At 41.9% G+C, this 60326-nt stretch overlaps 1 protein-coding gene across 2 annotated transcripts; it reads right to left on the minus strand.

The window, feature by feature from the left end:
• Positions 1 to 2816: 2816 nt before the first annotated feature.
• Positions 2817 to 30504, minus strand: CACTIN (cactin, spliceosome C complex subunit). 2 transcript variants are annotated; one of them, XM_075864097.1, is made up of 10 exons: positions 29226 to 30504; positions 19810 to 20224; positions 19620 to 19715; positions 8627 to 8772; positions 8365 to 8527; positions 8164 to 8278; positions 6110 to 6302; positions 5166 to 5288; positions 4332 to 4603; positions 2817 to 3451 (listed from the first exon to the last, which is right to left on the minus strand). In XM_075864097.1, the coding sequence occupies exons 1-10, from the start codon at positions 30452 to 30454 to the stop codon at positions 2961 to 2963; spliced, it is 3243 nt and encodes a 1080-aa protein (XP_075720212.1). In that variant the 5' UTR covers positions 30455 to 30504; the 3' UTR covers positions 2817 to 2960. The 2 variants fall into 2 exon arrangements, with proteins under 2 accessions (XP_075720212.1, XP_075720221.1); XM_075864106.1 differs by lacking the exon at positions 29226 to 30504 and adding an exon at positions 21708 to 21910.
• Positions 30505 to 60326: the final 29822 nt, after the last annotated feature.

Here is a 60326-nt window from a genome sequence, read left to right on the forward strand (position 1 = left end):
CAAATACATTTAGCAAAAAAAACGGTGGGGTCAAAATGTTAACTATACCCCAAAAGAAATTCATTGAGGGGTGGAGTTTCCAAGACTGTCCCTTTTTTTTTTTTTTTTTTTTAAATAGATTAAAAAAAAAAAATAAAAATAAAAAAAAAAAAAAGGCCCCAAAATCCTCTAGGTGCTCCTTTACTTCTGAGGCCGGATATTTCTAAAAACTGCAGAATCTGGGCAATAAATATTGAGTTGCATTTCTCATTTAAAACCTGTTACAGAAGAAAAAAAAAAAATAATTTTTTTGGCCAAAATTAATTTAAAGTCTCACCTCTACTTTGCTTTAATTCCTGTGAAACGCCTAAAGGGTTAAAACACTTTCGGAACACTGTTTTGGATACTTTGAGGGGTGCAGTTTTCAACATGAGGTGATTCATGGTGACTTCCTAATATATAAGGCCCTCAAAGCCACTTCAGAACTGAACTGGTCCCTGAAAAAATAGCCTTTTGAAATTTTCTTGAAAATATGAGAAATTGCTGCTAAAGTTCTAAGCCTCGCAACGGCCTGAAAAATAAAAGAATGTTCAAAAAATGATGCAAACAAAGTAGACATATGGGGGATGTAAACAAGTAACTATTTTGTGTGGTTTTACTATCTGTTTTACAAGCAGATACATTCAAATTTAGAAAAATGCAAATTTTTGCAAATTCTCAAATATTTCACACAAATATGGATTTTAAAAATCGAGCAAGTTTTTTTTTTTTTTACTAAGAAAGTACAATATGTCACGAGAAAACAGTCTCAGAATCACTTGGATAGGTAAAAGCATTCCCAAGTTATTACTACATAAGATAACATGTCATGTTTGAAAATATTGGCTTCGTCCTCAAGGCCAAAACAGGCTCAGTCCTGAAGGGATTAACCCGTTAGTGACCGGCCCATAGTCTTTTTACGTCGGTCACTAACGGGCCTTATTCCAATGCCATTGACTTTTTACGTCGCGGCATCGGAATAAGTAAACAGAGCAGGGAGCTGTCAAATCTCCCTGCTCTCAGCTGCCAGAGGTAGTATCGATCTCACCCGTTTAACCCCTCAGATGCGGTGCTCAATAGCGAGCACCGCATCTGAGTGGTTTTGGAGAGAGGGAGGGAGCTCCCTCTCTCTCCCACTGACACCCGGCGATACGATCGCCGAGTGTCTGTGTCTCCAATGGCAGCCGGGGGCCTAATAAAAGGCCCCCAGGTCTGCCAGTAATGAATACCTGCTAGATCATGCCACAGGCATGACCTAGCAGATGCCTGTCCGTTTTAAATGGACAGGCATAATACACTGCAATACAAAAGTATTGCAGTGTATTATAATAGCGATCGGAGAATCGCATATTAAAGTCCCCTAGTGGGACTAGTAAAAAAAAAAAAAAAACAAAAAAAAACCGTTTTACTATTAAAAAACCAAAATACAGTTAAAAAGTTACACATTTGGTATCGCCGCGTCCGTATCGACTCCGACTATAAATCTATTACATTATTTAACCCGCACGGTGAACGTCGTAAAAAATGTAATAAAAAACAATGGAAAAATTGCTGTGAATCCTGACTTTAAAAAAATGTGATTAAAAAGTGATCAAAAAGTGATCAAAAAGTCGCATCTACTCCAAAATGGTACCAATAAAAACTACAAGTCGTCCCGCAAAAAAAAAGCCCTCATACAACCGCATCGGCGAAAAAATAAAACCGTTACGGCTCTTCAAATATGGAGACACAAAAACAAATAATTTTGAAAAAAAAGTGGTTTTACTGTGTAAAAGTAGTAAAACATACAAAAACTATACAAATTTGGTATCATTGCAATCGCAACAACCCGCTGAATAAAGTTAGTGTTATTTATATCACACGGTAAATGGCGTAGATTTAGGACGCAAAAAAGAGTGGCGAAATTTGAGATTTTTTTCTATTCCCCCCCCAAAAAAAGTTAATCAATAAATAATGTCCCCCAAAATGGTGCTATTAAAAAATACAACTTGTCCCGCAAAAAACAAGACCTTATACAGCTATGTCGACGCAAAAATAAAAACGTTATAGTTCTTGGAATGAGACGATTGAAAAACTTAAAAAATAGCTTGGTCATTAAGGTCTAAAATAGGCTGGTCATTAAGGGGTTAAAGGGGACCTGTCTGCTCTCTTGACAGGTCTATTTTAGTAAATATTTTCATTGCCACAATATAACAATACTAGAACATTTTTCTTACAGCAGTAGGGCCTTATTCACACGAGCGTATTTCACGTCAGTGTTACACACGTTAAAACAACGGCTGTCACACGGACCTACGCAATTCAATGGGGCCATTCAGACATGCAGTGTTTTTCCACACAGCGTGTGTCGGCTGCGTGAAACTCACCATGTCCTATTCTTGTGCGTTTTTTGCGCATCACGCACCCATTGAAGTCAAAGGGTGCGTAAAAATTGATGACGTCCGTGTGCTGTTGTAGTGTGCGGTCCGTGATTCACGCAACAGTTGCTAAAGAAATGAGAAAAAGACCTTCTGTTCTTTTTGCGGATGTAAAAAGTGTGACATACGCACGTAAAAAAACCGATGTCACGCGGAACGGCAACGGAAGAAAAACACTTTTACGCACGCAAAACTGACATTCGTGTGAATAAGGCCTAAAAGGTAGAATATGCCTTGATGGCAGTAATGCTAGTTAAAAATTAACTGTGGCATATATCACTTCTGTATGTCATGTGAACAAGCACAGAGGAACTTGTAGTATGTGTACACAAACTAGAGTTTCATTATGTACATCTAGTGGCAGGGAAGATTCACTCCAACTTATTTATGGTTTTTTATTTGTAAAACAAAATATTAATACAAGGTCACAAGCAAATGTTAAAATTTTTTATCTTCCTCAAACAAGAAGTCCATTATGAAATCAACATTTACAAATAGGAAAATGTATTTTGTTGTTTCTCTAGGTTATCTCCGGTAGCGATACCTCTTAAAATGGAACCACAACTGAAAGATACCATTGGAGAACTGGCAGCGAAAACCATGCCGGTGAGAATATTCCCACTCCCGATTCACAATTTTAAAGGCAATATCTTCATACGGAGGTCCTGCATGAAACCTCAGAATTGCAAAGTCCTTATTGTCTTGGCAAGCCTCGAGAAAGTACTCCGGAGTCGATCGTTTGTCAATCAGATCTGGATAGAAAATGTTGAACTTGTAGCCCTGCACAATTTTTGGAGGAGGATTGTCAAAATCGTAGTGAGTCTGGTTATACTTATTCCACTCAAAGCCAGTATGGACACGGTTAAAGAAACGAGGTTTGCGAGGCCGGTATTTGTCAGCCCATAGATATGCTTTGCTTGTGACTGGAATTTCCACACTAAACTGAGCTTCATCCCCATCCATGCCTTCTTTTGCCTTCCGAATAAAGATGTCTTCAGGGCTCTCACTGGCATCTCCTGAAAAACAGCAAATTGGGAAAAGTTATCCTAAATTAATCCAGTAACAAGTACTCAATAGTTATTGGCATATACTCTAACCAGTAGGATTTACTAATACCGTCTAATAGATAAACAGCGGAAACTTAGACCAGGCAGTCACAAAATGAGCCAACTTTATCACAGTGGTGCATGATCATTTTGGCGCATCTTACATGACCTGTTAGGCCCCATGCACACGACTGTAAAAAAACCTCAGTTGCAAAAACGGACCCATTCACTTTCATTGAACGCGGACACCTTTCCGTAGCACTACGGAAGGGTGTCCGTGCCGTGGAAATGTTCCGGGAATTATGGAACATGTCAGTCCTTTTGTATTTTGCGGGCCGTGCTCCCATACTTTATATGAGAGCACGGCCGGAAAATGCGGCTGTCAGTCGGCGGCTGGCCGTGCCCGCAATCGCGGACCGTGATTGCGGGCACGGTTGTGTTCATGGGGCCTTAGACACACTTTTCTTGTACCACCTTTGAATTTTGGCAGATTGTATGTTGGCCCATAAGTATAAAGACCTTGAGGCCTAGGACAGCATTTGTTGATATGGACCGCTCTATAATCAAGTTTCCTTCTTCCAGAGACCTCAGTAGTGGTCAGCGATATGAGTAGTAACAATATTTACCTCTACTTTGAGTTTGCTAGCGGTAATCTATTGTGTCTATGACTGTGCCTGCTGGTTATATTAGTGACTTCTCCTTTATATAATTTACTGTATGTATCTACAGGGATTTTCTCTTTACGATTCTAGCATCTGTCTTCAGTTATACTCGTGCAAGATAAAAAGTACAGCCCAACTGTAAGACTAAATACAGCTATTATGGATGGCTTCTAGCAATCCTGCCTTACCCGTCACCTGCATCTGCTGTCTGCACAACACCAGCCTCTGTTGGTCTTCCTCAAAGTCAACTACATGTGCATCAAACGGCAGCTCCTGGTTGGTCAGCAGCTTGGGACTATATCTGCCAGCATCGTAATCATTCAGGCTCTGCTGTATGAGGTCTTCTTCCATGAGTACAGACTCTCCCCCTTCTTCAGCTGGCGCCTCTTTAGATTCCTCAGGTGCTGCAGCTGCAGCGGATGAGCCAGGTTGCTCCGACAAAGGTTCTTCTGTAATTTGCCTAAGCAGTTAATTGAACAAACAAACGATTTAAAACCTCCCAAACATTGTAATATGGGATTTATTTAAAGCGAAATAAAAAAACGTGTGCGCATTATGAATGTCATTTCTATGTAGCTACGTCCCATAAAACAGTACTTTCTACGAGTAGCAATTGGCATATAGTAACAATATTTTTCATGAGGCTTTAGGTATTGTCTGAGGTCTTACTTTGAAAATTTCTGCAGTTTTGCAAACAATACGCAAAATAAATGAGCCCTCATGTTCTACATTTTCAGAAATATTAACTAGTGGTTTGACTAGTTTAACAATGTCGCAGAGTGCTTACGGCTTCATCGCAGAGCTCTGTGGACAAGTCCTAAACTTTTATATAGATAGCATAATGGTCTGGGGTGTTGTTTTGGATCAGCCAGTTGAAGTAAAGGCAAATGTTAATACTCCAGCATAAAATAAAGTACTAGAGAATTGTGTACTTACAACATTGTGGTGCAAATCTGTAGCTGTTGGCAACAGATCATTTATAGCGTAATTCATTTAGTGGTAACAGATCATTGTAGCTTTACCTCTCATCAGGGGAATCTGGTTCCTGTTTTATAATCGGGAACAGGGGTTCACTCTCTACTCCTTGCTCCTGCTTGAGCTTGAATAACTTTTGCCGCAAAACATCCTGGTGGCGCTCTCTAAGCCTGTAAGGAGAAGAAAAATGTATGGCATTGTGAGTGTTACAAAAAGACAGTGTGGTAGACACATTAAAATAGTGGTGATGAGATACATTAGCTAGGAGCCCTGCCGATATGTGCGAACAGTCTATGAGGAATAGGAAGTCGATACAAGAGGTCAGGGTAAGAAGTAAAAGCTGCTTTAGACATGTCAGTTGGAGGCGGTGTTGGGGGACTCTTTAGGCCAGGTTATACACTTGTCAGGTGGAATGAGTGAAGTAGAGAGGAGGAGGCACGAGAGAAGTTCTGTATGCGATAGTGTGAGGAGGTAATGACAGTGGTAGAGGTCACTTTGTTACAGCGGGAGTTGCATGTAGGATATCAGAGCTAGAAAAGAAGACGGGGGCAGAACAGCTTTGTGACCATTTGGATTATCCGTGTGATGGGCAGTCAGTGGAGGTACAGACAGAGGAAAAATATAAAAAAATAAATCGAGCGGCCAAAGCTCAGGATAGGTGTAGAGGTGTTAAGTCAATGTGACTGAACGCGATAAAAGAAGATGTTGTAGTAGTCTAGCTGGTTAGTTGGCAAGTTTATGTACTAGCATTTTGGTAGTCTCCTGTGAAGAACGGACAGATAAGGGAATTGTTTTGGTGTTGGAAATGGCAGGAGGTAGTGTGTGTGTGTGGGTGTGTGGGCAGAATCAAATGTTACACCTCAGAAATGCCCTTGTAGAATCGGAAAGTGATTACATTAAGCAGTTTATTGATGGAGGAAAGATAAGCTCAGTTCTGTCCCTTAACATTTTAATAACCTATGACGATTGCCAGATGCAAACGCTCACTTACCTAGCTCTTGCCATGTAAGCACGAAGCTGCTGGAGCAGACTTTCCCAGTATCCAATATCCAAGTTTGGCCCTCCGGCTTTTATCTTGCTCTCAATCCCTTGAGAAATGACCTGTAGCTGGCTGTAGGTCTTTCCTTTGAATACAGCTTGCACATCTGTGCTGACAGAGGCATTCACCCCTTCCCGTCTCTCTCCTGCAAAGAAAAAAAGAAAGCAGACGTTAGTTTTGTTTTTCTTCACAAACCAGCTACAGACTGTATAATGCTGGGCTGAAAGTTTGTTATCGTTTACTTCACATTTATATTCATCAACATTATAAGCATTGTATTATAATGATCCGGTCTAAAACCTCTGCTCTTTCTACCGGTACATCGCTCTAACTATTTGGATTTTAACTTCCCAAGTTCGTCTTGCTGCCATTTCCACATCTTAATAAACGCCGACACGCCTAACCTGGTCATATCCACACTCACTGCAGCCAATTCCATCCTTGACTTTTTTCTGCCTGGTTTGGTCCACCCTTTTCTGCTGGCATCAATATAATTATACTTGACAATCATAAAGTAACACTATGGCAAATACTTATACACTTAAGATATATTCACACACGGCAGATTTGATGCAGAAATATCTGCGACTGTCCCATTCATGAATAAAGTACACATGCTGCAGAAACAACCTCATTCAGATGTATGGAATCGATTTTTTCATTTCAGAAATTGCTGCGAAGAATCTGGTACGTGTGAACATACCACTAGGCGTAGTGGAGGGCCTGAGGGAGTAGTACATGACACGGGGATTCAAACAACACCATAGAAATTTCCTGTGTCTCCTCAGGCCCTGCACTAGGCATAACCGTATACATTTTCCCCCGGAATGTTTCCTTAGCTTCATGCACCGGATGTTATTGTTGGAACCCTGCTGTTATAGAACCAATAAACATACCAAGAAGCCTAGAATAATATCCTTATTTTTCTTGCTCCTGTTTTGTTCGATGTCACAATTTCAAAAATTAAAAAAGGGAAAATCTGTGTAATCTTTTCTTGGGAGACAGCCATGTTTTCTCTGCACCTCTAAAACTAGCTCAGGAGAGCCAGGAAGTTTAGGAGAAGAGGGCGGAGATATGGCTGTACACTTTGTCTACACAGAGAGCCATTTCGTTGGTAGGAATCTCCTAGTTCCCAGTAGTAGTAACAGAACTAGTAGACACACAGTGGCACCAGCCGGCTAAAACTCACTGACTTCAGCAGCATAGCAGAATATACAGTAGTATGTACCAAGAGTGGCCTTCATTACATCTCTAGAGACGGTTACCCAGCTTTCCTAGAATGCCAGATCTGCCTGCTGGTGCTCAGAGCAGATACCATCCAGTCCGCAGCCAAAGATAGAGGAAGCTGGGAAGAAAGGTTTCCCAGCGGCATAGATGTACAGTGTTAACCCCTCAATGGAAAGGCCAACTAAAACCTTAGCTTTCATTTCCCTCACCATTGATCTCAATGGTGACGGAAACAATGTTAATGGTTTCTGTTTGTCACCGTTGTGATAGAGTTCCATTGTTTTGACGGAACCAACAGCATAGTCAACTCCGTCAAACGGAACCCTGTCACAACGGTGACCAACAGAAACCATTAACAACGTTTCCGTCACCATTGAAATCAATGGTGAGGGAAACGGAAGCTAAGGTTTCCGTTTAGGGGGGGGGGGGGTTAACACGACAGAAACCTCAGACGGAACCCCTCAATGGAAGGGCAACGCTGATGTGAACAGGCCCTTAGTCAGGCTGTTTAGCTAATGAAGAATTGCCTGGATTAGATTCGTTGCAGGAGTATTACGGTAGGTCGGTGCTGGTTTTCAGCCTGTTGCCCATTCACGGATAGCAAATAACACCTGCATAAATGGTGAGGAATTAAGTTGAAAAATAGTGCATTAGGATTAGGTTTTATCCCTTTCATACCACCTTTTCTCACCTAGTCACTGACCAAGTCCCAAAAAAATAAAGACATGACAATACTAAATTATTAACTAAAAACAGAAACAATAAGTAACAAATTTCACCTGGACCCTTCCCAGTTGTTTCTAGTTTGCGCAATTTAGAAATTTCATCTTCTGTGATAGTGGTCATGTCTCTCCAGAAATCCACATTCTTTCCCTGCTCCAACTCCATGTAGATCTGATAAGAAAAAGCAATGACTTCTGGTGATTGGATGAACAAATACAAGCTAAACCTTGATTTACTGGAGTAAAAAAACAACTCACCTGGATGTCTTCCAGTAAATCATCAAGATCAGACACCGTGAGTCCAGTCAAGAAAGTGTAAGGCTCGTGCATTTCAACAGCCAAATCATCATCTTCAGCACTGATGTACTTCGCCAGCAGATCAATAGGCTTTGCACGGCCATCCCGAATGCGTATTTTAGATCTGTTTTTGACAGAGGAGAAGAAAAAGAAAACTAAATATCTGGTAAATCCCTAAAGCAATAACATTCAGAAATTCGAGCTGTCTTAGGCAAGTACCCACCGCAGTTTTGCCTGGTGAAGATGAAAGTTGTCTTCTTGTTCCTCCCAAGTCTTAAAGTGTTCTGCCTCCTTTTCTCGTTGCAGCATCTCCAGTTCCTGCTCTCGCATGGCTTTTTCTCTTTCCCTTTCCAAACGTAGCTGCTTAACCTACACAAAATAAATTATTGCTAAAAAGTCCAGGAAGCAGACAGATCGACAGTTCCTACTTCCAAACTGGTGACTGACCCTCACTTAAATCTATTCCTCCAAGTCTAACTCCGGATAAAAACTAAGCTTTCCTGACACGTCTGTTTAAGTAAATACAATCCACGATCTACCCTGAAAAGTGAGCACTTTGCGCAAGACTGACCCCCAATAAGTGTATAGACGACTAGCTTGATCAAAATATGGCATCTCAAAGATCATTCCGAGGAAGCTGCATTGGTGCAGAGCGATACAGGTGGGGCAGCAGACCGCATTATGACTAGGGACTTTGAATCCACTTACATGCACTATTAGGGCATGTTCACACAGGAAAAAAAACAAACTTGTAAACATGTCAAATACACTAGCGTTTTTGTCAAGGACACGGTCAGTCTTCATTTTTTTATTTTAGTTTTTTCCTCCCTGCCTTCCAAAAGCCATAACTTCATTTTTCATTGACATAGCTGTATGAGGGTATGTTTTTTGCGGGACAAGTTGTAGTTTTTCTTGGCACCATTTATTGTACTGCATAATGTACTGGGATACTGAAGAAAAATATCTGTGGTGTGAAACTGGCAAAAAAAAACACAATTTTTTTTTTGGGGGGGGGGTGTTGATTTAACAGTGTCCATCAGGCGGTACAAACGACACGTTCACCACAGACCTCCCCAAAGTTCTCACACAGGCTTACGCGCTGCTATTGTCCTGTGGACATAGGCCCTTTGATAGGGCCTGGGCGGGTGGAAAAAAAAGATATTCCTGACCTAGAGGAGGAGGAGTGGAGCTGATAACAGAGAATGGGAGCTTCTACCTCAGATAGCCGCTTTAGATGTCGGCACTTTCTACATTGTGTGCGGTCATGTCCTAGAATATTGCCCTTTTGGTCGGAGGTATGTCCACTTTGAACTCCCTCGACACCTCATCCCCCAAACACACCTCTTGGGTATTATAAACGAGGTTGTAGAGTGATATTATGGGAACATTTTTTGCCACTTTCTCCTATTCTGCTCTAGAACGGTTATGATCATGGTTTGGAAAGCCACGGTGTGTCCAAGTCTAATACAGTGGTTGCAACTAGTTAACAAGTAGGCACCAGAAACTCAACAGAAAACATCCTGATAAATTTAGAAAAATCTGGACTAGGTGGATGGAAACTATAGAAACTGCAGTCTAATGTTTATATTGCTTGGGGGAGGGAATAGTTTTTGGGTTATAGGAGCACTTGGATGAATGATAAGTGAATGTGTATTTTCTTAGGTTGGGTAATGATGGACGCATGTAATTGTCCCGTTTTCCTAATTAAATAAGAGAAAGAGGGATATGGAGAAGGAGAGAGTGCAAGAAGATTTGGATACTAGATCTCTAAGCCCTTATTCACACGACAGGGTTTCCCGGCCAGGTGACGGCAGTTCATAAATCGTCCGTCACACGTCTGCATTAGGAACAATAGACCCCTAATGGGGCTATTCACGCGACCGATTTTTTAACGGCCCGGGAAACCTGGCCGTCAAAAAATGGGACATGCCCTATTTTTGGCCGTTTAGAAGTCTATGTGTCCCGAGTGATGGCCGTATATTCCGTCGCTCGCGCTCTCTCCTCCTCCTCCTCCTCCTAGTGCAGAGTGCATGTGAGGAGGAGGGAGGGTCTTTTTTTGTTCCCTGTAGGAGTCGGAATCCCCGGCCGGGGATTCCGCTACAGGAGAAGTGAGTGACTACACTGTCCATATATGGACACAGCGACGTCACTCGCTTCTGAAGCGGGATCCCCGACCCCGTGGCCGGGGATTCCGCTACAGGAGAAGTGAGCGACCACACTGTCCATATATGGACACAGCGACGTCACTCATTTCTGAAGCGGGATCCCCGACCCCGTGGCCGGGGATTCCGCTACAGGAGAAGTGAGCGACCACACTGTCCATATATGGACACAGCGACGTCACTCACTTCTGAAGCGGAACCTGTGGCCCAGAATTCTTCTCCTGGAGAAGTCAGTCACTACACTGTCCATATATGGACATTGAAGTCAGTGACTTCTCCTGTAAGGGGGGTGGGGGATGGGTGGCATTACCCGCAGGGGGCTGGGTGGCATTACCTACCAGGGGGGCTGTGGCATTATCTGCAGAAAGCTGTGTGTGGCAACAAATTTAAATGAAATGCATCAGATTTTAAAAGGGATAGGGAAAAAAACGGATGCAAAACCGGCCGTTAAAAACCGCAACACGGCCCGGAACGGATGCAAAACGGCCGGGAAAAACAGCCCAAAACAGCCGTTTTTAATCGGCCGACACTCGGACCCTGTCGTGTGAATGAGGCCATAGCCCTTATTCACACGACAGGGTTTCCCGGCCGGGCGACGGCCGTTCATAAAACTTCAGTCACCCGGCTGCTGTAGGAACAATAGACCCCTAATGGGGCTATTCACACGACCGATGTTTTGCCGGCCCGGGAAACCTGGCCGTCAAAAAATGGGACATGTCCTATTTTCGGCCGTTTACCCGGCCCCCACCAGAATGTGTCCCGAGTGATGGCCATGTATTCCGTCGCTCGCTCCCTCCTCACAGCGCAGAGTGCATGTGAGGAGGAGGAGGAGTTGATGCCATTCGGACGAATGGCTGTACGCTGGAGATACACTGTGGGGCAGGGCCGGCGTGTACAGCAGGTGGAAGGGAGCACTGCGTTGGCTCCCTTCCCCTGCTTGTTTTAAGAGCGCCCTGGCCCGGCGACACCTTCGATGGCGCCGCTAGCAGCTGCTACTGCTGTAGCGACACCACTATAGCAGAGCAGGGAGGTATCTCCCTGCTCTGCTATGTGCTAGCCCCACTTTTGCTCCCTGAAGGAGCGGAATCCCAGTGTGTTCGGGGATTCGGCTCCTGGACAGAGCGCTTGATGTCTCTGTCCATATCTGGGCAGTGACATCAGGGGAAACTCCTGAAGCGGAATCCCCGAACACATGGGGATTCCCCTTCCGGAGTTGCCCCTGATGTCACTGTCCAGATCTGCCAGGCCCGGATGCAAAACTAATGCAAACCGGCTGGGAAAAACAGCCGATTCTATCGGCCAACACTCGGGCGGGACCCGGTCGTGTGAATAAGGCATAAGGCTCTATTTACACGACAGGGTCCGAGTGTCGGCCAATAAAAAAAAAACAGTTTGACCCTTTTCCCGGCCGTTTTGCATCCGTTCCGTGTTGCCGTTTTGAACGGCCGATTTGCATCAGTTTTTTTCCCTGTCCGCTTTAAAATCGGATGAATTTCATTTATACATTTTTTGCCACACACTGCCCTCTGTAGGTAGTTCTACACAGCACACCTCCCCCCCGATGGATGGCACCCCCTCCCTACCTGTCTGTAGCTAGCGCCACCGTTCCAGGAGAATTCCCTGATTTCAATGTACATATATGGGACAGTGAAGTCAGGGACTTCTCCTGGAGCGGAGACACCGGCCACAGGGTCGGGGATTCCACTTCAGAAGCGCCTGACGTCACTGTGGCCAGTCATGTCAGGCACTTCTGAAGCGGAATCCCCGACCCTGTGGCCCGTGTTTCCGCTCTAGAAGTCCCTGACTTCACGGACGTCAGGCACTTCTGAAGAGGAATCCCCAATCTCCGGCCACAGCGTTGCCGAGATTGTGGCTGGGGATTCCGCTCCTACAGGGAGCAAAAAAAAAAATACCCTCCTCCTCACATGCACTTCGCACTGTGAGGAGAAGGAGAGCGTGCGAGCGACGGAAGACTCGGCCGTCACTCGGGACATATTATATGAGAGCCGGGCGGCAGGGAGAACGGCCGAAAATAAGGCATGTCCCATTTTTTTGACGGACGGATTTTCCGGGCCGTCAAAAAAAAACGGTCGTGTGAATAGCCCCATTAGAGGGTCTATTGTTCATACTACGGCCGTGTGACAGCCATTTTATGAACGGCCGGGAAACCCTGTCGTGTGAATAAGGTCTAATAGAAGACCGGCTATAGTAATTATGAATTACCGTATAGGGATAGGGTGAACGGTCCCTCGTGGAACACCCTATTGAGTATCAAATCCCACTTAGCATTGGGTGTTCTATAGGGGACTGATTGAATAGCTCTGTGATTAAAATATAAAATCTATTTGCTAGCTCTTTCCCATATGCGCTCTGTTAAAGTATATTGCTGCATGGTATGCTATCTGCTTCATAATCACTATAGCCGGTCTTCTATTAGAGATCTAGTATACAAAACTTCTTGCCCTCTCTTCTCTATATCCCTTTTCCCTGATTTCATTTCTACTACTGTGGTGCACATCAGGGCAATGAAATAAAAAGTTCAAGTTCCCAAAGAAGTGTTTTACTTTTCCCGTTTTTCTAAAACTTATATAAACGTGATATTATTCTGTATAACACATCCTCATGATGTTGGTCACTGTAATATACGTGATGTCTTGTTCATTGCCTGTAAGTTGTTGATAGTTTTTGTGCATTATATTGTTGTAATGTCAAAATCAAAAACTAACTGTTTTTTTTTAAAAAACAAACAAAAAACCACAGGTTTACCTTATACGATTATGGCGATACCCAATTAATGAGGTCTTGTTATGTTTTACCACTTAAAAGTAAAAACCGATATTCTTAGAGCCATAACTTTCTTTTTCAGTCGATTAAGCAATGTGAGGGCTTATATTTTGCATGGCGAGCGGTCGTGGTTACCATTTTGGGGTACATCTGACCACTGATCACTTTTTATTTCATTATATTTTGGAGCGCTAAAGTAACAAAAAACAGCAATTTGGTTGTTTTACGGATGCGGCAATACTAGTTATGTTAACTGTAGTTTTTTAACATTGCTTTGGGGGGGGGGGGGGGGGAGAATAAAAATGGGAGAAGTTTGGTTTTTCAGCATTTAATACTTTTAGGGGAACAATTTTTTTTATTTGTCCTCCCTGTATTGCAGTATATCGCTATACTGACTGTCTCCTCAAAGGAGCACAAAGATGGCAGACCTAGGAGCCTTCAATCGGCCGCCAGGCTGCCATGACTACCATCGGCACCTTGCGATCCGGTTTGTGGGGGCACCATGGCAGGTCGGAGAGGGCCACCCTGTTTCGAAAGCTTTAAAATGCAACAGTCGCGATTGACTGCCACATTTAAGGGGTTAAAACGGGTGGAATCAAAGTGACCTTTGTTTCCGCCCGTTGTAGTGGTGAGGTGTCGGCTGTAATACTCCAAACTTAGCAGGTGACAGCTGTGTGAGCTCAGCCCGTAAGGCTGCTCCATACTTCCGGCTGTCACGTACATGTAGAGGAGAAGTTGTTAAGGGGTTAAAAATCAGGCGTTTTGACGCGTTTTCCAAGTGTTTTTTACAGCATAATTAGAACTCCCATTAACTATGGAAACATCTCGCAGTCTCTGGCGCATAAAACGCGCAAAATAATTTACTTGACATTTTTTAAATACGTTATATGTACTAACGTGAGAAGGTTGAACCTTTGAAAGATTTATTTAATTTATTTTTTTAAATAAACATGTGCATCATTGCAATTGGTGCAACTTTGTAATTAAAAAAAGTTTTAGAACACCTACATTTTGCCAGTTATTTTTACATTAACAGTTCTAGTACAGCAAATATCGTGAAATGGCTCAAATGTTGAAAAGTAAGTTAAAAACATAAAAATATTCATTTTTAACCTCAAAACGCAACAATAGCCTGAATTTCTGATTTGAACCGAATGGCTTTCTTCAGGGAAGAAATTAAGGACCGCTTCTCTGCAGCACAGAAAGCAAATTATGGCTTGAAATTGGATGCAAACTATTCCTATAGGAGTCCCAACTTTTGGAGATTACTTTCAAACCCTCTGATTTTCTATAACCAGTGTTGGAATAGACTGCATTACAACACCCTGTAAGGCAGGATTTGGACAGTTTTGCTCTTCAGGACAGAGCACGTTGATATATTGGCAAGAAAAAGGCAATTAATAAAAGCACACAACTATAATCCTTAGAAGTGTAGGTCCGTCCTACAGAGAAATTGCCAAGAAAGCCAAAGTGGCAGTCACTACAGTTTCCTATAGCATCAAAAGGCACTTGGAAACTGACCGGAAGAGGTCTGGCCGACCAAAGGCCCCTACAAAATCAGATGACAAGTTTTTGAGAGTCAACAGTTTGCACGATCGGCGCCTCACAGCACAAAATCTTCAAGCCCAGGTTAACGCAGCAAAAAATAAACAAGTTTCCATTTCAACTGTGAAGAGAAGACTTCTATCTGCAGGTTTGACAATTTGACTATCAGTAAGAAAGCCACTGCAAAGATTGCAAAATAAAATAAAAAAAAACAACTTGCCTGGGCCAATGCAGACTGAGGATTCAAAAGTGGACATCTTTGATGCATCACACAAGGTTTTTGTACTTCGTCGAGTATATGAAAGGACGCTTCCTCAGTGTGTGACACCAACTGTCAAACAGAGGAGGAAGCGTGATGGTCTGGGGCTCTTTTGCTGGATCCAGAGTTGGTAACGTGCACAGGGTAAGGCTGGATTCACACGAGCACATTAACGTCCGTAATGGACGGACGTATTTCGGCCCGAACTCAGTGCAGGGAGCCGGGCTCCTAGCATCATAGTTATGTACGATGCTAGGAGTCCCTGCCTCGCTGCAGGACAACTGTCCCGTACTGTAATCATGTTTTCAGTACGGGACAGTAGTTCCACGGAGAGGCAGGGACTCCTAGCGTCGTACATCACTATGATGCTAGGAGCCCGGCTCCCTGCACTGAGTTCGGTCCGGGACTTCCGGCCGAAATACGTCCGTCCATTACGGACGTTAATGTGCTTGTGTGAATCCAGCCTTACTGGCACACTGCACAAAAAGTGGCTACCACAGCATTTTGATGGGCCATGCAATACCCTCTGGTGTACGCCTACTTGGTTAGGGGTTCATATTACAGCAAGACCAATGATCCAAAACATACTGCTACGTTATGCCAGAACTACCTGAGAAGACCAGAAGAAGCCGACAGACTTCAAAGAATGGAATGACCTGCACAGTCTCCAGACTTAAAGAGGCTCTGTCACCAGATTTTGCAACCCCTATCTGCTATTGCAGCAGATAGGCGCTGCAATGTAGATTACAGTAACGTTTTTATTTTTAAAAAACCAGCATTTTTGGCCAAGTTATGACCATTTTTGTATTTATGCAAATGAGGCTTGCAAAAGTACAACTGGGCGTGTTGAAAAGTAAAAGTACAACTGGGCGTGTATTATGTGCGTACATCGGGGCGTGTTTACTACTTTTACTAGCTGGGCGTTGTGTATAGAAGTATCATCCACTTCTCTTCACAACGCCCAGCTTCTGGCAGTGCAGACACAGCATGTCCTCGAGAGATCACGCTGTGACGTCACTCACAGGTCCTGCATCGTGTCAGACGAGCGAGGACACATCGGCACCAGAGGCTACAGATGATTCTGCAGCAGCATCGGCGTTTGCAGGTAAGTAGCTACATCGACTTACCTGCAAACGCCGATGCTGCTGCAGAATCATCTGTAGCCTCTGGTGCCGATGTGTCCTCGCTCGTCTGACACGATGCAGGACCTGTGAGTGACGTCACAGCGTGATCTCTGGAGAACACGGCTGTGTCTGCACTGCCAGAAGCTGGGCGTTGTGTATAGAAGTATCATCCACTTCTCTTCAACGCCCAGCTAGTAAAAGTAGTAAACACTCCCCGATGTACGCACATAATACACGCCCAGTTGTACTTTTACTTTTCAACACGCCCAGTTGTACTTTTGCAAGCCTCATTTGCATAAATACAAAAATGGTCATAACTTGCTCGTTTTTTTCAAAATAAAAACGTTACTGTAATCTACATTGCAGCGCCGATCTGCTGCAATAGCAGATAGGGGTTGCAAAATCTGGTGACAGAGCCTCTTTAAAGAGGCTCTGTCACCACATTATAAGTGGCCTATCTTGTACATGATGTGATCGGCGCTGTAATGTAGATTACAGCCGTGTTTTTTATTTAGAAAAACAATCATTTTTGACGGAGTTATGACCTATATTAGCTTTATGCTAATGAGTTTCTTAATGGACAACTGGGCGTGTTTTACTATATGACCAAGTGGGCGTTGGAGAGGAGTGTATGATGCTGACCAATCAGTGACCAATCAGCGTCATACACTTCTCTCCGTTCATTTACACTGCAGATAGCGATATAGCTATATCGCTATGTGCAGCCACATACACTAACATTACTGCAGTGTCCTGATAATGAATACACATCACTACCAGCCTGGACGTGATGTGTATTCAGAATCCTGACCACTTCTGTAGGGTCTCTGATTTACAGCATAGCAGGCGTAGTCTCGCAAGATTACGCTGTAAGCTGTAATTCATAGCGAGACATCGCTGTGCTGTGGTCATACACACACAATCAAGTGTAATCAAGCGTTTTTTTAATGCGGTTTTTGGCACGTAAAATGCGCAAAAAAAACCAAACGTGTCAAATACACGCCGTCTGAACCGGTCAACTGAAAAGTCATTCACTTCACTTTCATCATTCTAAGGCCGGATTCACACGAGCGTGTGCGTTTTGCACGCGCAAAAGGCACTTAACAGCTCTGTGTGTCATGATCATATGGTGCGCAGCTGCGTGCTTTTCGCACAGCCGCCATCATTATGACACTATGTTTGTAAACAGAAAAGCACGTGGTGCTTTTGTTTTCATTCATCATTTTCACAGCTGTTGCGCGAATCACGCGCGTCCCACGGAAGTGCTTCCGTGTGGCATGCGTGATTTTCACGCACCCATTGACTTAAATGGGTACGTAATGCGCGAAATACGCCCAAAGAACGGACATGTCGTGACTTTTTCGCAGCGGACTCACGCTGCGGAAAAATCACGCAACTGTCTGCACGGCCCCATAGACTAATATATGAAAAACACGCACGTTGCACGGACGTATATCCCGTTCATCTAAATAAGCCCTGAGGGTATGTTCACACGCAGTGTTTCAGCCGTTTTTCGGGCCGTAAACGTCCCAAAAAACCGGAAACAGAACGCCTACGAACGTCTGCCCATTGGTTTCAATGGGAAATACGGCGTTCTGTTCCGACGGGACGTGTTTTTACGCGGCCATTTTCCAAAAACTGCACGTAAAAAGACGCCCGCCAAAGTGCATATGGGACGTTTTTGGAGCTGTTTTTCATTGACTCTATAGAAAAACAGCTCCAAAAACGGCCGTAAAAAACACAGCCAAAAACGCGAGTTTGATTAAAAAATGGCTGGAAATCAGGAGCGGTTTTCCCTTTGTTTAGTAAGCGTGTGAACATACCCTTAGCCTTTTGGTGCTCTATAACTTCTGCCCGCTGCAGAATCACACCCAAAATGGCTGCCGGACACAGCTTAGCAATTTGAAGACACCTTTTCCTGGCTTGTGGGAGGGGGGGGGGTGAGATTCCCTCCCACATTTACGGCAGCTGTGAGTCAGGTTGCTTTGCCTTATTCGCCTTGCTGTAATTCTGGGAAGTGCTCCCTCTGGTGGCCAACATAGGAAAACAAGTCAAATTATTATTTCATTTTTAATACTTTCCACCATGTGTAAGAAAAAAAAAAAAAAATTAAAATAAAAAAAAAAAATTTGTAAAAATATAATAGAAATATGTAACTTACAAAAAAAAATATAAAAAAGTTTCATTCGAGACATTCCCTTTAAACCCCATTGAGCTTGTTTGGGATGAACTGAACAGAAGGGTGAAAGCAAAGCAACCTACAAGTGCAGCACATTTGTGGGAACTTCTGCAACAACGTAGGGAAGACTTTTCTGAACAATTAAAAAGCAAAAATTATTTTTAATAAAAAACTATTTATAAGGTTGCACCAATCATACCGATTGACCTTTTTAAATTTAAAAAAATAAATAAAATTAGATTATATTTTTTTTATTGAGAAGTCTCTGAACTTAAAAGTTCTGAACACACCTATCTCCAGAACGGGGCCCCTAAACCCCATTCTACCTCTGTGTGTCGCTGATTTCTGACCATGGCGGTGAAAACTGCGTAGCCCGATGAGCTACACTGTTTCCGTAACTTCCATAGTTGTGAATAGCAGTTACGGAAGCAGCGTTTCCGTAACAACCATTCAGTTCTATGGGGCTTACGAAAATAGCGTAGCTCAGCGAGCTACGCTGTTTTCACCTTCATGGTCGAAAATTAGCGACACACAGAGGTAGAATGGGGTTTAGGGGCCCTGTTCTGGAGATAGGTGTGGGACCCAGAGGTGGGAGCTGCATCTGACATTTATGAAATATATCATGTGGATATGTCATAAATGTCCCTCGTGGGAAAACCCCTTTCAGTTCAGAACTTTAAGATCAGAGACTTCTCAATAAAAAATTTAACCTGAAACGGTGGATAACCATTTTGCGCACAACCACGTAATAGCACGTCGTGGTGCGGGGGGTGATGAAAAGGAGGCTGCCCCCTCTGACCGCTCATCAGTGAAAGCCGTAAAAACGAAACCGAAAAGACAATGGAGGAATTTCCCCCCCCAATTTTATCACGCAAATAATTATTTAGTTATGACTATTGGTCCGAGTAGATATTGTGAAGAAAAGATTTATTATTTATTTTACTTTTTTTTTTTTTTTTAATATGGCATGGATTCAAATAATGGCAACATACAAGGGCACTTATTACATATGAAAGCTTAATATTAAAGTTCCATTAGCCAAGCATAGCCAATTCTTGTGTTTTGTGCATTTTAATAGAGATTAGTCGTGCTCAGACTGGCCTATACACTCCACATGTTGATGCTTTTTGGGTACCAAGTACTATGGGGGAACGAGACCTCACCTTTTGAAGCTCTAAGCGATTGTCTTCTTGGATATGTTTGTTCCTGTCTTTCAGATCTTTTTCATTAAGATGTCCTATTCCTTTTTTTTCCAGTGCCTATAGAGAATACAAGAATTTATACGAGAGACCTATATACTTTATGTAAGACTTGGACCATCACCTGGAAATCCCTACATTGCAATTCACTCACCTTGCTCCAGATGAAAGTGCCCAGTAGGTTATTATCTCCAAACGGGTTGTCTGTATTAGTGTATCCCATATACTCCTCTCCCCATCCCATCTTCTCGCGCTTTTTTCGCTCTTTGGCCTCTTTCTTGGCTAAGCGCCTGCCTCTCTTTTCTTCTGGAGCTTCCATGGCTTTCATCATCTCACTTTTAGTCTTTTTCTCCTCCTTTAGTTTCAAGCGTTCTTGCAGAGTTAGGCCAGCATTAGATAAGTCACTTGGGCTCTGTGATCTAGATGGAGATGAAGAGGAGACAGACGATACGGAGGACCTTGACCTGGATTTTCGCACTTTGCTGCTTTCATCCTTTGATGAAGACTTTTGTCGCTTATCTTTTTCTCTGCTTCTTCTTCGTGCTTTCCTCCTTTCGCCAGAAATAGACCTTACATAAAGTCAGACATGAATAATATGAACTAATGTTTTATCCTTTGCTTTATACTTACAGAAACACTAGAAAACATCTGTTGGTCTCTTTGCGTAGTCGACTACGCTATTGTTTCCACCAAAAAAACCTGAAATCTTACGGGACGGAGACAAATGGAAACCATTTGCAACGGAAGCGTTAAACTATGGTTTCCGTTTGCCTAACCATTCATGGGTTCCTCCCACGGAAAGGTGTGACAGAACCCATGAACGGAAAGGTGTCGCGGATGTGAACAGGCCCTTACCTGCAGATGTCCACAGACGCCGTCTGCTATAGCAGAATATAGTTTGTAATTTGACTGAACACAAATGACTGTCATCTGTGTATGCAATTAAAGCGGTAGTACCACGACATTAAACATTACATGTTAGGCCAACCAATTTAGAATTTGTAAACTATTTTTCAACTGGAATCATATTTTAAAAAAACGCCTACTGTCTAGATAAAAGAGGTCCTCTTAAACTCCTTTTGATATTAAAAGGGTAAAATTGTATTAAAAATATGACATATGGCTCTTCTAACCCTCGAGTTAATTGCAAGTGATATGGTTTTGACTGGAATGCCAAGTTTCAGTAACTCTGGGATCCCTGATACCACTAGGTCACAAAAGTAAGAGCTGCTACCAGCTGGTGAGCCATACATAGGGTTCCGGGGAGCCACATGTGCTCACTGAGCTACGCTGTTTCTGTAACTCCCATAGAAGTGAACAGGAGTTACGGAAACAGCATAGCACAAGGTGGGAAAAGCAGATTGGAGGGCGGTAACGTAGGAGCCCAACGCTGACCTCTACCTTGCTACGCTCCGAAGTGAGATCTACGCCAGTTAGAAGCTGGCATAGATTTTCACTATCATTTATGCCAGTTTTCTGGCGAAACTTATAATAAATTTGTCACGCCATGGTGGCCACACCCCTTTCCCCAGAGGTCACACCACTTTCTACAAAAGTGGCAAGGGTGGTGCAAGAGAGACATTTCTACACCAGAAAACTGCTATAGAAAGGTTGGTAAATTATCGCCAATGTACTTATATCGCTCTGTACAAAAATAGAGTTGTAATACGGCCCTGTGAATGAAGGGTATGTTCACACTGATCGGATTTTCTGCAGAAAAACACAGGTTCCGCAGAGGAATTCCTGCTGAAAGCCTGGACCAAATTGTGTTTCATTTGGTGCCAATTATCACCCATAAACGCTGCTGCGGAAGCAGAAGAGGGATCTCTGTGCTGCTGGTCTCCTGGCATGACGTTTCGTCCCATGTAAACGGTGGCGCCTGCAGCAATCAAACGGGACAAAACGTCACCCCAGGAGGCCGGAAGCACAGAGACCAGACAGGGAACAATATATGTCGAGTAAAACAAGCAGTAGAATTGAAGTCTACACCTAATAAGCATAAACAACATAAGTAGTGTCTAAATAACCTGACAGTCTCCAAGGTGTGCTTACCCATATTGCCGTGGTGTAGTGGTGTGACCCAGAGGATAAGGTAGCGCCCCGACGCGCGTAGCTTTCTCAGAGGGTGCCATTCTTGTGTCCATGTTGAAATAGTAAACCCTGGTGATAATGTGGTCTGTTGCGCTTGTGCGTGATTTTAGAGGAAAGCGCGAGATCCCCATCGTCGGGTGTCATCGCCAAACAGCGCATGCGCGAATCCCAGGACGCGTCACCAGGGAGACGGCGTATGCGCATAAAGCGATAACCGACGGCGTAAGTCCGGCATCCCTCATCACTGCACGAGCGCAACCCCAGTCACGGTGCAAGACGTGAGTGTAGCTCAAATGTATGTATCCCTAATTAGTTAGATGTTACATTTAAAAAGATGTTGAAGAATAAAAGCTTGTAGTGTAATGTGTAAATGTAAAATAGACTGTGTGTAGACGCCCTCTTGTGGATATTTTTGAAAATGACCCACAGGGAATAAATTATAATAGATCTAATGATAAATTGAATACAGTGATAAATGTACAAATATAAATAGAACAATATAATATTTTCCTTATACGTATCTATAATAATACAGTAAAATATTTCCACATAAATATACAAATATTTTTATCAGTGTAATTAAAAATAAATATAAATTTAAAAGTGAAAATAAAAAATGAATGATATACACTTGTAATGAAATAAGTAGATATGGTGAACAGTGTATAAGTGCCCTCTTGTGGGTATTTAAAAAATAGCCCACAAGAAATAAAATAAATATAGTGATAAAGTGTAGAGAATATAAAAATATATAACATTTTCTTTATATGTATCTATAATAATACAATACAGTGCTTCCATATAGATATACAAATATATTAATCAATATAGTTAAAAATATACATAAATATAAATCTAAAAATAGTAATAATAATAGAAAGTGATTGACCGGGCCTGAAAAGACCTTAATGACCAAGCCAGATTTGTCAAATCTGGTATGTCTGACTTTATTAGAGAATAACTGTGCGAAAGTTTTGAATATCCAAGTAATTCTGACATTGTTTTTTCGTCACATGTTGTACTTTATTTTAGTGGTAAAAGTAGACTGATACGATTTGCGGAAATTAATGAAAAAAATAGAAAAATTGAAGAAATTTTGTAAAAATTATAATTTTTCCCTATTTTTAACTGCAATATGTCACATATGTACATACTGTACAATTTTTTTAATTAAATATATATTTCCATCTCTTTACTCTATTTTGGCAGCACTTCTGAAAAAAAAAATTTTTTTTTGAGCAATTTAGAGGACTTACAAATTTAGTCATAATTGTATACATTTTGAAGTACATTTTGTTTTCCTGCACCAAGCCAGGTTTTCAGAGGCTCATAGGTGTCAGAATGGTGGAAACCCCCACAAGTGACCCCAGTTTGCAAACTACACCCCTTAAGGTATTTATTAAGGGGTGTTGTAAGTATTTTGACCCCACAGTTTTTTTGTAAGAATTCATGCAAAGCAGGCGTAAAAACATATAATTTCACTTTTTTCATAAAAGTATCACTTTGAAGACCGATTTCTTTGTAAAGCGAACATGAGAATGAAGAAACACACCCCAAAATCTATCACCCTGTTTCTCCTGTTTTCAAAAATGCCCACATTGTGACCCTAATGCGTTGCCTGGACACACGGCAGGGACTGAAAGGAAGGGAGCAACCGGAGGCATTCAGGTCTCATATTTTGCGTGAAAATGTTTTAGGCCCCACTGTACATTTGGAGAGGTTTTGAGCTACCAGAGCGATAGAAACTCCCCATAAACTACCCCATTTAGAAAACTAGACCCCTTAAGGTCTTAAGGTATTTATCTAGGGCTGTAGTGAGTATTTTGACCCCACACTTTTTTGCTAAATTGAATGCATAGCAGGTGGAATAAAAAAACAAAACACTTTTTATATAAAAGTATCACTTTGAAGACCGATTTCTTTGTAAAGCGACCATGAGAATGAAGAAACACACCCTAATGCGTTGCCTGGACACACGGCAGGGCCCGAAAGGGAGGGAGCACCCGGAGGCTTTCAGGACTCATATTTTGCTTGAAAATGTTTCAGGTCCCATTACACATTTATAGAGGCACAGAGCTGCCAAAAAGATAGAAACTCCCCATAAATGACCCCATTTTGAAAACTAGACCGCTTATGGTATTCATCTAGGTGTGTACTAAGTATTTTGACCCCACAGTTTTCGCAGGAATTAATGCAAAGCAGGTGGAAAGCAAATTTTATTTCACTTTTTTTCACAAATGTGTCATTATAAGGTCAGATTTCTTGTACAGAGGTCATGAGAATAAGGAAATGCACCAGAAAATGTATCACCCTGTTTCTCCTGTGTTCAAAAATTTCTCCATTGTGGCCCTAATGTGTTTCCTGGACACACGGCAGGACCCAAAAGGAAGGGAGCACCCGGAGGCTTTCAGGACACACATTTTGCTTTGAAAATGGGAGGATTCTACTTTTCTAGATTGACAAATAGATGTCCCTAACAGTTTCTACACCCTATGACTATGTCGTGCTAAGAAAGCAGCTGTCCTGAAATCATGTCAGTCCATAGACATTATGTATATCAACCCGCTCTGATATATAGTAAGTTACAGTGGGAAAATGTATTAAACTGTTGGCGGAAAAAGGCAATATATCCAAAAAAAAGGAGGAAGAATGTATCCAACTATGTGGAAAACTAGAGCATGTTCACAGGATGAAGGAAAATTTGTAGGGCTGTAATGACTTTATTATTCAAAGTGACTGGTCATACGACGTCTCTTTAGCTCCATCAATCCCTATATAAGGGACGAATGTGCCAAGTGACGCGGTACACCATAGCAAGCCCCTGCCCGGCAAGGTAGGAACCGCCATGTGCACAAAACAACCAATCACCTGTAGAATATATAAAGGGGCAGTGTCCCACACGTATGTATAGATACAGTAAAGGACCACTACTCCCCAAATTAATGTCGCTATTTCTAGAAGTATTGTCGGGTGTAAGAGGTCCACCAAAAACCCGAACAAAACTGTAATAAAGCCCATAGTGTATTGATAAGGACAAAACAGGGACTTATGCATAGACCAGGGTTGGAAGGACAAGCGGAACAATAATATCGTGACTCACTTCGCTGTCCTCGTTTGCTGCAGACCCGACAGTTTTTTGGGGTATTTTTGGTTAGATGTTGAAGGGATGGGGTGTAAAAAATGTTTTTCAACAAGTCGGTGTACATCCTCTGACTCATGGACTACTCTCTGGTCTGCAGATTGAAATAGGAGATCTTCAATCACTTTCTCCTGAAATTCAAAGAATGTCGCCCTGCCCGCTGATTTTTTGTACAGGACAAATGCGTTCTGCATCGCAACCTGAATTTGTTATAGCCGATGACACACACAGGCTTTTGTCTATCTGCAGAGGCCCCACGTTCTCTAACAGTTGCTGTTGCACTTGAATGGACAGTGCTGATCATGTAGACGTCCTTGCGGTCACGAAATTTTAAAGCCAGCATCTTCTCAATTTGAAAAGTGCATGACTCCCCCTTTCGTAGTTTTTTATCCACAAGTTGACGTGGGAAACCTTTGCGATTCCTGCGTATTGTGCCACATGCTCCGGTGTTGGCACAATGAAGGGCGCTAAACAATGGCACACTGGTATAAAAACTGTCCGTGTATACATGATACCCCTTGTGTAGGAAAGGGCCAATTAAATCCCACACAATCTTACCAGTGGTACCAATATTTGGAGGGCACCCTGGTGGATTAAATTCACTGTCTTTACCCTCGTAGATCTTAAATGCACATGTGTAGCCAGTAGTGCTTTCACATAACTTGTAGATCTTTACCCCGTATTTTGCACTTTTTGAGGGTATGAATTGACGGAATGAGAGACGCCCTTTGAAATTTGTGGGATTCCACAACCTGGCATTAGGTGAGGAAGGCTTATTGGCAATGTACTGCCTGGCATACAAATTTGTACGCCAGGAGTAGCAATAAAGTCATTTATGGTGGGAGAAAATAAACTCGTGGGTTCCCACACTAAATCTGTTTGGTGGGGTTGTGCAATTTCAGGGGCTGCACTTTGAACGGACGTTGTAGCAACTGCGCCGTCTCCCATATCACTGGTGCTGGGTCTCATATCCATAGAATCCCTTGAAGCGACACTTTCGCTGTCACTTTCAAGTAAGGCTGCGTTCACACGACCTATTTTCAGACGTAAACGAGGCGTATTATGCCTCGTTTTACGTCTGAAAATAGGGCTACAATACGTCGGCAAACATCTGCCCACTCATTTGAATGGGTTTGCCGACGTACTGTGCAGACAACCTGTCATTTACGCGTCGTCGTTTGACAGCTGTCAAACAACGACGCGTAAAAATACAGCCTCGTCAAAAGAAGTGCAGGACACTTCTTTGGACGTTTTTGGAGCCGTTTTCTCATAGACTCCAATGAAAACAGCTCCAAAAACGGACGTAGAAAACGCAGCGAAAACCGTGAGTTGCTCAAAAAACGTCTGAAAATCAGGGTCTGTTTTCCCTTGAAAACAGCTCCGTATTTTCAGACGTTTTTGGTCACTACGTGTGCACATACCCTAAAAGCTCAACTTCAGATGCAGAATCCGTATCTGAGCATAGCATCTGATAGGCTTCCTCAACGCTGTATCTTCTGGCAGCCATAATGATAATACAGTCTAAGGCCTCATGCACACGACCGTAAAAACGCCCGTTATTACGGGTCGTAATCACGACCCGTAATAACGGGCTCATAGACTTCTATTGGCGACGGGTGCCTTCCCGTTTTCTCACGGGAAGGTGCCCGTGCCGTTGAAAAAGATAGAACATGTCCTATTTCAGGCCGTAATAACGGCACGGACAGTCCATAGAAGTCTATGGAGCTCTCGTAATAACGGGTGGCTACATGTGTGCACCCGTCATTACGGCAGCGTTGCTAAGCGACGTCAGTAAATAGTCACTGTCCAGGGAGCTGAAAGAGTTAACTGATAGGCAGTAACTCTTTCAGCACCCTGGACAGTGACTACCGATCAGTATAAACCTGTAAAAAATAAAAATAAAAGACGTTCATACTTACCGACAACTTCCTGCTTCCTCCAGTCCGGTCTCCCGCCCGTTGCCTTGGTGACGCGTCCCTCTCGACAACCGGCCCGACGTCCTGGATGACGTTTCAGGCCATGTGACCGCTGCAGCCAATCGCAGGTCAATCACAGGCTGCAGCGGTCACATGGACTGCCGCGTCATCCAGGGATGTCGGGCTGGATGTGAAGAGAGGGACGCGTCACCAAGACAACGGCCGGGTAAGTATGAATTTCTTTAACTTTTATTACAGAAAAGGCTGTCCCTTCTCTCTATCCTGCACTGATAGAGAGAAGGGGCTGCCGATTAGTGCAGTGCTATTTTGCCGCCCAAAACGTGCCCGTAAATACGGGTGGAATACGGGTGACACCGGACCCATATTTACGGGCACGGGTTCGTAAATACTGGTGCAAAACGGGTGAAATACGTGTGACGCCGGACCCGTATTTACGCCAGTATTTACGGGTGGGAAAAAATACGGTCGTGTGCATGAGGCCTTAACCGCAAATAATAAATGGAACTAGCGGTTAAATTTATTTTTTTTATCAACTAAGGCCTCATGCACACGACCGTAAAAACACCCGTTATTGCGGGTCGTAATTACGACCCGCAATAACGGGCTCATAGACTTCTGTTACCCACGGGTACCTTCCCGTTTTCTCACTGGAAGGTGCCCGTGCCGTTAAAAAAATAGAACATGTTCTATTTTTCTATTTTACGGGCCATGCTGCTATACTTTATAATGACAGCACGGCTCGCAAAAGCGGCCGGCTACCCGCGGCCGGCCGTGCTCGTAATTACGAGTCGTAATTACGAGCACGGTCGTGTGCATGAAGCCTAATCAACTAAGAACACTAAAAGAATTAAACTTTTTTTTTTCTTTTTTATTGTTTTCTTTAAGTTTTTTTTTTTTTTTTTCAAACCTAAACCCTACGCCTAACACAAACCGTAAACCCAAGCCCAGAACAGCACCCTACGCCGTCTAAGGCCCCATACACATGAACGTGTTTTTGCGGCCGCAATTCCCCCGAAAATCCACGGGAGAATTGCGGCCCCATTCTTTTCTATGGGGCCATGCACACGACCGTAGTTTTTGCGGTCCTTGCACGGCCCGGGAGCCCGGACCGCAGAAAGAACGGGCATGTCTTATTACGGCCCTGTTCTGCGGTCCGGGCTCATTGAAAACAATGGTGGCGGCCATGTGCATGTCCCGCGATTTGCGGGCGGCCTGCGGCTGACAGTCCGCAGCCGGCCGACCCGAAAATCACGGCCGTGCACACGGCTACGGTCGTGTGCATGAGGCCTAACAGCGTACACGCCGTCTAACAGCGTACCCTAAAAAGAAAGTTGTTTATAGTAAGATTCTTAGTATATACAGTAAATATATTTATATATATATATATATATGTATATACTATAAAATACTGAAAAATTTTTTTTTTTTTTTAAATAAACTGTGTAAGGGACAAGTGATTTTGTGTGGGGACACTGACACACTTGTATCTGTTTCTCTCCACAGCTAGAACAGTGAGGAGAAACAGATACATGTTTTTACTTTTATTTTACAGTAGTGATCACTATGATTGGATCTCATAGTGATCACAAAAGATCAGGAACCAATACTATTGGCTCCTGATCACTGAACTAAGAACAGAGCTGCTAGCAACAGCTCGTTCTTAGAGCAGGAGCTGTCATTTAGACACTCCCGGCGGCTCTGTACGCAGTAACAGCATGTGACCGCTGTGATTGGCTGTCACAGCGGTCACGTGCTGTTACGACGAAATCGGCAGGTCCTGATGGCTGCACTAAGAACCGGACCTGTTACTTACAGCCGGTTTTTAGTGCAGATGTCACCAGGGTGCCGATAAACCCCCTCTACTACAGCGACGCCAAAAGGCGTCGCTGTAGACTGAGTACATGCACCGCCTGACGTCAAAAGACGGTGGGCGGTCGTTAAGGGGTTAAGGTGTACATAAGTACACAATATACAATAAAGGCACTCCCTCTCTTTGGCACCTTATCACACCTTATCCTCTGGGTCACACCACTACACCACGGCAATATGGGTAAGCACAGCTTGGAGACTGTCAGGTTATTTAGACACTACTTATGTTGTTTATGCTTATTAGGTGTAGACTTCAATTCTACTGCTTGTTTTACTCGACATATATTCTCTATTTTTGCATACCTTGCTGGCTTAGGATAAAATATAGATGTGTTCCTTGGTATACTATACGTCGCTTGCCTATATCTGTGATATACTGTGATCCAGTTATAAAGACTTATTTTAGATTCTCATGTTTCTGATTTGTAATAAAGATTTTCTATTTTTCTAACTTTTTGCTTTTTGTTTATATACACATGTGAACGTAGCCTGAGGGTGTTCTAGCTTTTCAAACCGGTCATTCATACTCCTTACCTGGATTTCATATGCCCTTTCTTTTTTCTTTCAGAGTCGGACTGATTTTTGGAACGGTCTTGGGATTTCTTTTTCCCGTTCTTTTCCTGACCCCTGGAACCGGCACAATGACTCCTTTTATCAAAGCTTTCCTGGCTGCCGGAATGGACGTGCTGCCTTCTTTGCTTAGAATTTTCATGACTGCTGGAGCGGGCACAATGCCTCATTTTCCCAGAGCTTTCCCGACTGCTGGAGCGGGCACGATGCCTCATTTTCCCGGAACTTTCCCGACTGCTGGAGCGGGCACGATGCCCCATTTTCCCAGAGCTTTCCTGACTGCTGGAACGGGCACGATGCCTTTCCTGACTGCTGGAGCGGGCACAATGCCTTTCCTGACTGCTGGAGCGGGCACGATGCCTTTCCTGACTGCTGGAGCGGGCACGATGCCTTTCCTGACTGCTGGAGCGGGCACGATGCCTTTCCTGACTGCTGGAGCGGGCACGATGCCTTTCCTGACTGCTGGAGCGGGCACGATGCCTTTCCTGACTGCTGGAGCGGGCACGATGCCTTTCCTGACTGCTGGAGCGGGCACGATGCCTTTCCTGACTGCTGGAGCGGGCATGGTCCTTTTGCTTGGAGATTTTCTCACTGCTGGAATTGGTAGGATACCTTCTTATTCCCTGACTGCTGGAATTGGCATGATGCCTGCCTCTTCTCTGGCTTTCTGGACTCCTAGAACTGGCAGGTTTCCCCCTCCCACGGCTATCCCGACTACTAGAATGGGCATGATGCCCCCTTCTCCCCCCGCTTTCCTGACGGCTGGAATTGGTATGCTGCCTGCCTCCTGTCTTTCTTTCCGGACTGCTAGAACGGGCACGGTTCCCCCTCCCATGGCTTTCCAGACTGCTAGAACGGGCACGGCGCTTCCTTAGCCCTATACTTTCCTCGCTGCTGGAACGGGCACGGCGCTGGTTTCCCCCGGAGCTTTCATGGCTACTCCCCCTATCCCGCGCCTTCCTCTCAGTGTTCTCCTTACTGTTGGAACGGTTCTGGTGGCTGCTTTTTCCGGCTCTCTCCTCACTGCGTCTCACTTCCCCGGCATCTTGACTGCTGGAGCAACTTCCCTCTTTGCTGTTAGAATGCGTCCGACTGCGAGACTCGTCCTCAGAATCAGAGCGCTCAGAGTTTCGACTTCGACGCCACTTGTCAAAACGTCGCCTCCGTACCGGAGACCGGGAGCCCTGCGACATACCTACATAAAGCAAGATGTCATTTCCTAGTGGGCTAAAGGACCTTTGGTGATGTCATGCCCATGTGACCAGACTTGCGTGGGAGGAGCAATTCAGGAGTTTCCTAGCTGAAGTTACTTTCTTATGCGTCCAGTTTCTTATTCAAGTTGAAAGTCTTTTTAGATTTTTCTGGTTCAGTAACTGTGAATAACTTATTTTTTTTAAATAAATTAAAATGATCAGGGTTCTCTAAGGAAAATAAAGTTGAAAGCTGCCCTAAAAAATAAATAATAGGTACAAAAATGGGCATCAAGGTGGGGAGCCAATATTGTAATTTAGGGTATGTTCACACGCAGTGACCAAAAACGTTTGAAAATAGCTCCTGATTTTTAGACATTTTTGTAGCAACTCGCGTTTTTCGTGGCGTATTTTATGGCCGTGTAAAATTATACCTCTCAGCCTACGCTATGACATGTAACTGTATTATTATGTGTGACTGTAGTACTACACCTCTCAGCGTACTCTATGACATGTAACTGTATTATTATGCGTGACTGTGGTACTACACCTCTCAGCGTACTCTATGACATGTAACTGTATTATTATGTGTGACTGTAGTACTACACCTCTCAGCGTACTCTATGACATGTAACTGTATTATTATGTGTGACTGTAGTACTACACCTCTCAGCCTACTCTATGACATGTAACTGTATTATTATGTGTGACTGTAGTACTACACCTCTCAGCGTACTCTATGACATGTAACTGTATTATTATGCGTGACTGTGGTACTACACCTCTCAGCGTACTCTATGACATGTAACTGTATTATTATGTGTGACTGTAGTACTACACCTCTCAGCGTACTCTATGACATGTAACTGTATTATTATGCGTGACTATGGTACTACACCTCTCATCCTACTCTATGACATGTAACTGTATTATTATGTGTGACTGTGGTACTACACCTCTCATCGTACTCTATGACATGTAACTGTATTATTATGTGTGACTGTGGTACTATACCTCCCAGCGTACTCTATGACATGTAACTGTATTATTATGTGTGACTGTGGTACTACACCTCTCATCGTACTCTATGACATGTAACTGTATTATTATGTGTGACTGTGGTACTACACCTCTCAGGATACTCTATGACATGTAACTGTATTATTATGTGTGACTGTGGTACTACACCTCTCAGCATACTCTATGACATGTAACTGTATTATTATGTGTGACTGTGGTACTATACCTCCCAGCGTACTCTATGACATGTAACTGTATTATTATGCGTGACTATGGTACTACACCTCTCATCCTACTCTATGACATGTAACTGTATTATTATGTGTGACTGTGGTACTATACCTCCCAGCGTACTCTATGACATGTAACTGTATTATTATGTGTGACTGTGATACTACACCTCTCAGCGTACTCTATGACATGTAACTGTATTATTATGTGTGACTGTGGTACTACACCTCTCAGCCTACTCTATGACATGTAACTGTATTATTATGTGTGACTGTGATACTACACCTCTCAGCGTACTCTCTGACATGTAACTGTATTATTATGTGTGACTGTGGTACTACACCTCTCAGCGTACTCTATGACATGTAACTGTATTATTATGTGTGACTGTGGTACTACACCTCTCAGCGTACTCTATGACATGTAACTGTATTATTATGTGTGACTGGTACTACACCTCTCAGCATACTCTATGACATGTAACTGTATTATTATGCGTGACTGTGGTACTACACCTCTCAGCGTACTCTATGACACGTAACTGTATTATTACGTGTGACTGTGGTACTATACCTCCCAGCGTACTCTATGACATGTAACTGTATTATTATGCGTGACTGTGGTACTGCACCTCTCAGCGTACTCTATGACATGTAACTGTATTATTATGTGTGACTGTGGTACTACACCTCTCAGCGTACTCTACTACATGTAACTGTATTATTATGTGTGACGGTGGTACTACAACTCTCAGCGTACTCTGACATGTAACTGTATTATTATGTGACTGTGGTACTACACCTCTCAGCGTACTCTATGACATGTAACTGTATTATTATGTGTGACTGTGGTACTACACCTCTCAGCGTACTCTGACATGTAACTGTATTATTATGTGTGACTGTGGTACTACACCTCTCAGCGTACTCTATGACACGTAACTGTATTATTATGTGTGACTGTGGTTCTACACCGCTCAGTTTGCTCTATGACTTGTAACTGTATTATTATGTGTGACTGTGGTACTACACCGCTCAGCGTACTCTGACATGTAACTGTATTATTATGTGTGACTGTGGTACTACACTTCTCAGGATACTCTATGACATGTAACTGTATTATTATGTATGACTGTGGTACTACACCTCTCAGGATACTCTATGACATGTAACTGTATTATTATGTGTGACTGTGGTACTACACCTCTCAGCGTACTCTATGACATGTAACTGTACTATTATGTGTGACTGTGGTACTACACCTCTCAGCCTACTCTATGACACGTAACTGTATTATTATGCGTGACTGTGGTACTACACCTCTCAGCCTACTCTATGACACGTAACTGTATTATTATGCGTGACTGTGGTACTACACCTCTCAGCGTACTCTATGACCTGTAACTGTATTATTACGTGTGACTGTGGTACTACACCTCTCAGCGTACTCTATGACACCTAACTGTATTATTATGTGTGACTGTGGTACTACACCTCTCAGCGTACTCTGACATGTAACTGTATTATTACGTGTGACTGTAGTACTACACCTCTCCGCCAACTCTATGACACGTAACTGTATTATTACGCGTGACTGTGGTACTACACCTCTCAGCGTACTCTACGACATGTAACTGTATTATTATGTGTGACTGTGGTACTACACCGCTCAGCGTACTCTATGACATGTAACTGTATTATTATGTGTGACTGTGGTACTACACCTCTCAGCCTACTCTATGACATGTAACTGTATTATTATGTGTGACTGTCGTACTACACCTCTCAGCCTACTCTATGACATGTAACTGTATTATTATGCGTGACTGTAGTACTACATCTCCCAGCGTACTCTATGACATGTAACTGTATTATTATGTGTGACTGTGGTACTACACCTCTCAGCATACTCTATGACATGTAACTGTATTATTATGTGTGACTGTGGTACTACACCTTTCAGCCTACTCTATGACATGTAACTGTATTATTATGTGTGACTGTGGTACTACACCGCTCAGCGTACTCTATGACACGTAACTGTATTATTATGTGTGACTGTGGTACTACACCTCCCAGCGTACTCTATGACATGTAACTGTATTATTATGTGTGACTGTGGTACTACACCTCTCATCGTACTCTATTACATGTAACTGTATTATTATGTGTGACTGTGGTACTACACCTCTCAGCGTACTCTATGACATGTAACTGTATTATTATGTGACTGTGGTACTACACCTCTCAGCGTACTCTATGACATGTAACTGTATTATTATGTGTGACTGTGGTACTACACCTCTCAGCGTACTCTGACATGTAACTGTATTATTATGTGTGACTGTGGTACTACACCTCTCAGCGTACTCTATGACACGTAACTGTATTATTATGTGTGACTGTGGTTCTACACCGCTCAGTTTGCTCTATGACTTGTAACTGTATTATTATGTGTGACTGTGGTACTACACCGCTCAGCGTACTCTGACATGTAACTGTATTATTATGTGTGACTGTGGTACTACACTTCTCAGGATACTCTATGACATGTAACTGTATTATTATGTATGACTGTGGTACTACACCTCTCAGGATACTCTATGACATGTAACTGTATTATTATGTGTGACTGTGGTACTACACCTCTCAGCGTACTCTATGACATGTAACTGTACTATTATGTGTGACTGTGGTACTACACCTCTCAGCCTACTCTATGACACGTAACTGTATTATTATGCGTGACTGTGGTACTACACCTCTCAGCCTACTCTATGACACGTAACTGTATTATTATGCGTGACTGTGGTACTACACCTCTCAGCGTACTCTATGACCTGTAACTGTATTATTACGTGTGACTGTGGTACTACACCTCTCAGCGTACTCTATGACATGTAACTGTATTATTATGTGTGACTGTGGTACTACATCTCCCAGCGTACTCTATGACACCTAACTGTATTATTATGTGTGACTGTGGTACTACACCTCTCAGCGTACTCTGACATGTAACTGTATTATTACGTGTGACTGTAGTACTACACCTCTCCGCCAACTCTATGACACGTAACTGTATTATTACGCGTGACTGTGGTACTACACCTCTCAGCGTACTCTACGACATGTAACTGTATTATTATGTGTGACTGTGGTACTACACCGCTCAGCGTACTCTATGACATGTAACTGTATTATTATGTGTGACTGTGGTACTACACCTCTCAGCCTACTCTATGACATGTAACTGTATTATTATGCGTGACTGTAGTACTACATCTCCCAGCGTACTCTATGACATGTAACTGTATTATTATGTGTGACTGTGGTACTACACCTCTCAGCATACTCTATGACATGTAACTGTATTATTATGTGTGACTGTGGTACTACACCTTTCAGCCTACTCTATGACATGTAACTGTATTATTATGTGTGACTGTGGTACTACACCGCTCAGCGTACTCTATGACACGTAACTGTATTATTATGTGTGACTGTGGTACTACACCTCCCAGCGTACTCTATGACATGTAACTGTATTATTATGTGTGACTGTGGTACTACACCTCTCATCGTACTCTATTACATGTAACTGTATTATTATGTGTGACTGTGGTACTACACCTCTCAGCGTACTCTATGACATGTAACTGTATTATTATGTGTGACTGTGGTACTACACCTCTCAGCGTACTCTACGACATGTAACTGTATTATTATGCGTGACTGTGGTACTACACCGCTCAGCGTACTCTATGACATGTAACTGTATTATTATGTGTGACTGTGGTACTACACCTCTCAGCGTACTCTATGACATGTAACTGTACTATTATGTGTGACTGTGGTACTACACCTCTCAGCCTACTCTATGACACGTAACTGTATTATTATGCGTGACTGTGGTACTACACCTCTCAGCCTACTCTATGACACGTAACTGTATTATTATGCGTGACTGTGGTACTACACCTCTCAGCGTACTCTATGACCTGTAACTGTATTATTACGTGTGACTGTGGTACTACACCTCTCAGCGTACTCTATGACATGTAACTGTATTATTATGTGTGACTGTGGTACTACATCTCCCAGCGTACTCTATGACACCTAACTGTATTATTATGTGTGACTGTGGTACTACACCTCTCAGCGTACTCTGACATGTAACTGTATTATTACGTGTGACTGTAGTACTACACCTCTCCGCCAACTCTATGACACGTAACTGTATTATTACGCGTGACTGTGGTACTACACCTCTCAGCGTATTCTACGACATGTAACTGTATTATTATGTGTGACTGTGGTACTACACCGCTCAGCGTACTCTATGACATGTAACTGTATTATTATGTGTGACTGTGGTACTACACCTCTCAGCCTACTCTATGACATGTAACTGTATTATTATGCGTGACTGTGGTACTACATCTCCCAGCGTACTCTATGACATGTAACTGTATTATTATGTGTGACTGTGGTACTACACCTCTCAGCATACTCTATGACATGTAACTGTATTATTATGTGTGACTGTGGTACTACACCTTTCAGCCTACTCTATGACATGTAACTGTATTATTATGTGTGACTGTGGTACTACACCGCTCAGCGTACTCTATGACACGTAACTGTATTATTATGTGTGACTGTGGTACTACACCTCCCAGCGTACTCTATGACATGTAACTGTATTATTATGTGTGACTGTGGTACTACACCTCTCATCGTACTCTATTACATGTAACTGTATTATTATGTGTGACTGTGGTACTACACCTCTCAGCGTACTCTATGACATGTAACTGTATTATTATGTGTGACTGTGGTACTACACCTCTCAGCGTACTCTACGACATGTAACTGTATTATTATGCGTGACTGTGGTACTACACAGCTCAGCGTACTCTATGACATGTAACTGTATTATTATGTGTGACTGTGGTACTACACCGCTCAGCGTACTCTATGACATGTAACTGTATTATTATGTGTGACTGTGGTACTACACCTCTCAGCCTACTCTATGACATGTAACTGTATTATTATGCGTGACTGTAGTACTACATCTCCCAGCGTACTCTATGACATGTAACTGTATTATTATGTGTAACTGTGGTACTACACCTCTCAGCATACTCTATGACATGTAACTGTATTATTATGTGTGACTGTGGTACTTTACCTCCCAGCGTACTCTGACATGTAACTGTATTATTATGTGTGACTGTGGTACTACACCTCTCATCGTACTCTATTACATGTAAGTGTATTATTATGTGTGACTGTGGTACTACACCTCTCAGCGTACTCTATGACATGTAACTGTATTATTATGTGTGACTGTGGTACTACACCGATCAGCGTACTCTATGACATGTAACTGTATTATTATGTGTGACTGTGGTACTACACCTCTCAGCGTACTCTATGACATGTAACTGTATTATTATGTGAGACTGTGGTACTACACCTCTCAGCGTACTCTATGACATGTAACTGTATTATTATGTGTGACTGTGGTACTACACCTCTCAGCGTACTCTATGACATGTAACTGTATTATTATGCGTGACTATGGTACTACACCTCTCATCCTACTCTATGACATGTAACTGTATTATTATGTGTGACTGTGGTACTATACCTCCAAGCGTACTCTATGACATGTAACTGTATTATTATGTGTGACTGTGGTACTACACCTCTCATCGTACTCTATGACATGTAACTGTATTATTATGTGTGACTGTGGTACTATACCTCCCAGCGTACTCTATGACATGTAACTGTATTATTATGTGTGACTGTGGTACTACACCTCTCATCGTACTCTATGACATGTAACTGTATTATTATGTGTGACTGTGGTACTATACCTCCCAGCGTACTCTATGACATGTAACTGTATTATTATGTGTGACTGTGGTACTACACCTCTCATCGTACTCTATGACATGTAACTGTATTATTATGTGTGACTGTGATACTACACCTCTCAGCGTACTCTATGACATGTAACTGTATTATTATGTGTGACTGTGGTACTACACCTCTCAGCGTACTCTCTGACATGTAACTGTATTATTATGTGTGACTGTGGTACTACACCTCTCAGCGTACTCTATGACATGTAACTGTATTATTATGTGTGACTGTGGTACTACACCTCTCAGCGTACTCTATGACATGTAACTGTATTATTATGTGTGACTGGTACTACACCTCTCAGCATACTCTATGACATGTAACTGTATTATTATGCGTGACTGTGGTACTACACCTCTCAGCGTACTCTATGACACGTAACTGTATTATTACGTGTGACTGTGGTACTATACCTCCCAGCGTACTCTATGACATGTAACTGTATTATTATGTGTGACTATGGTACTACACCTCTCAGCATACTCTATGACATGTAACTGTATTATTATGCGTGACTGTGGTACTGCACCTCTCAGCGTACTCTATGACATGTAACTGTATTATTATGTGTGACTGTGGTACTACACCTCTCAGCGTACTCTATTACGTGTAACTGTATTATTATGTGTGACGGTGGTACTACAACTCTCAGCGTACTCTGACATGTAACTGTATTATTATGTGACTGTGGTACTACACCTCTCAGCGTACTCTATGACATGTAACTGTATTATTATGTGTGACTGTGGTACTACACCTCTCAGCGTACTCTGACATGTAACTGTATTATTATGTGTGACTGTGGTACTACACCTCTCAGCGTACTCTATGACACGTAACTGTATTATTATGTGTGACTGTGGTTCTACACCGCTCAGTTTGCTCTATGACTTGTAACTGTATTATTATGTGTGACTGTGGTACTACACCGCTCAGCGTACTCTGACATGTAACTGTATTATTATGTGTGACTGTGGTACTACACTTCTCAGGATACTCTATGACATGTAACTGTATTATTATGTATGACTGTGGTACTACACCTCTCAGGATACTCTATGACATGTAACTGTATTATTATGTGTGACTGTGGTACTACACCTCTCAGCGTACTCTATGACATGTAACTGTACTATTATGTGTGACTGTGGTACTACACCTCTCAGCCTACTCTATGACACGTAACTGTATTATTATGCGTGACTGTGGTACTACACCTCTCAGCCTACTCTATGACACGTAACTGTATTATTATGCGTGACTGTGGTACTACACCTCTCAGCGTACTCTATGACCTGTAACTGTATTATTACGTGTGACTGTGGTACTACACCTCTCAGCGTACTCTATGACATGTAACTGTATTATTATGTGTGACTGTGGTACTACATCTCCCAGCGTACTCTATGACACCTAACTGTATTATTATGTGTGACTGTGGTACTACACCTCTCAGCGTACTCTGACATGTAACTGTATTATTACGTGTGACTGTAGTACTACACCTCTCCGCCAACTCTATGACACGTAACTGTATTATTACGCGTGACTGTGGTACTACACCTCTCAGCGTACTCTACGACATGTAACTGTATTATTATGTGTGACTGTGGTACTACACCGCTCAGCGTACTCTATGACATGTAACTGTATTATTATGTGTGACTGTGGTACTACACCTCTCAGCCTACTCTATGACATGTAACTGTATTATTATGCGTGACTGTAGTACTACATCTCCCAGCGTACTCTATGACATGTAACTGTATTATTATGTGTGACTGTGGTACTACACCTTTCAGCCTACTCTATGACATGTAACTGTATTATTATGTGTGACTGTGGTACTACACCGCTCAGCGTACTCTATGACACGTAACTGTATTATTATGTGTGACTGTGGTACTACACCTCCCAGCGTACTCTATTACATGTAACTGTATTATTATGTGTGACTGTGGTACTACACCGCTCAGCGTACTCTATGACATGTAACTGTATTATTATGTGTGACTGTGGTACTACACCTCTCATCGTACTCTATTACATGTAACTGTATTATTATGTGTGACTGTGGTACTACACCTCTCAGCGTACTCTATGACATGTAACTGTATTATTATGTGTGACTGTGGTACTACACCTCTCAGCGTACTCTACGACATGTAACTGTATTATTATGCGTGACTGTGGTACTACACCGCTCAGCGTACTCTATGACATGTAACTGTATTATTATGTGTGACTGTGGTACTACACCTCTCAGCGTACTCTATGACATGTAACTGTATTATTATGCGTGACTATGGTACTACACCTCTCATCCTACTCTATGACCTGTAACTGTATTATTATGTGTGACTGTGGTACTACACCTCTCAGCGTACTCTATGACATGTAACTGTATTATTATGTGTGACTGTGGTACTACACCTCTCAGCGTACTCTATGACATGTAACTGTATTATTATGTGTGACTGTGGTACTACACCTCTCAGCGTACTCTATGACATGTAACTGTATTATTATGTGTGACTGTGGTACTACACCTCTCAGTATACTCTATGGCATGTAACTGTATTATTATGTGTGACTGTGGTACTACACCTCTCAGCGTACTCTGACATGTAACTGTATTATTATGTGTGACTGTGGTACTACACCTCTCATCGTACTCTATGACATGTAACTGTATTATTATGTGTGACTGTGGTACTACACCTCTCAGCATACTCTATGACATGTAACTGTATTATTATGTGTGACTGTGGTACTATACCTCCCAGCGTACTCTATGACATGTAACTGTATTATTATGCGTGACTATGGTACTACACCTCTCATCCTACTCTATGACATGTAACTGTATTATTATGTGTGACTGTGGTACTATACCTCCCAGCGTACTCTATGACATGTAACTGTATTATTATGTGTGACTGTGATACTACACCTCTCAGCGTACTCTATGACATGTAACTGTATTATTATGTGTGACTGTGGTACTACACCTCTCAGCGTACTCTATGACATGTAACTGTATTATTATGTGTGACTGGTACTACACCTCTCAGCATACTCTATGACATGTAACTGTATTATTATGCGTGACTGTGGTACTACACCTCTCAGCGTACTCTATGACACGTAACTGTATTATTACGTGTGACTGTGGTACTATACCTCCCAGCGTACTCTATGACATGTAACTGTATTATTATGTGTGACTATGGTACTACACCTCTCAGCATACTCTATGACATGTAACTGTATTATTATGCGTGACTGTGGTACTGCACCTCTCAGCGTACTCTATGACATGTAACTGTATTATTATGTGTGACTGTGGTACTACACCTCTCAGCGTACTCTATTACGTGTAACTGTATTATTATGTGTGACGGTGGTACTACAACTCTCAGCGTACTCTGACATGTAACTGTATTATTATGTGACTGTGGTACTACACCTCTCAGCGTACTCTATGACATGTAACTGTATTATTATGTGTGACTGTGGTACTACACCTCTCAGCGTACTCTGACATGTAACTGTATTATTATGTGTGACTGTGGTACTACACCTCTCAGCGTACTCTATGACACGTAACTGTATTATTATGTGTGACTGTGGTTCTACACCGCTCAGTTTGCTCTATGACTTGTAACTGTATTATTATGTGTGACTGTGGTACTACACCGCTCAGCGTACTCTATGACATGTAACTGTATTATTATGTGTGACTGTGGTACTACACCGCTCAGCGTACTCTATGACATGTAACTGTATTATTATGTGTGACTGTGGTACTACACCTCTCAGCCTACTCTATGACATGTAACTGTATTATTATGCGTGACTGTAGTACTACATCTCCCAGCGTACTCTATGACATGTAACTGTATTATTATGTGTGACTGTGGTACTACACCTCTCAGCATACTCTATGACATGTAACTGTATTATTATGTGTGACTGTGGTACTACACCTCTCAGCGTACTCTATGGCATGTAACTGTATTATTATGTGTGACTGTGGTACTACACCTCTCAGCGTACTCTATGACATGTAACTGTATTATTATGCGTGACTATGGTACTACACCTCTCATCCTACTCTATGACCTGTAACTGTATTATTATGTGTGACTGTGGTACTACACCTCTCAGCGTACTCTATGACATGTAACTGTATTATTATGTGTGACTGTGGTACTACACCTCTCAGCGTACTCTATGACATGTAACTGTATTATTATGTGTGACTGTGGTACTACACCTCTCAGCGTACTCTATGACATGTAACTGTATTATTATGTGTGACTGTGGTACTACACCTCTCAGCGTACTCTATGACATGTAACTGTATTATTATGTGTGACTGTGGTACTACACCTCTCAGCGTACTCTGACATGTAACTGTATTATTATGTGTGACTGTGGTACTACACCTCTCATCGTACTCTATGACATGTAACTGTATTATTATGTGTGACTGTGGTACTACACCTCTCAGCATACTCTATGACATGTAACTGTATTATTATGTGTGACTGTGGTACTATACCTCCCAGCGTACTCTATGACATGTAACTGTATTATTATGCGTGACTATGGTACTACACCTCTCATCCTACTCTATGACATGTAACTGTATTATTATGTGTGACTGTGGTACTATACCTCCCAGCGTACTCTATGACATGTAACTGTATTATTATGTGTGACTGTGATACTACACCTCTCAGCGTACTCTATGACATGTAACTGTATTATTATGTGTGACTGTGGTACTACACCTCTCAGCCTACTCTATGACATGTAACTGTATTATTATGTGTGACTGTGATACTACACCTCTCAGCGTACTCTCTGACATGTAACTGTATTATTATGTGTGACTGTGGTACTACACCTCTCAGCGTACTCTATGACATGTAACTGTATTATTATGTGTGACTGTGGTACTACACCTCTCAGCGTACTCTATGACATGTAACTGTATTATTATGTGTGACTGGTACTACACCTCTCAGCATACTCTATGACATGTAACTGTATTATTATGCGTGACTGTGGTACTACACCTCTCAGCGTACTCTATGACACGTAACTGTATTATTACGTGTGACTGTTGTACTATACCTCCCAGCGTACTCTATGACATGTAACTGTATTATTATGTGTGACTATGGTACTACACCTCTCAGCATACTCTATGACATGTAACTGTATTATTATGCGTGACTGTGGTACTGCACCTCTCAGCGTACTCTATGACATGTAACTGTATTATTATGTGTGACTGTGGTACTACACCTCTCAGCGTACTCTATTACGTGTAACTGTATTATTATGTGTGACGGTGGTACTACAACTCTCAGCGTACTCTGACATGTAACTGTATTATTATGTGACTGTGGTACTACACCTCTCAGCGTACTCTATGACATGTAACTGTATTATTATGTGTGACTGTGGTACTACACCTCTCAGCGTACTCTGACATGTAACTGTATTATTATGTGTGACTGTGGTACTACACCTCTCAGCGTACTCTATGACACGTAACTGTATTATTATGTGTGACTGTGGTTCTACACCGCTCAGTTTGCTCTATGACTTGTAACTGTATTATTATGTGTGACTGTGGTACTACACCGCTCAGCGTACTCTGACATGTAACTGTATTATTATGTGTGACTGTGGTACTACACTTCTCAGGATACTCTATGACATGTAACTGTATTATTATGTATGACTGTGGTACTACACCTCTCAGGATACTCTATGACATGTAACTGTATTATTATGTGTGACTGTGGTACTACACCTCTCAGCGTACTCTATGACATGTAACTGTACTATTATGTGTGACTGTGGTACTACACCTCTCAGCCTACTCTATGACACGTAACTGTATTATTATGCGTGACTGTGGTACTACACCTCTCAGCCTACTCTATGACACGTAACTGTATTATTATGCGTGACTGTGGTACTACACCTCTCAGCGTACTCTATGACCTGTAACTGTATTATTACGTGTGACTGTGGTACTACACCTCTCCGCGTACTCTATGACATGTAACTGTATTATTATGTGTGACTGTGGTACTACATCTCCCAGCGTACTCTATGACACCTAACTGTATTATTATGTGTGACTGTGGTACTACACCTCTCAGCGTACTCTGACATGTAACTGTATTATTACGTGTGACTGTAGTACTACACCTCTCCGCCAACTCTATGACACGTAACTGTATTATTACGCGTGACTGTGGTACTACACCTCTCAGCGTACTCTACGACATGTAACTGTATTATTATGTGTGACTGTGGTACTACACCGCTCAGCGTACTCTATGACATGTAACTGTATTATTATGTGTGACTGTGGTACTACACCTCTCAGCCTACTCTATGACATGTAACTGTATTATTATGCGTGACTGTAGTACTACATCTCCCAGCGTACTCTATGACATGTAACTGTATTATTATGTGTGACTGTGGTACTACACCTTTCAGCCTACTCTATGACATGTAACTGTATTATTATGTGTGACTGTGGTACTACACCGCTCAGCGTACTCTATGACACGTAACTGTATTATTATGTGTGACTGTGGTACTACACCTCCCAGCGTACTCTATTACATGTAACTGTATTATTATGTGTGACTGTGGTACTACACCGCTCAGCGTACTCTATGACATGTAACTGTATTATTATGTGTGACTGTGGTACTACACCTCTCATCGTACTCTATTACATGTAACTGTATTATTATGTGTGACTGTGGTACTACACCTCTCAGCGTACTCTATGACATGTAACTGTATTATTATGTGTGACTGTGGTACTACACCTCTCAGCGTACTCTACGACATGTAACTGTATTATTATGCGTGACTGTGGTACTACACCGCTCAGCGTACTCTATGACATGTAACTGTATTATTATGTGTGACTGTGGTACTACACCTCTCAGCGTACTCTATGACATGTAACTGTATTATTATGCGTGACTATGGTACTACACCTCTCATCCTACTCTATGACCTGTAACTGTATTATTATGTGTGACTGTGGTACTACACCTCTCAGCGTACTCTATGACATGTAACTGTATTATTATGTGTGACTGTGGTACTACACCTCTCAGCGTACTCTATGACATGTAACTGTATTATTATGTGTGACTGTGGTACTACACCTCTCAGCGTACTCTATGACATGTAACTGTATTATTATGTGTGACTGTGGTACTACACCTCTCAGCATACTCTATGACATGTAACTGTATTATTATGTGTGACTGTGGTACTACACCTCTCAGCGTACTCTGACATGTAACTGTATTATTATGTGTGACTGTGGTACTACACCTCTCATCGTACTCTATGACATGTAACTGTATTATTATGTGTGACTGTGGTACTACACCTCTCAGCATACTCTATGACATGTAACTGTATTATTATGTGTGACTGTGGTACTATACCTCCCAGCGTACTCTATGACATGTAACTGTATTATTATGCGTGACTATGGTACTACACCTCTCATCCTACTCTATGACATGTAACTGTATTATTATGTGTGACTGTGGTACTATACCTCCCAGCGTACTCTATGACATGTAACTGTATTATTATGTGTGACTGTGATACTACACCTCTCAGCGTACTCTATGACATGTAACTGTATTATTATGTGTGACTGTGGTACTACACCTCTCAGCCTACTCTATGACATGTAACTGTATTATTATGTGTGACTGTGATACTACACCTCTCAGCGTACTCTCTGACATGTAACTGTATTATTATGTGTGACTGTGGTACTACACCTCTCAGCGTACTCTATGACATGTAACTGTATTATTATGTGTGACTGTGGTACTACACCTCTCAGCGTACTCTATGACATGTAACTGTATTATTATGTGTGACTGGTACTACACCTCTCAGCATACTCTATGACATGTAACTGTATTATTATGCGTGACTGTGGTACTACACCTCTCAGCGTACTCTATGACACGTAACTGTATTATTACGTGTGACTGTGGTACTATACCTCCCAGCGTACTCTATGACATGTAACTGTATTATTATGTGTGACTATGGTACTACACCTCTCAGCATACTCTATGACATGTAACTGTATTATTATGCGTGACTGTGGTACTGCACCTCTCAGCGTACTCTATGACATGTAACTGTATTATTATGTGTGACTGTGGTACTACACCTCTCAGCGTACTCTATTACGTGTAACTGTATTATTATGTGTGACGGTGGTACTACAACTCTCAGCGTACTCTGACATGTAACTGTATTATTATGTGACTGTGGTACTACACCTCTCAGCGTACTCTATGACATGTAACTGTATTATTATGTGTGACTGTGGTACTACACCTCTCAGCGTACTCTGACATGTAACTGTATTATTATGTGTGACTGTGGTACTACACCTCTCAGCGTACTCTATGACACGTAACTGTATTATTATGTGTGACTGTGGTTCTACACCGCTCAGTTTGCTCTATGACTTGTAACTGTATTATTATGTGTGACTGTGGTACTACACCGCTCAGCGTACTCTATGACATGTAACTGTATTATTATGTGTGACTGTGGTACTACACCGCTCAGCGTACTCTATGACATGTAACTGTATTATTATGTGTGACTGTGGTACTACACCTCTCAGCCTACTCTATGACATGTAACTGTATTATTATGCGTGACTGTAGTACTACATCTCCCAGCGTACTCTATGACATGTAACTGTATTATTATGTGTGACTGTGGTACTACACCTCTCAGCATACTCTATGACATGTAACTGTATTATTATGTGTGACTGTGGTACTACACCTTTCAGCCTACTCTATGACATGTAACTGTATTATTATGTGTGACTGTGGTACTACACCGCTCAGCGTACTCTATGACACGTAACTGTATTATTATGTGTGACTGTGGTACTACACCTCCCAGCGTACTCTATGACATGTAACTGTATTATTATGTGTGACTGTGGTACTACACCTCTCATCGTACTCTATTACATGTAACTGTATTATTATGTGTGACTGTGGTACTACACCTCTCAGCGTACTCTATGACATGTAACTGTATTATTATGTGTGACTGTGGTACTACACCTCTCAGCGTACTCTACGACATGTAACTGTATTAGTATGCGTGACTGTGGTACTACACCGCTCAGCGTACTCTATGACATGTAACTGTATTATTATGTGTGACTGTGGTACTACACCTCTCAGCCTACTCTATGACATGTAACTGTATTATTATGCGTGACTGTAGTACTACATCTCCCAGCGTACTCTATGACATGTAACTGTATTATTATGTGTAACTGTGGTACTACACCTCTCAGCATACTCTATGACATGTAACTGTATTATTATGTGTGACTGTGGTACTATACCTCCCAGCGTACTCTGACATGTAACTGTATTATTATGTGTGACTGTGGTACTACACCTCTCATCGTACTCTATTACATGTAAGTGTATTATTATGTGTGACTGTGGTACTACACCTCTCAGCGTACTCTATGACATGTAACTGTATTATTATGTGTGACTGTGGTACTACACCGCTCAGCGTACTCTATGACATGTAACTGTATTATTATGTGTGACTGTGGTACTACACCTCTCAGCGTACTCTATGACATGTAACTGTATTATTATGCGTGACTGTGGTACTACACCTCTCAGCATACTCTATGACATGTAACTGTATTATTATGTGTGACTGTGGTACTACACCTCTCAGCCTACTCTATGAAATGTAACTGTATTATTATGTGTGACTGTGGCACTACACCTCTCAGCGTACTCTATGACACGTAACTGTATTATTATGTGTGACGGTGGTACTACACCTCTGAGCGTACTCTATGACATGTAACTGTATTATTACGTGTGACTGTGGTACTACACCTCTCAGCGTACTCTATGACACGTAACTGTATTATTATGTGTGAATGTGGTACTACACCTCTCAGCGTACTCTGACATGTAACTGTATTATTATGTATGACTGTGGTACTACACCTCTCAGCGTACTCTATGACATGTAACTGTATTATTATGTGTGACTGTGGTACTACGCCTCTCAGCGTACTCTATGACATGTAACTGTATTATTATGTGTGACTGTGGTACTACACCTCTCAGCGTACTCTATGACATGTAACTGTATTATTATGTGTGACTGTGGTACTACACCTCTCAGCGTCCTCTATGACACGTAACTGTATTATTATGTGTGACTGTGGTACTACACCTCTCAGCGTCCTCTATGACACGTAACTGTATTATTATGCGTGACTGTGGTACTACACCTCTCATCGTACTCTATGACATGTAACTGTATTATTATGTGTGACTGTGGTAATACACCACTCATCGTACTCTATGACATGTAACTGTATTATTATGTGTGACTGTGGTACTACAACTCTCAGCGTACTCTATGACATGTAACTGTATTATTATGTGTGACTGTGGTACTACACCTCTCAGCGTACTCTATGACATGTAACTGTATTATTATGTGTGACTGTGGTACTACACCTCTCAGCGTACTCTATGACATATAACTGTATTATTATGCGTGACTGTGGTACTGCACCTCTCAGCGTACTCTATGACATGTAACTGTATTATTATGTGTGACTGTAGTACTACAGCTCTCAGCGTACTCTATGACATGTAACTGTATTATTATGTGTGACTGTGATACTACACCTCTCAGCGTACTCTATGACATGTAACTGTATTATTATGTGTGACTGTGGTACTACACCTCTCAGCGTACTCTCTGACATGTAACTGTATTATTATGTGTGACTGTGGTACTACACTTCTCAGGATACTCTGACATGTAACTGTATTATTATTTGTGACTGTGGTACTACACCTCTCAGGATACTCTATGACATGTAACTGTATTATTATGTATGACTGTGGTACTACACCTCTCAGGATACTCTATGACATGTAACAGTATTATTATGTTGACTGTGTCAGCGTGACATGTAACTGTATTATTATGTGTGACTGTGGTACTACACTTCTCAGCGTACTCTATGACATGTAACTGTATTATTATGTGTGACTGTGGTACTACACCTCTCAGCGTACTCTGACATGTAACTGTATTATTATGTGTGACTGTAGTACTACACCTCTCAGCCTACTCTATGACACGTAACTGTATTATTATGCGTGACTGTGGTACTACACCTCTCAGCCTACTCTATGACACGTAACTGTATTATTATGCGTGACTGTGGTACTACACCTCTCAGCGTACTCTATGACATGTAACTGTATTATTATGTGTGACTGTGGTACTACACCTCTCAGCGTACTCTATGACATGTAACTGTATTATTACGTGTGACTGTGGTACTACACCTCTCAGCGTACTCTATGACATGTAACTGTATTATTATGTGTGACTGTGGTACTACATCTCCCAGCGTACTCTATGACACGTAACTGTATTATTATGTGTGACTGTGGTACTACACCTCTCAGCGTACTCTGACATGTAACTGTATTATTATGTGTGACTGTGGTACTACACCTCTCCGCCTACTCTATGACATGTAACTGTATTATTATGTGTGACTGTGGTACTACACCTCGCAGCGTACTCTACGACATGTAACTGTATTATTATGTGTGACTGTGGTACTACACCTCTCAGCCTACTCTATGACACGTAACTGTATTATTACGTGTGACTGTGGTACTACACCTCTCAGCGTACTCTATGACATGTAACTGTATTATTATGTGTGACTGTGGTACTACACCTCTCAGCGTACTCTATGACATGTAACTGTATTATTATGTGTGACTGTGGTACTATACCTCCCAGCGTACTCTATCACATGTAACTGTATTATTACGTGTGACTGTGGTACTACACCTCTCAGCGTACTCTATGACATGTAACTGTATTATTATGTGTGAATGTGGTACTACACCTCTCAGCGTACTCTATGACATGTAACTGTATTATTATGTGTGAATGTGGTACTACACCTCTCAGCCTACTCTATGACACGTAACTGTATTATTACGTGTGACTGTGGTACTACACCTCTCCGCCTACTCTATGACATGTAACTGTATTATTATGTGTGACTGTGGTACTACACCTCGCAGCGTACTCTACGACATGTAACTGTATTATTATGTGTGACTGTGGTACTACACCTCTCAGCCTACTCTATGACACGTAACTGTATTATTATGTGTGACTGTGGTACTACACCTCTCAGCGTACTCTGACACATGTAACTGTATTATTACGTGTGACTGTGGTACTACACCGCTCAGCGTACTCTATGACATGTAACTGTATTATTACGTGTGACTGTGGTACTACACCTCTCAGCGTACTCTATGACACGTAACTGTATTATTACGTGTGACTGTGGTACTACACCGCTCAGCGTACTCTATGACATGTAACTGTATTATTATGTGTGACTGTGGTACTACACCTCTCAGCCTACTCTATGACACGTAACTGTATTATTACGTGTGACTGTGGTACTACACCTCTCAGCGTACTCTATGACACGTAACTGTATTATTATGTGTGACTGTGGTACTACACCTCTCAGCGTACTCTGACACGTAACTGTACTATTATGTGTGACTGTGGTACTACACCTCTCAGCCTACTCTATGACACGTAACTGTATTATTATGCGTGACTGTGGTACTACACCTCTCAGCCTACTCTATGACACGTAACTGTATTATTATGCGTGACTGTGGTACTACACCTCTCAGCGTACTCTATGACATGTAACTGTATTATTATGTGTGACTGTGGTACTACACCTCTCAGCGTACTCTATGACCTGTAACTGTATTATTACGTGTGACTGTGGTACTACACCTCTCAGCGTACTCTATGACATGTAACTGTATTATTATGTGTGACTGTGGTACTACATCTCCCAGCGTACTCTATGACACCTAACTGTATTATTATGTGTGACTGTGGTACTACACCTCTCAGCGTACTCTGACATGTAACTGTATTATTACGTGTGACTGTAGTACTACACCTCTCCGCCTACTCTATGACACGTAACTGTATTATTACGCGTGACTGTGGTACTACACCTCTCAGCGTACTCTACGACATGTAACTGTATTATTATGTGTGACTGTGGTACTACACCGCTCAGCGTACTCTATGACATGTAACTGTATTATTATGTGTGACTGTGGTACTACACCTCTCAGCCTACTCTATGACATGTAACTGTATTATTATGCGTGACTGTGGTACTACATCTCCCAGCGTACTCTATGACATGTAACTGTATTATTATGTGTGACTGTGGTACTACACCTCTCAGCATACTCTATGACATGTAACTGTATTATTATGTGTGACTGTGGTACTATACCTCCCAGTGTACTCTATGACATGTAACTGTATTATTACGTGTGACTGTGGTACTACACCTCTCAGCGTATTCTATTACATGTAACTGTATTATTATGTGTGACTGTGGTACTACACCTCTCAGCCTACTCTATGACATGTAACTGTATTATTATGTGTGACTGTGGTACTACACCTCTCAGCGTACTCTATGACATGTAACTGTATTATTATGTGTGACTGTGGTACTACACCTCTCATCGTAGTCTATTACATGTAACTGTATTATTATGTGTGACTGTGGTACTACACCTCTCAGCGTACTCTATGACATGTAACTGTATTATTATGTGTGACTGTGGTACTACACCTCTCAGCGTACTCTACGACATGTAACTGTATTATTATGCGTGACTGTGGTACTACACCGCTCAGCGTACTCTATGACATGTAACTGTATTATTATGTGTGACTGGTACTACACCTCTCAGCATACTCTATGACATGTAACTGTATTATTATGTGTGACTGTGGTACTACACCTCTCAGCGTACTCTATGACATGTAACTGTATTATTATGTGTGACTGTGGTACTACACCTCTCATCGTACTCTATGACATGTAACTGTATTATTATGTGTGACTGTGGTACTACACCTCTCAGCGTACTCTATGACATGTAACTGTATTATTATGTGTGACTGTGGTACTATACCTCCCAGCGTACTCTATGACATGTAACTGTATTATTATGTGTGACTGTGGTACTACACCTCTCAGCGTACTCTATGACATGTAACTGTATTATTATGTGTGACTGTGGTACTACACCTCTCAGCATACTCTATGACACGTAACTGTATTATTATGTGTGACTGTGGTACTACACCTCTCAGCGTACTCTATGACATGTAACTGTATTATTATGTGTGACTGTGGTACTACACCTCTCAGCGTACTCTATGACATGTAACTATTATTATGTGTGACTGTTGTACTACACCTCTCAGCGTACTCTATGACATGTAACTGTATTATTATGCGTGACTGTGGTACTACACCTCTCAGCGTACTCTATGACACGTAACTTTATTATTACGTGTGACTGTGGTACTATACCTCCCAGCGTACTCTATGACATGTAACTGTATTATTATGTGTGACTGTGGTACTACACCTCTCAGCGTACTCTATGACATGTAACTGTATTATTATGCGTGACTGTGGTACTGCACCTCTCAGCGTACTCTATGACATGTAACTGTATTATTATGTGTGACTGTGGTACTACACCTCTCAGCGTACTCTATGACATGTAACTGTATTATTATGTGTGACGGTGGTACTACAACTCTCAGCGTACTCTGACATGTAACTGTATTATTATGTGACTGTGGTACTACACCTCTCAGCGTACTCTATGACATGTAACTGTATTATTATGTGTGACTGTGGTACTACACCTCTCAGCGTACTCTGACATGTAACTGTATTATTATGTGTGACTGTGGTACTACACCTCTCAGCGTACTCTATGACACGTAACTGTACTATTATGTGTGACTGTGGTACTACACCTCTCAGCCTACTCTATGACACGTAACTGTATTATTATGCGTGACTGTGGTACTACACCTCTCAGCCTACTCTATGACACGTAACTGTATTATTATGTGTGACTGTGGTACTACACCTCTCAGCGTACTCTATGACATGTAACTGTATTATTATGTGTGACTGTGGTACTACACCTCTCAGCGTACTCTATGACATGTAACTGTATTATTATGTGTGACTGTGGTACTACACCTCTCAGCGTACTCTATGACCTGTATCTGTATTATTACGTGTGACTGTGGTACTACACCTCTCAGCGTACTCTATGACATGTAACTGTATTATTATGTGTGACTGTGGTACTACATCTCCCAGCGTACTCTATGACACCTAACTGTATTATTATGTGTGACTGTGGTACTACACCTCTCAGCGTACTCTGACATGTAACTGTATTATTACGTGTGACTGTAGTACTACACCTCTCCGCCAACTCTATGACACGTAACTGTATTATTACGCGTGACTGTGGTACTACACCTCTCAGCGTACTCTACGACATGTAACTGTATTATTATGTGTGACTGTGGTACTACACCGCTCAGCGTACTCTATGACATGTAACTGTATTATTATGTGTGACTGTGGTACTACACCTCTCAGCCTACTCTATGACATGTAACTGTATTATTATGCGTGACTGTAGTACTACATCTCCCAGCGTACTCTATGACATGTAACTGTATTATTATGTGTGACTGTGGTACTACACCTCTCAGCATACTCTATGACATGTAACTGTATTATTATGTGTGACTGTGGTACTACACCTTTCAGCCTACTCTATGACATGTAACTGTATTATTATGTGTGACTGTGGTACTACACCGCTCAGCGTACTCTATGACACGTAACTGTATTATTATGTGTGACTGTGGTACTACACCTCCCAGCGTACTCTATGACATGTAACTGTATTATTATGTGTGACTGTGGTACTACACCTCTCATCGTACTCTATTACATGTAACTGTATTATTATGTGTGACTGTGGTACTACACCTCTCAGCGTACTCTATGACATGTAACTGTATTATTATGTGTGACTGTGGTACTACACCTCTCAGCGTACTCTACGACATGTAACTGTATTATTATGCGTGACTGTGGTACTACACCGCTCAGCGTACTCTATGACATGTAACTGTATTATTATGTGTGACTGTGGTACTACACCTCTCAGCCTACTCTATGACATGTAACTGTATTATTACGTGTGACTGTGGTACTACACCTCTCAGCGTACTCTATGACACGTAACTGTATTATTATGTGTGAATGTGGTACTACACCTCTCAGCGTACTCTGACATGTAACTGTATTATTATGTATGACTGTGGTACTACACCTCTCAGCGTACTCTATGACATGTAACTGTATTATTATGTGTGACTGTGGTACTACGCCTCTCAGCGTACTCTATGACATGTAACTGTATTATTATGTGTGACTGTGGTACTACACCTCTCAGCGTACTCTATGACATGTAACTGTATTATTATGTGTGACTGTGGTACTACACCTCTCAGCGTCCTCTATGACACGTAACTGTATTATTATGTGTGACTGTGGTACTACACCTCTCAGCGTCCTCTATGACACGTAACTGTATTATTATGCGTGACTGTGGTACTACACCTCTCATCGTACTCTATGACATGTAACTGTATTATTATGTGTGACTGTGGTAATACACCACTCATCGTACTCTATGACATGTAACTGTATTATTATGTGTGACTGTGGTACTACAACTCTCAGCGTACTCTATGACATGTAACTGTATTATTATGTGTGACTGTGGTACTACACCTCTCAGCGTACTCTATGACATGTAACTGTATTATTATGTGTGACTGTGGTACTACACCTCTCAGCGTACTCTATGACATATAACTGTATTATTATGCGTGACTGTGGTACTGCACCTCTCAGCGTACTCTATGACATGTAACTGTATTATTATGTGTGACTGTAGTACTACAGCTCTCAGCGTACTCTATGACATGTAACTGTATTATTATGTGTGACTGTGATACTACACCTCTCAGCGTACTCTATGACATGTAACTGTATTATTATGTGTGACTGTGGTACTACAACTCTCAGCGTACTCTCTGACATGTAACTGTATTATTATGTGTGACTGTGGTACTACACTTCTCAGGATACTCTGACATGTAACTGTATTATTATTTGTGACTGTGGTACTACACCTCTCAGGATACTCTATGACATGTAACTGTATTATTATGTATGACTGTGGTACTACACCTCTCAGGATACTCTATGACATGTAACAGTATTATTATGTGTGACTGTGATACTACACCTCTCAGCGTACTCTATGACATGTAACTGTATTATTATGTGTGACTGTGGTACTACACTTCTCAGCGTACTCTATGACATGTAACTGTATTATTATGTGTGACTGTGGTACTACACCTCTCAGCGTACTCTGACATGTAACTGTATTATTATGTGTGACTGTAGTACTACACCTCTCAGCCTACTCTATGACACGTAACTGTATTATTATGCGTGACTGTGGTACTACACCTCTCAGCCTACTCTATGACACGTAACTGTATTATTATGCGTGACTGTGGTACTACACCTCTCAGCGTACTCTATGACATGTAACTGTATTATTATGTGTGACTGTGGTACTACACCTCTCAGCGTACTCTATGACATGTAACTGTATTATTACGTGTGACTGTGGTACTACACCTCTCAGCGTACTCTATGACATGTAACTGTATTATTATGTGTGACTGTGGTACTACATCTCCCAGCGTACTCTATGACACGTAACTGTATTATTATGTGTGACTGTGGTACTACACCTCTCAGCGTACTCTGACATGTAACTGTATTATTATGTGTGACTGTGGTACTACACCTCTCCGCCTACTCTATGACATGTAACTGTATTATTATGTGTGACTGTGGTACTACACCTCGCAGCGTACTCTACGACATGTAACTGTATTATTATGTGTGACTGTGGTACTACACCTCTCAGCCTACTCTATGACACGTAACTGTATTATTACGTGTGACTGTGGTACTACACCTCTCAGCGTACTCTATGACATGTAACTGTATTATTATGTGTGACTGTGGTACTACACCTCTCAGCGTACTCTATGACATGTAACTGTATTATTATGTGTGACTGTGGTACTATACCTCCCAGCGTACTCTATCACATGTAACTGTATTATTACGTGTGACTGTGGTACTACACCTCTCAGCGTACTCTATGACATGTAACTGTATTATTATGTGTGAATGTGGTACTACACCTCTCAGCGTACTCTATGACATGTAACTGTATTATTATGTGTGAATGTGGTACTACACCTCTCAGCCTACTCTATGACACGTAACTGTATTATTACGTGTGACTGTGGTACTACACCTCTCCGCCTACTCTATGACATGTAACTGTATTATTATGTGTGACTGTGGTACTACACCTCGCAGCGTACTCTACGACATGTAACTGTATTATTATGTGTGACTGTGGTACTACACCTCTCAGCCTACTCTATGACACGTAACTGTATTATTATGTGTGACTGTGGTACTACACCTCTCAGCGTACTCTGACACATGTATCTGTATTATTACGTGTGACTGTGGTACTACACCGCTCAGCGTACTCTATGACATGTAACTGTATTATTACGTGTGACTGTGGTACTACACCTCTCAGCGTACTCTATGACACGTAACTGTATTATTACGTGTGACTGTGGTACTACACCGCTCAGCGTACTCTATGACATGTAACTGTATTATTATGTGTGACTGTGGTACTACACCTCTCAGCCTACTCTATGACACGTAACTGTATTATTACGTGTGACTGTGGTACTACACCTCTCAGCGTACTCTATGACACGTAACTGTATTATTATGTGTGACTGTGGTACTACACCTCTCAGCGTACTCTGACACGTAACTGTACTATTATGTGTGACTGTGGTACTACACCTCTCAGCCTACTCTATGACACGTAACTGTATTATTATGCGTGACTGTGGTACTACACCTCTCAGCCTACTCTATGACACGTAACTGTATTATTATGCGTGACTGTGGTACTACACCTCTCAGCGTACTCTATGACATGTAACTGTATTATTATGTGTGACTGTGGTACTACACCTCTCAGCGTACTCTATGACCTGTAACTGTATTATTACGTGTGACTGTGGTACTACACCTCTCAGCGTACTCTATGACATGTAACTGTATTATTATGTGTGACTGTGGTACTACATCTCCCAGCGTACTCTATGACACCTAACTGTATTATTATGTGTGACTGTGGTACTACACCTCTCAGCGTACTCTGACATGTAACTGTATTATTACGTGTGACTGTAGTACTACACCTCTCCGCCTACTCTATGACACGTAACTGTATTATTACGCGTGACTGTGGTACTACACCTCTCAGCGTACTCTACGACATGTAACTGTATTATTATGTGTGACTGTGGTACTACACCGCTCAGCGTACTCTATGACATGTAACTGTATTATTATGTGTGACTGTGGTACTACACCTCTCAGCCTACTCTATGACATGTAACTGTATTATTATGCGTGACTGTAGTACTACATCTCCCAGCGTACTCTATGACATGTAACTGTATTATTATGTGTGACTGTGGTACTACACCTCTCAGCATACTCTATGACATGTAACTGTATTATTATGTGTGACTGTGGTACTATACCTCCCAGCGTACTCTATGACATGTAACTGTATTATTACGTGTGACTGTGGTACTACACCTCTCAGCGTATTCTATTACATGTAACTGTATTATTATGTGTGACTGTGGTACTACACCTCTCAGCCTACTCTATGACATGTAACTGTATTATTATGTGTGACTGTGGTACTACACCTCTCAGCGTACTCTATGACATGTAACTGTATTATTATGTGTGACTGTGGTACTACACCTCTCATCGTAGTCTATTACATGTAACTGTATTATTATGTGTGACTGTGGTACTACACCTCTCAGCGTACTCTATGACATGTAACTGTATTATTATGTGTGACTGTGGTACTACACCTCTCAGCGTACTCTACGACATGTAACTGTATTATTATGCGTGACTGTGGTACTACACCGCTCAGCGTACTCTATGACATGTAACTGTATTATTATGTGTGACTGGTACTACACCTCTCAGCATACTCTATGACATGTAACTGTATTATTATGTGTGACTGTGGTACTACACCTCTCAGCGTACTCTATGACATGTAACTGTATTATTATGTGTGACTGTGGTACTACACCTCTCATCGTACTCTATGACATGTAACTGTATTATTATGTGTGACTGTGGTACTACACCTCTCAGCGTACTCTATGACATGTAACTGTATTATTATGTGTGACTGTGGTACTATACCTCCCAGCGTACTCTATGACATGTAACTGTATTATTATGTGTGACTGTGGTACTACACCTCTCAGCGTACTCTATGACATGTAACTGTATTATTATGTGTGACTGTGGTACTACACCTCTCAGCATACTCTATGACACGTAACTGTATTATTATGTGTGACTGTGGTACTACACCTCTCAGCGTACTCTATGACATGTAACTGTATTATTATGTGTGACTGTGGTACTACACCTCTCAGCGTACTCTATGACATGTAACTATTATTATGTGTGACTGTTGTACTACACCTCTCAGCGTACTCTATGACATGTAACTGTATTATTATGCGTGACTGTGGTACTACACCTCTCAGCGTACTCTATGACACGTAACTTTATTATTACGTGTGACTGTGGTACTATACCTCCCAGCGTACTCTATGACATGTAACTGTATTATTATGCGTGACTGTGGTACTGCACCTCTCAGCGTACTCTATGACATGTAACTGTATTATTATGTGTGACTGTGGTACTACACCTCTCAGCGTACTCTATGACATGTAACTGTATTATTATGTGTGACGGTGGTACTACAACTCTCAGCGTACTCTGACATGTAACTGTATTATTATGTGACTGTGGTACTACACCTCTCAGCGTACTCTATGACATGTAACTGTATTATTATGTGTGACTGTGGTACTACACCTCTCAGCGTACTCTGACATGTAACTGTATTATTATGTGTGACTGTGGTACTACACCTCTCAGCGTACTCTATGACACGTAACTGTATTATTATGTGTGACTGTGGTTCTACACCGCTCAGTTTGCTCTATGACTTGTAACTGTATTATTATGTGTGACTGTGGTACTACACCGCTCAGCGTACTCTGACATGTAACTGTATTATTATGTGTGACTGTGGTACTACACTTCTCAGGATACTCTATGACATGTAACTGTATTATTATGTATGACTGTGGTACTACACCTCTCAGGATACTCTATGACATGTAACTGTATTATTATGTGTGACTGTGGTACTACACCTCTCAGCGTACTCTATGACACGTAACTGTACTATTATGTGTGACTGTGGTACTACACCTCTCAGCCTACTCTATGACACGTAACTGTATTATTATGCGTGACTGTGGTACTACACCTCTCAGCCTACTCTATGACACGTAACTGTATTATTATGTGTGACTGTGGTACTACACCTCTCAGCGTACTCTATGACATGTAACTGTATTATTATGTGTGACTGTGGTACTACACCTCTCAGCGTACTCTATGACATGTAACTGTATTATTATGTGTGACTGTGGTACTACACCTCTCAGCGTACTCTATGACCTGTATCTGTATTATTACGTGTGACTGTGGTACTACACCTCTCAGCGTACTCTATGACATGTAACTGTATTATTATGTGTGACTGTGGTACTACATCTCCCAGCGTACTCTATGACACCTAACTGTATTATTATGTGTGACTGTGGTACTACAACTCTCAGCGTACTCTGACATGTAACTGTATTATTATGTGTGACTGTGGTACTACACTTCTCAGCGTACTCTATGACATGTAACTGTATTATTATGCGTGACTGTGGTACTGCACCTCTCAGCGTACTCTATGACATGTAACTGTATTATTATGTGTGACTGTGGTACTACACCTCTCAGCGTACTCTATTACGTGTAACTGTATTATTATGTGTGACGGTGGTACTACAACTCTCAGCGTACTCTGACATGTAACTGTATTATTATGTGACTGTGGTACTACACCTCTCAGCGTACTCTATGACATGTAACTGTATTATTATGTGTGACTGTGGTACTACACCTCTCAGCGTACTCTGACATGTAACTGTATTATTATGTGTGACTGTGGTACTACACCTCTCAGCGTACTCTATGACACGTAACTGTATTATTATGTGTGACTGTGGTTCTACACCGCTCAGTTTGCTCTATGACTTGTAACTGTATTATTATGTGTGACTGTGGTACTACACCGCTCAGCGTACTCTGACATGTAACTGTATTATTATGTGTGACTGTGGTACTACACTTCTCAGGATACTCTATGACATGTAACTGTATTATTATGTATGACTGTGGTACTACACCTCTCAGGATA

Source organism: Rhinoderma darwinii, chromosome 1 (assembly GCF_050947455.1).
Source record: "Rhinoderma darwinii isolate aRhiDar2 chromosome 1, aRhiDar2.hap1, whole genome shotgun sequence".
Taxonomy (NCBI): Eukaryota; Metazoa; Chordata; class Amphibia; order Anura; family Rhinodermatidae; genus Rhinoderma; species Rhinoderma darwinii.

Coding starts and splice junctions, on each gene's coding strand:
- CACTIN (XM_075864097.1), bottom strand. CDS start 30,454: ATGTCGCAGGGCTCCCGGTCTCCGGTACGGAGGCGACGTTTTGACAAG. Junction 8,528..8,626: donor CTTCACCAGGCAAAACTGCG/GTGGGTACTTGC, acceptor TGTCAAAAACAG/ATCTAAAATACGCATTCGGG. Junction 5,289..6,109: donor GCTTACATGGCAAGAGCTAG/GTAAGTGAGCGT, acceptor TTCTCCTTACAG/GCTTAGAGAGCGCCACCAGG.